The following is a 72,089-nucleotide window of genomic DNA, read 5'->3' as shown; positions in this document are numbered from 1 at the left end:
CAAAGCTTAGGAGGTATGGCTAAATAACCACCTTTTCCACTCATTGCTGGGAATGTATCCTTAATCCATTTCCTATCCATTGCCCACCATCAACCAGGCTCCATACTTGACTCCATTTAGGACCCTGTCACTATGCCTTTTCCCTGCAGCAATTCTTGGTATCTTGATTTTTAATATTTTCTATATTATTTTTCTATATGTAATACAGAAAATATTAAGTCTTTGAGTAGGTTTATTTCTAATCTTCCTCTCATCCCTCATTCTTAGGATCCTTTCTCAGAGCAACTGTATGGCAGATAGGGAGAAGCAAAAAAATTGGATTAGTCTAATACGCACTCAGATATTTTTTTGTACTATAGCAGTTCTTTTGCAGTTCAATTAAAAAGTCAGTGGCAAGAATACATGAATATATTTTATTTATTTTATTTTCACTTATTTATTAAGTTTGTGTGCTGCACTTCTTGCTGCAATCTTCCTTTAGCTAGCAGCCCAAAACCGTAGGTATCGCGGGCAAAAGTTGAAAAGCAATGTGAAATTAATATGCAATGGGGTCCCCCAAGGCTCTGTTTTAGGCTCAGTCCTCTTCAACATATTCATCAATTATATGGATGAGGGGATAGATGGGGAACTCATCAAATTTGCAGACACCAACTAGCAGGAATAGCCAACTCACCAGAAGATAAACTTAAGATACAGAAGGATCTTGACAGACTTGAACATTGGGCATTATCTAACACAATGAAATTCAATGGTGAAAAAGATAATGTTCTACATTTAGGCAAGAAGAACAAAATGCACAGGTACAGTATATGTGGTGCCTTACTCAATAGTAGTAACTGTGAGAGGGATCTTGGAATCCTAGTGGACAACCATTTAAATATGAGCCAGCAGTGAGCTGCGGATGCCAAAAAAAGCCAACACTGTTCTCGGCTGCATAAACAGAGTGATAGAATCAAGATCATGTGAAGATCACTTTAAAATGTCTTGGTAAGGCCACATTTGGAATACTGCATTCAGTTTTGGTTGCCACAATGTAAAAAAGATGTTAAGACTCTAGAAAGAGTGCAGAGAACAACAACAAAGATAATTGGGGACTGGAGGCTAAAACATATGAAGAACGGTTTCAGGAACTAGTCTAATGAAAAGAAGGACTAGGGGAGACATGATAGCAGTGTTCCAATATCTCAGGGGGCTGCCACAAAGAAGAGGTAGTCAAGCTATTCTCCAAAGCACCTGAGAGCAGGACAAGAAGCAATGGGTGGAAACTAATCAAGGAGAAATGCAACTTAGAACTAAGGAGAAATGTCCTGACAGAACAATTAATCAGTGGAATAACTTGCCTCCAGAAGTTGTGAATGCTCCAATATGGGAAGTTTTTAAAGAAGAGATTGAATAACCATTTATCTGAAGTGTTGTAGGGTTTCCTGCCTAAGCAGGGGGTTGAACTAGAAGGTCCCTTCCAACTATTCTATTCTATTCTATTCTATTCTATTCTATTCTATTCTATTCTATTCTATTCTATTCTATTCTATTCTACTCTACCCTACCCTACCCTACCCTACCCTACCCTACCCTACCCTACCCTACCCTAGGATGACTATATATCTAAATCTGAATATTTTGTTTTGTGAAAACAGATTTTAAATTACTATGTTACCCAGGTTAAGGGGAAATGGCTTGTCTTTCACTTTGAAAGCACCTCTAAATCTCAACTGGATGTGACACTTCAGAACCAACAGAACTTATTGAATAACATAATTGGAAGGGTCCTTATAGTCCAATCCCCTACTCAAGCAGGAATCATTCCAAACAAATTCCACTGGTTAATACTTCTCACCCTCAGGAAATTACTAAGTTTATAAGGCAGGGGTGTAAAACTCTGTCATTGAGGGCTACATCAGGATTGTGTTTGACCTCGAGGGGGCAGGGGGAGCTTGGCCATGGTGGGCATAACCAGCTTTAGGTCACTGTGGGGCCTGAACACTGCCAGCAAAAAATGGAGGTGTGGGACAGGAGGGCACCATGGTCGAAAATGGTGCCTGGGGCTCTGTTTTCACTGGCAGAGGCACTGTGGGCCATTCCTTTGCTGTATCCATGGAGGCCCATGGACCAGATCTAAGCACTCTGCAGGCTGGAACTGGCCCCTGGGCCTTGAGTTTGACACCCCTGTTATAAGAGGATGCAAATATTTAATTTGTGACAGAAATAATCTTCTAAGGGGTTAAAATCTCAGCTATGAATGAGACTTCATTTAAAACAATTATTAAAATAAAAAGAGAAATTACCAGTGTAAGCCTAGGACCACTATTTTACACATATCCATTCTTTATTTCCCTTCTTCTGCACTATTTTTTACAACTTACGCAGAATACATGTAACACAGAAATTACAGAATTAGTACTTCATCTAATTTTCCCTTTTCTACTTTTATCCTCTTCCCTCATGTCTTTTCTCAGATTTCTTGATTCTGTCACAGCATGGAGTTCAAGGAAGGTGGGATAGTCTAATTCACCTCAAAGTGTTTTCCCTCTAGCAGTTCTCACTTCAATAAAGGAATCCATGGGAGGAATGTGGATACGGTTGGAATTCAAATTTCTTAACAACTAGTTATGTGGGCGTTGCTTAATTTGTGGGTGTGGCTTGCTGGTCATATGACTGGGTGGGTGTGGCTTGGTCATGTGACTAGCTGGGCATGACCAACTCAATGTCACTTGCATCAAGGGGTGCCTCACATGCCCCCTCCCCAGCCATTCCTTGTCACACCCAGCCTCAATTTATCTATAGTTCTGTAAAAATGTTCACCTTTTTTTGACTTTATTATTTACATGCTATAGATGTACTTTCTTGGACTATTGAAAGGAGGAAATGGCTCATATGCTTTGCTCAAGAGTGTGATAGGCAACAGGCTTTTAAGGGGCTGCCAGAAAGAGGGCGAGGCAATGTATTTTCCAAAGCACTAGAAGGCAAACAAGACATAATGGATGGAAACTGAACAAAGGGAGAGGCAAACTAAGACTAAGGAGAAATTTCCTGACAGTGAGAACAATTAACCGATGGAACTTCTTGCCACCAGAAGTTCTGGGTACTCCAACACTGGAGTTTTTTAAGAAAAGACTGGACAGCTGTTTATCTAGAATGGTATAGGGTTCCCCCCAAGTTCCCATCTAAGTGTTATTCTATTATTCTGAAACCTTTCCCAGGACTTCTACTCAGAGTTTGACATCCTCAGTTTTCCTGCCTGAGCAGGGATTGGACTAGAAGACCTGCGAAGTCCCCTTTAACTCTATTAAACACACATGTATTTATGCTCTGGACTATAGATATGTAAACCCTGAAAAATACCTGGGCAAAAGAAAGGCAGTAAAATCACTCTAGGTGTAGGGACAGTGCAAAATATATATGATAAATAATGGTACAATTAAAAATAATAGCCGAGTTTTCTCTCTTCCCCCCTTCCTTTCTATTTCTCTTTCTTTCTTTCTTTCTTTCTTTCTTTCTTTCTTTCTTTCTTTCTTTCTTTCTTTCTTTCTTTCTTTCTTTCTTTCTCTTTCTCCCTTTCTTTCTCTCCCTTCCTCTTTCTTTCTTGCACGTTCTTTCCATCTCTCAGCTGCTCTATGGCCAGCCACATAGATGAAGCAATAATCACAGAATCCAAAGAAATATCAGTGTTTTATTCCATCGCAGATGGTAGCAAGAAGCAGTGAGCATATGTAAATAAAGTTAGCACTGAGCATTTACCGATCCCAGCATTCTATTTACTCCACCCAGTAATCACCTTCCCATATCCAGCAGCACCTCCCTGCAGCTAGCCAGCATCCCGTTCCTAATTGGTGACAGCTAACTTTGCTGTCCCACACCACAATTCACCATCACCAAGCTGTGCTACATTAAGTGAACCCCCTAATACCTCCACCAAGTTAACATGCTTCCAGAGTCCATATCGGATCAGTGATCTCTGGCCAGCTCGGTTCCTTCGTGCTGCTTCAGTCAACATGGCTAGCTGACACTCTGCTGACAAGTATTGTTAGTGCCCACCGCTGTTGTGGGGGGAATGTGGATACAAAGCTCCATTGCTGAGCTGATGTCTTAGCTGGCTTGGAGAGTTCACGGCAGGCTTTACTCACGGCTAGCTTTCCCCAGTTGGTACATCTGATGGTATCGAGCTGCGTCTCAAGCCTAGCATGACTCTTTCCCTCCTTCTCTCCCTTCCTCGTTCTTTCTTGCTTTTTTTATCTTTCTTGCTTCCTTTTCCTTCCTTTCTTCCTTTCTTCCCCTCTCTCTCTCTCTCTCTCTCTCCCCCTCCCTCCCTCCCTCCTCCCCTCCCTCTCATGCACACACACACAAACCAGGTCTGGGATGAACTGAATGATCTGGTGAGCTCCAGTCAGCAGCGAGTGACAGGAAAAGGAAGAAAGGGAGGGTAGTGGGTGGCATGCAGCTGCAGTACTCCCAAAAGGAAAGCACCTCCTTGCTATGGCAGTAGTGGGGCCTTGAGCACTCCTTCCCCTGACCCAGTCCTCCCAAAGGCAAAGCATCACTGAGTGCGGCAACAGTGGTGCCTTGAGCACACACACCCAGGTGGAAGCCCTCCTAAAACACGTCCATGGGTGGCAGAGGTGGCCAAAGTACCTCCACATGCAGCAGCGGTGGCCGTGCTTATGGGACATTGCACATGGAGGTACTTTGGGAGGGCCGGGGGTGGGGCTCAAGGCCTCGCTGTCATTGCCACATGATAGGGAGAGCTGGGAAAGTGCTGCCTGGTGGATTAGCCAGCCAACAGAGCTCGGGGATGGGGGAGCAGGTAGATAGGCTGGGCAAGGCCCGGGGAACCCCAGAGAGGGCCACAAGAGGCCTGCAGAGCCCCAGAGATTACTGCGAGATGTTTGAAATCTCTTTCTGTACTCTTCTTACTGCCAATTACCTTTTGCAAATTACAAGCCAGAATACTCTAAAAACCTAGTATGTAACACAGAAATTACTGAATTAGTACTTCATGTAGGTTTCCCATTTCCACTTTTATCCTCATCCCTCATGTCCTTTCTCAAATCAGTTCTATCGCAGCATGGAGTTCAAAGTAGGTGGGATAGTGCAATATACCTCAAATTGTTTCCCATCTCCTCTAGCAGTTCTCATTCACTTCAATAAAGAAGTCCATGAAAAGAGTGTGGAATTCCTACAGCTATTGGCTCTTTTTGATGATTTAAGCAACCTACATTGTTGCTACAACAGATAAATCCGTATTTCCCTCAGCTGGAAGCCCACAATTATGTTTCGAGATAAAGGATGAATTACCATTTTTAGTTTGGATCTACAAGAATGTGCACTGCATAATTGTATAACCAAGTCATAATATGGTGAATATTATTTTATTCTTTTCCTTATTTCACTTTATTGCTAAATAAGATGTCTGTTTGTCAGAGATGTCCTCATTTCCCTCCCTGCATATACTTATTACACAAAACAATTCACCGTTTCTGGGATAATACCAGGAGCTCAACCTTTTTTCCAGGCTTCAATGCACTACTAGAAATACTTATGGCCTTCACCTGCTTCTTGTGGTTCTTGAGCAAAGAACTGTATTATTAAACAATGGCTTTCTTTTCAGAGCTGCAAGTTTTGCCACTTTAGTCTTACTGGCCTACTCATATTCACTATATGTGTTGCGGATTCACGTCTGTTTTTACATGTTCATCTTTCATGAGGGCCTGAGGCAACACTGGTAGGGGAGGGGGTCCACTCAACGCAGAATCCTTTCTAAGATCAATTCTATCACAAGCAGGGAAGAGAAAGGAGATTCTCCTATCTCCTCTAGCAACTTTCATTCAGCTGAATAAAAGAGTCAGATGGACGGGTCAGAATGTCCAATCCGTGTATCTGCCATTCTTCAATGGAAGAAGGGGGTGGTGGTACAAGTAATCATTTTTGATGGAACCTGAATATCTTAAATCTTACACTGAATCTGTATAACTTACACATGATATACAACTGGAGGATTAGAGCCAGATGTCTAGAAACTTGTCACCTCTTGGAGAGATAGCAAGAGGAGAAGGGACCATAAAAATTCCAGCTCTGGAGGATACTCCCTGGGAAACTCTGCTAAGATATGTTCCCCAAAAATGGGAGGAGGGAATTAACGTGTTGGTTCTTTCTTTGACTAAATCCACCTCGGACTAAGGGGGGGGGGTGTTTCCTAACTCCCTTTATCTATTACTGTATGCCTGGAAGCATCTTAGATTTTGCTTTGACAAGTGCTGGGATCACTTCCTTTCAATAAAGAATTCCCTTTGAAGTACCTAGCTTTCAGAAGTTCATTCTTTTTGGTTGAAGGAGACAAGTCCAGTGCTTTGGAAAATTCCCGCTTTCCCTGGGGCGGGGATCTTCTCCAAACTCTGCCACTGTGGTACTGGTTACAGGTCATGTCTATCTCTGCCTCCTCTGCCATCAGGTACCATTCATGCAGGAGGTTTCGGGTGCCACAGGTCAGGCAGGCAGTTTACAGGTCGTTGTTGAGTCCATCTTTGAACCAACACACTAGGATATCTTTTGGCCAGTCGACTCGGCCAGCCAGGTCACAAAATTCCTCAGTGTACTCAGCTACCAGACGACAGCCTTGCTTTATGACTCTATACCGAAGCGTTTCAACTTAAGAAGTTGTTAAAACCAAGAGGTAACCCAGCTGGTTGAAGAGAAATCTTTCTCGAGCCCCAGGCAGATTTCTATTCTGTCTGATTGGAGGGAGGAGACTATATAGATTCCAGTTGGAGGAAGCCAGAAAGACGCATCAACTGACAGAGGTATGTTGCAGCCTCCAGGCAAATTCCCTCATTTTCCAGAGGGAATTTTGCCCCCCGCAGAGAGTATCCCTCCAGGTTGGGGATGTTATCCAGGCCAAAGATGGATTCAATGCCAATGGCAGCCAGCACTAACCCAGCCCTGGTCTGAAGGGGGGTTGCCCAGACAACAGACAGCAGCCACTTCCCCTCCACCCAACCAAGAAACCAGGCCACACCCATCTTCCTCCTGGTCACCACAAATGCAGCCCCAACTGGCAGTGAGGCCACAGAGACCCCTATTCCAGAGAGGCACCACCCAGCCAGGATACAGGGGGCCTACCCAGCCTAAGTACACTACCAGGCCAGTTCCTTTCATTCCAGTACAACATGCAGGGGCCTGGCCTGTGCCACCTCCTCAACCCTGACCCAGGCCAGACCAAATACCTTTTAAGGCTGTATTCAATGGCCGCCATGAACATTTCAATTACTTCCTCACTCAAATCCAATCCCATATGGAACAATTTGGAGATCAATACACCACACAGTGCGATTTGGTTATGACCTTAACAAATGGGATGAATGAAGGGGATACGTCAGACTGGGTGGCCCAACTACACAACGAACAAGTCCCCGAATTATGCAATGTAAGTGGATTTATTCAATTATTAAGACTTAGATTTGAAAATCCAGATAGGGTAGCAGAGAATGAAGAGAAGTTAATGGAAATGAGGCAAGGCAAGCAACCCTTATCAGATTTTATTTGGGTCTTTAGAAGGGTTGCAAGGCACCTCATGGATTGGCCTGAAAGAATGACTTTACACTATTTTAAAAACACCAGAAGTAAAGAAGGCCTGTAAAATTAGGGGAATCCCAGAGACCTTACAATCATGGTATGTCGCATCCCTCAGCTTAGATCCCAGCATCAACCCACACAGGAAAACCCTTCCAGCAGCCCTGCCTAAGAGAATTGTGGCTAGGAGACTGCCGACCAGATGAGCTGAACCTGCTCATACCCAATCTGCCAGGGTGCTGAAATGTTACCGATGTGGCTAAGCTGGCCATAGAGCAGCAGACTGTCTGGCCCCTGCTCCTGTACCACAAGTTCTGCAGTCGAAGTCTAATCCAGCTGTTAGAGATCGGAAGAATCAAGAAAGTCCTCCGGCCAGGGGCAGGTTCACCAAACACAGCTGGGAAAGCCCCCTCTGCGCAAATGGGAGCAACAGACCACCAGACCGCTACCACGTCCCCGAGAACCCGACCTGCGAAGACGACCCAATGATGGGTGATCCCATCATACCTTTTACAGTCAAGGTCAAGTTAGTGGTACCAAACATAGGGGAGGATGGAAAGTTAGAAGCTGTCATTGATACAGGTGTTTTAGATGTCTTATCAGACTCCCCATCATTGAACAATTGGGCATAAAGATTAACCCACTAAAATGCCCAATCAGATTTGAGCAAGTGGATGGAACCTTAATTGTGGGGGGCAACCACTCAGATGACTGAATTGATCAAGATGGAATTAGGGCCCCATCGCAAACTCATACGCTTCATAGTGGCCCCCAAGGTGTCAGAATCGATCATACCAGGACTTGCTTGGCTAGACAAATGGGCCCTGATGATCAAATGGGAGGATAGATTCAGAAAATTCCTTATTGGACTGTGCCCATTGCCCCCTCTTCTGCCCACTACAAAGCCACCGGTCAGCTTGAGCCCAGAGCCTGAGACAGTATCCATGGCATCCCACCTTCTCCCAGATAACCCCAGGTACCTGACCAATACAAAGACTTGGCTGAAGCATTAAGCCTAGCACACTGGCCCCCACCACCAGTATTTATAGAGAGACAGCAGCTCCAATCACACACTGCTTGCACTGGCATGAAGCCAAAAGCACCAGCCTGAGGATGGCGAGTGGGACTTCGCTGAAATGTCACCAAGATACTCTTAATCTTACATGGGAAAAGACCCGAACACACTTAGATCTACATACCTGTACCTGTGAAAATCTACAAAAACAAATATCACACCTCTACGGGGAGGAAACCTTCCAGCTAACCAGGACCTATGAGAAACTCGAAGTCCGAAGAGCCACCTTCTTGTGTGATCTCACATTCCTACGCAATTGCTGAGACAAAAATATGATCCCCACATGCTTCCAACTCAAATTCTATTTCAAAACTTCAGCCACTGAAAGGATCCTGAAAAGAACAGAATTAGCCCTAATCAGAAACGAACTCCACAAGAAAAGATTCCTACTAGACCAAACCAACACTCACAGTCCAACTCAAACTCAGCAACAAAATCCTCCCAGCACTCTGGGACAAATCCAAACAACTAGCCTTCTGGACAGCTGAAACAGAAACCTCCCACAAGACAGACACACACACCAGGGAACTCCACAGACTAGAGAAACGTCAGAAACCCAACCCTTCCCCACAACAACACATGAAACAAACAGTACACAACCTATCAGAGAGAACCCTCACCAAAGCAGAAACCAATGTCCTTTCCAAAGGATTCAACTTTGCAGTCGTCCCCAAATGCATTCCCACTGAAAACATTATATGTGGAGTTGAAGCTAGCCTAACCAAAATCAACCCAGATGCAGCCAACAAAATCAGACTTGAAGTCACCAATGTCCTCTGCTCCAGCAACCCACCCAGAAGCAACTTACACAGAGAAGAACAAAAAGCACTCACCAACCTGAGGAAAGACAGCAACATATTCATTCTCCCAGTAGACAAAGTCAACACCACCTACATATACATATACATATACATATACATATACATATACATATACATATACATATACATATAGATATACATATACTTACACACACACACACACACACACACACACACACACACACATATATATATATGGATCTTTGGTTGTTCAGGTTTTCTCCCGCGTAAGATTCGAAGTATCTAGGCAACGTTTCGATGAAGTCTCATTCATCATCTTCAGGCTTCTGTCTTCGGCTCTTGCTTCTCAGAGTGATGTGAGATTGCAGCTGCTTCTTCCTTTTAACTGCTAGTGGGGGTGGGACTTGATTGGGTGGGGGCTTGTCTGTGTTCTGATTGGGTGGGTGTGTGTTCTCATTGGTAGGGGGTTTGGCTGTGTTCTGATTGGTTGGGGGGGTTGGCTGTGTTCTGATTGGTTGGAGGCGTGTTCTGTTCAGGTGGGGGCTTGGTTGTGCTCAGGTTAGTCTTAGTTGCTGTGGGATTTGAGTTGGTGAGCTGTGATCTTGCTGTTTGGCTTCGAGTTCGTGGTCGTGCTGCATCTTCATAGTGGGTGTCGGTTTGCTTCATGTATGGCTCGGAGGGGTTTGAAGTGGGTAGTGATGCAGCTGCAGTGCAGCTTCTGGTCCATGGTTGTGTCTCATCTTCTGAGTGGGTGTGAGTCTGTTTTCTACATGGAAGTGTGGTGGTGGCATCTTGTGTGGCTCTCATGGATGTGGGTCTGGTGTCATTCTTCATGTTAGGTACTCGTCTGTTCATGAGGGCGGGTTTCCAAATGGCTGGAAGGTGGGAGGTGTCATCTCGTTTGTTCATGCTGTGTGGGCGTTTTTCTATCTCTATGGCTTCTCTGATTATTCTGCTGTTGAGGTGTTCGGTTTTGGCGATAGTTCTGGTATTTTTAAAGTCAATTTCATGTCCTGTGGCTTTGAGGTGTTGGACCAGGGAAGAGGTCGTTTCTTCTTTTTTGATTGAGTTCTTATGTTCTTCAATGCGTGCACTTATTCTTCTGTTAGTTTGTCCAATGTATGTGGTAGGGCAGGCGGTGCAGGGGATTTTGTATACTCCTTGGTTTTCTAATTCGATTTTGTCTTTGGGGTTTCTTAGGATGGTGGATATTTTTCTGTTTGTGCAGAATGCTGTTTTAATGTTGTGTTTTTGGAGGATCTTGCTGATTTTGTCTGTAGTGCCTTTTATATATGGGAGGAGGGCTTTGCCGTTTTCTTGTTCTCTGTCTTGGATTTTGGTTTCTTTTTGGATTAGGTGGGTAATCTTCTTTCTTTGGAATCCATTGGCTGTAAGTATGTTGGTGAGAGTGTGTAGTTCGGTTTTTTGGTGTTGTTCATCAGCTAAGCATTTTGTTCTGGAGATGAGTGTCTCGGCTACGGAATTGATCTGTGCTGGGTGGTGGTGTGAGAGTGCATGTAGATAGCGGTTTGTATGTGTTTTCTTCTGGTAGATGGTGTGTCCTAAGGAGCCATTGGATCTTTTGTATACCAAGACATCTAGGAAGGGAAGTTGATTGTTGGCTTCTGTTTCCATGGTGAATTGTATTTTGGGGTGTAGGCTGTTGAGGTGTGTGAGGAAGTTGTTCAGTTTTTCTTTCCTGTGTGGCCAGATTATGAAGGTGTTATCTACGTATCTGAGCCAGAGTTTGGGTTTGTGGTCGTATTTTTCTAGAGCTTGTGTTTCAAAGTGTTCCATGTAGAGGTTTGCGATGACAGGTGAGAGGGGTGATCCCATGGGTGCTCCTTCTATTTGTTTGTATTTTTGTCCATTGTAGGTGAAGTATGTATTGGATAGGCAGTGGTTGGTCAGATCTAGGATGTGCTTGGGGGGGTTGTATTTGTTTTGGATGGCTGTCAAGGCTTCTTTTATTGGCACTTGGGTGAAGAGGGATATGACATCGAAGCTTACTAGTAGGTTGCTGGGTTGTAAGTTTTGTTTCTTTATGATCTCAATGAACTGGAATGAGTTTCTTACATGTGAGTTGATGGATTCTGCATAGGGTTGTAGTTGTTTGGCGAGAAATTTGACCAGGTTTTGTATAGGTGAGCCTATGGAGCTGACTATTGGTCTGAGTGGGGTTCCTTCTTTGTGTATCTTGGGGAGACCATAAAGCTTAGGGCATCTGGATGATTTCTCTCTGGGTATGATTCTTTGCTGGATTTCTTCACTGATGGGGGAGGCTTTTATTTTGGATTTGGTAGTTTTTTCTAGGTAGATGGTGGGGTCTGTCTTTAGGGGTTTGTATGTGGGGTCTTGGAGTAGGTGGGTTAACTTGGTTTGGTAGTCAGATGTGTTCATAACCACTGTCGCGTTGCCCTTGTCTTCTGGTAGGATTATTATGCTGGTGTCTTCTTTCAGGTTGAGTAGTGCAGTTTGTTCTTCTTTGGATAAGTTGCTTTTGGGTGGTTTACTAGTGCAGAGGATGTTGGTGATTTCGAGTCTGATTTTGTTAGCATCGTCAGGGTTGGTTTTGGTCAGGCTGGTTTCAACTCCGCATATGATGGTTTCTGTGGGGATGTGTTTGGGAGCGACAGCAAAGTTGAATCCTTTTGAAAGGACCTTGGTTTCAGCTTCAGTGAGGATCTTGTCTGAGATGTTGTGCACTGTTTGTTTCATGTGTGGCTGTGGGGGGGGGAGGAGTTGGTTTCTGGCGTTGTTCTAGTTTCCTGAGTTTGTTGGTGTGTGTGTCTGTCTTGAGGGTGGTCTGTGTATCAGCTCTCCAGACAGCGAGTTGTTTGGATTTGTCCCAAAGTAGGGGGTGAATCTTGTTGCTGAGTCTGAGGTGGAGTGTGAGGAGATCTTTGTTGATTTGGTCTAGGAGAAACCTTTTTGTGTGAAGTTCATTTCTAATTAGGGCCAATTCTGTTCTTTTTAGGATGCGTTTGGTGGCTGCTGTGTTGGTGTGGAATTTCAATTGGAAGCTTGTGGGAATTAAATTTTGATCTCGGCAGTTGCATAGGAGCCATACATGAAGCAAACTGACACCCACTGTTAGGTATAACATAGGTCACCTAACGTAGTTTGGGTAAAATAATATATATAAGCTATGATTGTTAGTTTAAGTGTGTGTCACTTTAAATGCAAAGCATGTAGTTTTGGGTGTGGTGTGAAACCACCATAAGAGGGAGCAAGACAACCTGATTGATTGCTGACGATTCCCTGACGGTTTGCTGGCAATTACTGACAATTACTGGATTGGATTACATTGATGGTTTGTTAGCTGCGTCCTTCCCCTACTGAAGAGTTGCTGAAGGAAGAGAGGAGTTTTTGAGTTCTTCATATCTCTCTACTGCGAGAAGATATATCACCGGACTGATATTTGTAAGTGTACTGACCTCTCTTTTTCGACACTGGAATTTGCAACTGAATAATCCCTGGACGGACTGAACTAAGTGAATGATATATGGACTGTTTTGACTATGCTTTAACTCTTGCTGGAATAAAACTATTTTAATTGGCACTGTGTATCTGGTTTACTGAGTGTAAGCTACAAAAATGTTTATCTCACGTATTTTGCCTGCCTGCCTGACTGCCCTGCAGATCTTGCTAGGGTATATCCCTAACACTGGTTATGGGCCCAGCTGCACAGTCAGACTAACCAGGATATAACAGGCTTATATAAAGTGAGAGTTAGTGTAGTTACACAATACTGTAAACAGACAGCTGTGTTTTATTAATTATAGTTTAATATCCAGAGAAAGATGGCACAAGTCAATTTACCAAGTTTGTCTCTAATATCCAAACTGGATGGAACAAACTATGTTTCATGGTCTATGAAATGCAGCCTACTTCTACGCAGAGAAGGTCTGTGGAATATAATTCAAAACCCACCAGAGGTAGATGCTTGGGATCCAGAGGATGAAGATGATGCCCAGAAAATACAAGAATATAAACTAAAAAATGAACAAGCTCTCTGTATAATAGGACTGACACTCAGTGACCAGCAGCTTGTCCATATTCGTGGAGAAGAAACAGCTGCTAAGTGCTGGGAGAATTTAAAGAAGATTTATGTTCGAGACAGTGTAGGAGCTCATCTAAATCTTACACGGAAGCTGTTCAGAACACATCTTCAAAAGAATGGAGACATGTTGACTCATATAAACACTATGAAGAGGATTTTTCAGGAGCTGCATGAAAAAGAGCTTATCTTCACTGAACTACATCAGGTTTATATAATTTTGTCTTCATTAGATGAGAGCTATGACGACTATGTAACTTCATTGGAAGTGCTGCCAAAGGATAACCTCACATTAACTGACATTACTGGCAGATTAATTGAAGAAGCCAGGAGAAGGCTTGAAAGGGATCAACTCAGAAGGGAACAACCACAAGAAGAGAAATTATCTTCGTCAGCCTACACAATTAGAAAATGTTTTAATTGTGGAAGAAAAGGACATTTGGCTAGATTCTGCAAGAAAGAAAAAAGCCAAAATGCCAGCCAGAATGCAAAAAGGCATCAAAAGGATAAAAAATGCTTAGAGTTAGCCATGTATAGCAACCAAACTGTGAACAATAATAATTTTTGGGTTGTAGATAGTGGAGCATCGCACTGCATAACAAAAGATAAGAAAAGATTTATTAAGATGTCCACGAGTTCACAGCAGATATCGTTACCTAATGGTTGGAAACTGAAAGCAAAAGCTGAAGGTACTGCATATTGTTCTTGCATACAAGAAAATGTAAAAATGTTATATGTACCACAACTTAAGTTTAATTTGCTTTCGGTTAGAGTTTTGATTAATCTAGGTTATGTAGTTACCTTTAGGGGAGAAAACTACGTAATAGAAAAAGAAGGTAAAAAAGTGACTGCAACTTTAAAAGGTGAATTGTATGTGTTAAATGATAATCAATTAGAGGTGGCTAACACAGTGTATAATAACGTTAAACCTCATGATGAGTGCATACATTTGTTACACAGATGTTTAGGGCATATAAATTTTAAAATGCTCAAGCAAACGGTTGAACTGTCTAAAGGTATAAAACTGAAGCCTTGCAGTAAGTATTTGCACTGCAATGCTTGCAGTCAAGAAAAAAGCAAGGTAATACCAGCAAATAGAATTAATGGATTTAAAACTAAGGAGCCTCTAGAGGTCGTATTTGCTGATATTATAGGTCCTAAAAAACCAAGTGTGGGAGGTGCTCGTTATATATTAAGTATAATGGATCATTATTCTAGATATGGTTTCTGTTATTTAATGAAGAGTAAAACGGAAACATATCAGAATTTCTTTAATTGGTTGAAGTTTGCAGAAAGAAAAACTAAAAGGAAACTAGTAACTCTTGTAACTGATAATGGTACGGAATTTATAAATAATAAATTCCAAAATAGACTGAAGATGGCAGGTGTAGAACATAAAAAGTCTGCACCATATAGGCCACAACATAATTCCTTTATAGAAAGGAGAGGCCAAACACTGCAGGCAATGGCTCGTACTATGTTGTCGGATTCAGGATTACCTGAGAATTTGTGGGGAGAAGCGATAATGTGTGTTAATCATATATTGAATAATGTTGTTAACTCAACAACAGGTGAATTACCATTCACACGGTGGCATGGTAGAAAACCTGACTTAAGCTACATGCACACATTTGGAGCACCAGCATGGGTGTATATTCCTACACAACTGAGACATAAGGGACAGCATAGGGCTAAAAGATTATATTTTGTAGGTTACGAATCAAACCATAGATCTTACAGGTTCTGGGAAGAGGGCACAACTAGAATTCATTGTAGTGCTAGTGCTAAGTTCCTAGAACATGTAGGATGGCACAAACTGGAACAAGATTCGAATAAAGATGTAATTATAGAAACCTACAAAAGACCAAACCACCATATCAGTATTAAGAAAAGTCCAATTAAAGAGGAAGTAAAGGAAGAGCAAATAGGACCAAAACAGGAAGAAATAAGTGAAGAAGAAATAGATAACCAGGAACAGGTGATAGATAAGAGTCCACCTGTAAGTCCTGTTCTACCTAGACGGTCAACACGAGTAAGTAGACCACCTGATAGGTATCAGGCAAGTTTGGTGTGCCAGATTAGTAAAATCCCAACCACTGTAGAAGAACTAAAATTGTATCCTGCAAAGGATCAGGAGAACTGGCATACAGCAATGCAAAAGGAACTGAATTCGTTAAAACAGATGGGAGTCTATGAGAATGCTATATTACCTCCAGGTGAAAAGTCCATTGGCTGTAAATGGATATTTAAATTAAAAACAGGTACAAATGGGACTGTTACCCATAAGGCTAGGTTGGTAGCTCAAGGATTTAATCAAACTGCATGTGATTATGATGAAGTGTTTGCACCAAGTCTAAAAGCAACAACCTTGAGAGCAGCTTTAGTGTGGGCAGCTAAGAAAAACTATATCATAAATCATTTAGATGTAGAAACTGCTTATCTGCATGCACCATTGCAGCACACTATATACCTAAAGAAACCTGTAGGAATTAAGGATGATAAAACTAATAATGACTGTTGGAAACTTAAAAAGAGTCTCTATGGATTAAAACAATCTGGTTACGAATGGAACCAATATATTGTTAAGGAGTTAAACAATATAGGGTTTAAAGCAGGTTTAGCTGATCCATGTTTATTCAAAAGAGAGACAAATGGAATAGTGTCATTATTATTGTTGTTTACAGATGATATTGCTTTAATTACAAAAACTAATAATGAAGCTACTGAAATAATATCATTATTAGGAAAGAGGATAAAATTAAAACAATTAGGAGAGATAAAACAGTATCTTGGATTGACAATAAATAAAACCAACGGTGGCTATAAGATATCTCAAGAGGATAAGATTTATCAATTACTAAAAACATATAAGATGGAACTTTGTAAACCAGCAAAAACTCCAATGAGTCAGGAATTTTGCCGGACTGATGCTCAGAGTTCAAAATTCGATAAGACTATCTATCAGTCACTAATTGGTAGTCTATCATACATTAGTAATTGGTCAAGGCCAGATATTGCCTATAGCGTTAATCAATTGGCTCGATTCAACGCTGAACCCGCTGAACGACACTGGCAAGCAGCAAAACGTATCTTAAGATATCTTAAAAGGACAATGCACTATGCATTGTATTTGGAGCCAAAAGATGATTTGATTTTAAGTGCATATGCTGATGCAAGTTTTGCAACAGATATAAACACTAGGAAATCAACTTCAGGAATGGCTATACTATTAGGAAAAGCATTGATTGGTTGGAGGTCAATTAGACAGCAACACATAAGTATGTCCACAATGGAAGCAGAATTTTCATGTCTATCCTTATTATGTACTGATTTAATTCTGTATAAACAGTTGTTATTGGATATGGGATTAACTGTTAATGATTCCATTGTTGTGTATGAGGACAATCAAGCAGCCATACAGATGGCTACAAATATTGCTGTAAAAACGAGATCTAAGCATACAGATCTTAGATATCTGAATGTAAGGCAATCTGTAAAAGATGGTTTAATAAGATTGGAGTATTGTATGACTGAACAAAATATTGCTGATCAGTTTACAAAAGCCCAAGGTGCAGTCAAACACAAAGAGAGTTGTGATGACTATGGGTTAAGGTTGTAAATAGATATATATATTATTATATTACCCAAAAGGGGAGAATGTTAGGTATAACATAGGTCACCTAACGTAGTTTGGGTAAAATAATATATATAAGCTATGATTGTTAGTTTAAGTGTGTGTCACTTTAAATGCAAAGCATGTAGTTTTGGGTGTGGTGTGAAACCACCATAAGAGGGAGCAAGACAACCTGATTGATTGCTGACGATTCCCTGACGGTTTGCTGGCAATTACTGACAATTACTGGATTGGATTACATTGATGGTTTGTTAGCTGCGTCCTTCCCCTACTGAAGAGTTGCTGAAGGAAGAGAGGAGTTTTTGAGTTCTTCATATCTCTCTACTGCGAGAAGATATATCACTGGACTGATATTTGTAAGTGTACTGACCTCTCTTTTTCAACACTGGAATTTGCAACTGAATAATCCCTGGACGGACTGAACTAAGTGAATGATATATGGACTGTTTTGACTATGCTTTAACTCTTGCTGGAATAAAACTATTTTAATTGGCACTGTGTATCTGGTTTACTGAGTGTAAGCTACAAAAACGTTTATCTCACGTATTTTGCCTGCCTGCCTGCCTGCCCTGCAGATCTTGCTAGGGTATATCCCTAACACCCACTATGAAGATGCAGCACGACCACGAACTCGAAGCTAAACAGCAAGATCACAGCTCACCAACTCAAATCCCCCAGCAACTAAGACTAACCTGAGTACAACCAAGCCCCCACCTGAACAGAACACGCCTCCAACCAATCAGAACACGGCCAACCCCCCAACCAATCAGAACACAGCCAAACCCCCTACCAATGAGAACACACCCTCACTAGCAGTTAAAAGGAAGAAGCAGCTGCAATCTCACATCACTCTGAGAAGCAAGAGCCGAAGACAGAAGCCTGAAGATGATGAATGAGACTTCATCGAAACGTTGCCTAGATACTTCGAATCTTACGCAGGAGAAAACCCGAACAACCAAAGATCCACATACAAATACCCACGAGAACCTCAGAAAATATATATATATATCGGTCCCACTTGCCATCCTTAGGATGGTGCTTTTGGCTTCATGCCAGTGCAAGCAGTGTGTGATTGGAGCTGCCGTCTCTCTATAAATACTGGTGGTGGGGGCCGGTGTGTTAGGCTGGTTGGCTGCGCTGCTGCCTCTTGATTGGTTGATGGAGTTAATGTTGGTATAATGGGCTGTGTGATGGCCTTGTGAGTTTTGTTGTGGAGATATCCTGGATCTTGTGCTGTAATCTCCTGGGTCGTTTGTTTTGTAGTGATCTTTTTTCCATTAGCCTCTCATGTTTTAACAGCTTGGGTAATGGGTTGTGTGATGGCCTTGAGAGTTCTTTTGTTGTGGTATCCTGGGTCCTATATTGTAATCTTCTGGGTTGTTTGCATTTTGATCTCTTTTCCATTAGCCTCCTGTGTAGTAACAGCTTGAGTAATGGGTTGTGTGATGACCTTGTGAGACTTATTGCTGTGGTATCCTTGGTCTTGTGCTATGATTTCCTGGGTCATTTGCTGTGTTGCAACTTCTTGAGTTCTTGTGGTGTAATTTCCTGAGTTTTCTGATGTGATATCCTGGGCGGGTGGCTGTGATGTAGTATTCTGGGTTTTAGTCTGGCTTCGAGTTTGGGGTCTGGGTCTGTGTTCTTGGCATGTGTCAGCTTGTTTGGTTTTGGGGTCAGGGTGCAACAGCTGGTAAAGCAGCCATGGTCTGTTTTCTGGATGGAGGTTGTCCTTCGATATTCTATAGTGGCTAGGGTTTTGGTGCCATTGAAGTCAATGCTAAGACCTGTTGCTTTCATGTGTTGGACTAATGTCCCCTGTGCATCATGCCTGCCACAAACATTGGACAGACCGATAGAAGAATCAATACCTGCCTGGATGAACACAAAAATGCAGTAAAAAAGCTGGAACACACTTCCTCACTAGTCCAACACATGAAAGCAATAGGTCATAGCATCGACTTCAATGGCACCAAAACCCTAGCCAGTGTAGAAAACCCCAGCTACAGAATTATCAGAGAAGCCATAGAGATTGAAAAAAGACCTGAAAGCATGAATAGAAGAGATGATTCCACCAGACTGTCAATTATTTGGAAGCCTGCACTCACAAACAAGCAAATCTCCACACCACAAGCCAGCCAAACACCTGGGCACAAACAGATACCTCCAGCTCAAACAAACCCCAACCAGGCACCCAGATGAAACCTAGCTCCCTAATAAATAATAGCCTCAAATACAGGAAGCACAATGTTGCCAGCCAATCAAGACAAAAAAAAGCCACAAAACAGACAGAAGACATTAGAAACACCAATCAAGCAGAACGCAGCAAACTCTAAGACCAGTAAACACAGACCAAGACTCCCAACCAATCAGGATGAAGAAAAAAACATTCTGGCACAGCAGTAGGCTAGCCCCAAATTTAAAACAGAAACGGCTGTGAAAGTCTGACTCACAAATGAACTCAATACAGAAGCCTGATGATGGCAGATGAGATTCTGCCGAAACGTTACAACTTTAAAAGCACAACTATAATGACGTGGGAAAATACCTGAACAAAGCTGAATACCATACGTATACATATACATATACATATTTATATGATCCTAAAATACTTCCCAGCAAGTTTTAGACTAAATATCAATATACAATATACCATGTGGTATCCCCCTTATAAATTCCCTAACCCTTATCTCTAAATTTTTCAGCTTTATTATTTCCTTTAATTTTAGCCAGCTTTCCTTTTCTAAATTTCCCTGGTCTTTCTTCTTTTTCCCTTGTGGTATTATTTTTATTCCCTTCTGCCTGTCAGCCATGTTTTCCCCCACCCTTTCCAGTTCCTTTTTTGGGGGGGAGGGGGGGTTCTTCTTATATGATTTTCTTCTTCTTCTTCTTCTTCTTCTTCTTCTTCTTCTTCTTCTTCTTCTTCTTCTTCTTCTTCTTCTTCTTCTTCTTCTTCTCCTCCTCCTCCTCCTCCTCCTCCTCCTCCTCCTCCTCCTTCTTCAGAAACTTGTGTCTTTTATTTGTTGTCTCTATTATCAATGTCTCTGTTTTAAATCCTTTTATATCCTTTGGCAGTAGTCCTTGTTCTCCATATTCATCTGGGCTGTTGTTTCCCTCTTCCAATTCATCGTCTCTGTGCTTTCTTTGTTCTTCTGCAAGCTGCAACACCATTACTTTGCTAATCATAGTGTCCAGCAATTTCAGTTTGCAGCTCCGACTTAAATTCTTTACTTATTTCTTCCATTTCTTTGTTAAAGATCAAATTTTTCTATTATAGTTTTTGCCAAAAGTCTCCTCTCACTTTCTCTTTCTTCTGTTTTCTTGTCACAGTCAACCTCCAGCAGTCCCAAAATATTGTATTCCTTTATATTTTACTCTCATCCACTCTTAAAAAAAAAAAAAACACCTTCCAGGGTTTTTGTTGTATTAACAATCTTTTATTCCATTTCTTCTCTCTTTCAAATATTTGTATGACCAGTAATTTTCCATAAAAATATAAAAGAGGAAACTCTTTAACCATTAGGTGGTGCTCTACTTTTTAATTCTCTTTTCCATAGTATTAATATTAAATTTTATCCATTCCAAATATGTCCAGCATTTTATCCAATGCCTAATTAATATCCAATTCTATATATTAATCCAAATTTGATATCTGATTTCATATAATTCTTTTATTTCCGGTATTTCCTTTACCTTATATTTTCCTCTTATTCCCCGTTCACTGCAATCATTCTTCCAAATGAGGACATTTTCTTTCCGCTTTTCGGGATTTTCACAAAAAAATAAAGTATTCAAAGTCTTTTATCCAGTGACATGCTGCTCACCATTTCCACTCTCCAACACAAATTTAAGTCCGTTTTCAGGGCAGCCCTTAAACTGCTGCTTCTCCCTGTCTTCCAGGGGAGTAAATACCAAGCCAGGGAGGGGAGATGAGGCTCCCTTCCACCCAGCTGGCAGTTTCCTCCTCTTCCCTCCACCCATACAAGGTGGGTCAAATGGTTCAGTCTCTCAGGGACCCCTCCAGCAGGCCAACCATGGATCAAAGCAGTGCATGATCATGGTCAAGTCTGTCTTCGATGGAAATGCCACCAGAAGTCTGAAGAAGTCTGGGATATTCTGAGGGTCTCCATACAGTCTCAGACTGAGCTTTATATCCATAGCTTTTCAAGAGTAAAGAAGAACGGCATCTAATTCCAGGTTATTTCCAAGCAAGAATCCTTTGTAATAATGGAGAGAAATATATCACAGCAAGATCTGTTGCAAGGGTCGCCAACCTTTTGGACCTCAGAGACCACCAAACTCATAATTTTAAATCCCATGGACCAGCAACCCTGGGAAAATCCCCAAAAAATCTGCAGGAAAACCCCCCACCCTGTTTTCCTACTGATCGATCATTCTTTATTTGGGATCACAGGATACTGTCTTCAGCTCTGTTCTCAGGTGGAGAGAGAGAGAGAGAGAGAGAAAGACACTTTTGGTTACATGCAAGGAAAGCAGCAGAAGTCTTTCTTTCTCTCCCCCAAACTCCACCAGAAATGAGTCTTTGCTGGCACAGCCTGTTAGAGCAGAATGCATTGCAGGGTCCCAAAAATTCATTTCTGGCAGAGTTTGAGGGAGACAAAAAAAGACTTTTGCTGCAGCCAAAAGCAGAAGAAAGAAATAGAATTAGTCCAGTGGCCAGGCCAGGTGTATGGGCCAAGTAGGGCAAGTTCCCCCCTCCTCCCTTTCCACCTCCCCTCACTACCTCGTGTTGTGCACAATGCAAGCGACACAGCACTCGTGTTTCCGTGGACCATGTGCATGGCGCAGCCTTGTATTCCTGCGCAGTCTGGATTAATTGCTTTGGGAGGTACTTTGGGGGTGACATTTCTCTGTGGACCAACAAAATTTTCTCGCAGACCACCAGTGGTCCGTGGCCCACTGGTTGGCGACCACTGATCTGTTGTATAAACCATATTTTTCCTCCTTACTATCCTAATGGATATGTGCATACCAGCCAATTAAACTCTGAGCCAGGCTTCAAATTTAGCTTCATATTGGGTTTATTTGGGCTGCTGTTCTTCATTGTACCTTTTCTAATGTTTCTGTCATCATAAGCAAAACTGGATACAGTATTCCAAGTTTTTTATTAGGAAAGCCATATAAAACAGAATTAACATTTTATGTGACCCATGATAAAATCTCTCTGTTGATGCAGCATTGGGTTTTGGGTTTTTTTTTTTTTGGTACCTGCACCACACTTCTGGCTCTTATGTAACTGGCTGTTCACTAGGAATCTGAAATCCCTCTTGCAGGTACTGCTATTGACCACATATCACCTCTTCTATACTTGTGCATTTTGTTTTTCTTCCCTAAGTGTAAAGCCAAATTGTTCTCACCACTGAAATTTAGAGATAAGTAATAAAACTATTCTTTGTAGCTGAAGCAGCAGGAAACATTCAATATAACCAACACTCAGAGAATACACAGCTTTTAGAACCCAGGTTTCCTTCTCAATTTCAGTTAATCTTCTGTGTCCCATGGGACTCCTAATAAGTCTTGATTAAGGCTACAGGAATATTTCCAACACTAGATATATAACATAAGACATAAGAATTTATTTGTCATTACACTTGCAAGCGGGTGCAATGAAATGAGGTGCTCTTCCACAAGTAAAACTGCTCTGCCTTCAGGGAAATAGAAATCACCTGCATGAGAGAGGAAAACTACAATGAAAGCCAAAGAAGCCTATGCTTCATCTAAGTACCACAAACACCCACCAAAAAGCAGAGCAGCTGTTTTAACAAAACCCACCCATAAAATGTGTCAGACCCAAATTTCTACCATTTGGTTCTAAGGACTCTTCCAAAACATCTGTTGCTAGTGAATATGGCTAAGCATTATCATCATGGGCTGGAAGAGTTTAGGCAGCAATTCAGTAAGGAATTTTCTTGGCCCCAGTAGGACATGGCAAGCCCTAAACAGTCTTTTACAACCATAACAGGTTAACTGTTCAACTAAGTCTGATGCTCTTCCAAGGACTTTTACAACAGCAAACCCACAGGGGTGTTTCAACACAAGGAAGATGCACCATTGCCTTATGTAAGAACTGTAAATATAACACCTAAAAATATTTGCAATAGCCCACTGAAGTGATATGCTGCAATTATTATAATTCTATAAATAGAGAGCTTGTCTGTCCCAGGAGTAAGGTTTGGTCCAGAACCAAACCCAGCATGAAGATCCTTTATCTGCTGTTTGCATTTCTTTTCCTTGCATGCCTGTCTCAACCAGGTAAGAAACAAAATTAGTGATAATTTAACAAGGATTAATAACTCACTACTTTCTAAAGAAGTATAATCATCACTGAAAGCAGGCTAATCTTCAACATCCTATTTTTGTTTTACTTTATAAAAATAGCTTTGAACTGTGGGGACTATTGACAACATGAGCCTCCAAACATTTGAAAAACATGCCGTTGATTTTTCTTTTGCATTAAAACTTGAGATCTAGGAAATTATCAGTCTTTGAGGAGGGCCTGGAGAATTAAGTAATTGATTCGCTATTCTTGAAAGAACTTTATTGGGGGTATTGTTGTAGTTTGTTTTTGTTGATTTCCTTTACTTTTAGTATTGAATAGGACCAAATTCTAAGAAAAATTTGTTCTATTGAATAAAGAGGCACAATTTGCTGTGTCGTCAGCAGCGGAATTATCACCGGGTACAGATGGAGAAACCGTACCAGCGGGGGAATGGAGAGCACAGGATGGGGCATCAGGAACCAGAAGGGAATGGTGGAAGACAGGATGAATGCACATAGAGCACAGTAGGGTGAGCCAATAGGCAATGGGATTGATGACCGCCTCAATAGGGAAGGGACCAATGAAGCGATGGTCCAATTTCTTGACTGGATGGTCGACCCGTAGATGTTTTGTGGATAACCACACCCTGTCTCCTACAGCCAACGGAGGCGTCGCCTGACAAAAACAATCTGCAAATCTTTTGTAGTCCACTTTAGCCTGTTCCAATTGCAGCGAAACCAATTGATGAACCGAATGCAGTTCCGACAAAAAGTCCCATGTCTCGGGAACCGGGGAATCCAAGATCAACAATGGGAAAAACCTCAGATGGAAACCCACATTTGCGTAGAAAGGTGTCATGTGAGTGGAGGTGTGCTGAGAGTTATTGAAGGCAAATTCCGCCAAAGGGAGGTAAGTCACCCAATCGTTCTGTCGGTGGTTAACAAAACATCTTAAATATTGGGTGAGGATGCCAATCACTTTCTCTGTCCCACCATCAGTCTCCATATGGTGCGCCGACGCCAAACACACCTGCACTTGCAACGCGGTCATTAGGCTCTTCCAGAATTGAGTAGTAAACTGCACACCACGATCCGAAACTACCCTGTCCAGCAGACCATGCAGACAGAATATGTATTGTAAGAATAACTGGGCAGTAGTATGAGCCGATGGTAACTTCTGACAGGGGATAAAGTGGACCATCTTAGTTAACATATCAACCATCACGAGTACTGTCGTATACCCTGACGAAGAGGGCAAATGCATTAAAAAGTCCATGGAAATTGCCCCCCATGGTCTGTCTGGGGTTGGCAGTGGTTGAAGGAGACAAGGAGGTGCACCCGTCATGGCTTTCGCTTGCCTGCACGGTACACAGGATGTGACATAAGCATAGACATTATGCCAGACTCGAGGCCACCAAAAAGTCCGTGTGACCAGATGAAGGGTCTTAAAGAATCAAAAATGGCCGGCAGCAGAGTTGTCATGACATTGAGTCATGAGGAGGGCTCTAAGTGTCCTTGTTGCCATGTACAATCGGCCCTGATGTCATAGTAAGCCCTCCTCCAGAGTCCATGGGGAGTCAGGTCCAATTTCCCCCATTCTCTGCTGCGACCAAGCATCTAAACACTGTGCCTCTCATATCCAAGACCTCAAACCACTGGTTCTTGGATAATGGCCAAAGATTCCGGTGGCAGCACCATATGTGGAGGAAGAGGGTCCTCGGGACAAAGATACTCTGGTTTACGGGACAGGGCATCTGCTCTCTGGTTCTGACCACTGGGGATATAAGTCACAAAAAAGTTGAACCGAGCACAGAACAATGACCACCGAATCTGTCGCTGGTTCAACTTTCTCGCAGTGGACAAGTGCTCCAAATTACGATGATCCGTCCGAACCTCCACCTTATGCCAAGCCCCCTCAAGGTGATGTCGCCAGGTCTCAAACGCAGCTTTGATAGCCAGCAACTCTTTTTCCCAGATAGTATAGTTGCGCTCGGAAGGAGTGAGTTTCTGAGTGTGGGAATAAACTTTGACTTGGGTATTGGGTAATGATTAGTCTAAGACCTTATACATACATGCTTGCTTAAAAGTCACTGAGATAGTGCAAGGAAATTAAAAACAAACACTAGAAACAATCAAGCAGCTCAGACAACCATAAACAAGTCTGTACTATATCTAATTATTGTAATCCACAATGTGACTATACTTGCTATGCTAAAATCTCAATAAAAGGGAGCACTGGAATTTGCTCTGGGCTCTCATCCTGAGAAAACTCACTTCTGTCTCATCTTTTCCATGAGAGACCACCACAAGTGGTGACCCCGACGTGATCCACTGCAGGTGGTACGTATCCAGACCTCCGTGTTTCCTCGCCTGGAATAGGTAAAGTATGTACTAAACTATTGTTGGACAATAGGATTTTTCAGGGAACATGGGGGGGAAACTTTCTCAGCCACAAGAACGTCATGTTAGTGAGCTGCTGAAGTTAGTCAGGACAAATTTCTTTATCTTTAAATCATCCGGAGGGGAGCATATAGTTCTTTCAAGAGGTAATGTGAAAAATCTGCTGCAAGAGATCTGGTGGCAATGCCCCTGGTACTCAGAGAAGGGCTCTTTAAAGTTAGACACGTGGAGGAAAATTGGAACTATCCTTCATGAGGAACCACAGGCAACAGCTGAAATTTTGACATATTGGAAGGTTGTTTAGAGACCCAGCAACAACCTCTTTTAAAACCTTTAGCAGAACTTCCTCCTTATAAAGGAGTTGTGTTGCACCCTCCAACTCCAAAGCTGGAGTATGTTTTCTCACCCCCAACAGCGCCTACGCCTGTGGATGAGAAACCCCAGCCACAAATGGGAAAAGTTCAAGCAATGATGCATCAAGCTTTCAATGAGGGGAAATTAGAACCTTATGAGATTCCCCAGATGAATTTGTTTCCAGTTAATAGGCAAGTGGATGCTCAAGGCAACATGCAGGCGGAATGGGTTCCAATTCCGTTGGCAGTACTTAGGGAAATCAAGAAAGCCATTAAAGATTATGGTATTCAAAGTCCTTTTACAAAGGTCTCCTGACAAGTTTGGCTACCTCACGTATGATTCCTAATGATTGGAAAGATTTAATGAGAATGATATTGAGTTCTACTCAGTATGTGGTTTTTGATTCAGAGTACCAGAGGGAAGCTATTACTAGGGGACGGAATTCGGGGGGGGCTATATACGCCAGACCAAATCTATAGGGCAGGCTTGTTTGAATCCATTGCTGATCAAGCTACTAATTTGCCTGGTCGCGCACTTCCTGTGGTTATGGTGGCTGTCCTTGGGGCATTGTTGCGCATCCAGGATGTGGGAACCCCGGCATGGTCTTTTTCTCAAATTAAGCAAACAGCATCTGAGTCTTATAACGATTTTGTGGAAAGACTACAATTGGCTATTACCCAGCAGATCTCCAATGAGAAAGCGGCAAAGGAACTTTTGCTGAGATTGGCAGTCGAAAATGCAAACGCTGACTGCAAGCATATCTTACAGCCTTTGGTGGCTAGAGGTGAGGTTACTCTGGCTGATCTGTTAAAGGCATGTGCAGTGGTGGGTTCTCAGGCTTACAACATGGAGACTTTGGCTATGGCATTACAAAGAGGGATGAAACCTACGGGGAACTGTTTTAATTGTGGGAAGCCTGGCCATTTTAAAGCCCAGTGCCGAGCCCCTGGGGGGTGGAATGGCGTTTAACAAAAACAAAAATAAGGACGTCCACCCAAAGTTGGTCTGTCCGAAATGCAAAAAAGGGTTTCATTGGGCAAATCAATGTCGCTCTGATCAGAACCAAAATTCGGGAAACTAAATTTGGGGCGTGCAGCTAGCCCGTTCCCAAGGCTGTTACAAAGGCATCGCCCGCAACTACCGGGAATGCAGGTTTGTGTTAAAAATGTTGCATTCGATTGACATGACTTTTCCTAATCAAGTGTACATTGAGGACACTCATTTGCATGGGCCACTGCCAGAAAAAACAGTGGGATTGGTACTTCCCAGGTCTTCTGCATCAAAAAAGGGGTTCTTTGTTATTCCAGGGGTTATTGATCAAGATTATAAAGGGGTTATTAAGATACAATTGTACACTGATACTCCTGCATCATTAATGGCCAGTGAATCTATTGCCCAGTTATTATTGCTTCCATACATTCCTATGAATCCTTTAATTGGGATCCCACAAACTGGCGGTTTTGGGTCCACTGAAATGGCCAGTTTTCCAGTTGCTGCAGAATTGCTAGCACTGACAAAATATTTGACTACAAACCAACCAAAAATGACAATTGAAATTCAAGGAAAATCATTTTCTGGATGTATAGATTCCGGAGCAGATGTCTCTGTGATACGCCAAAAGGAATAGCCAAATGAATGGGTGCTTGAGGACTCTCCGGTTGTTCATGGCATAGGTGGTATGCAGTGTGCAAGAAGTAGTGTACATTGGTTGACGGCATTGCATAGAGCAAAAGGGAGACCACAAGGATTCAACCTCTTGTGTTGCTCCTGCACATAAACTTGTGGGATAGAGATTTGCTGTCACAGTTCCACACAAAAATTGTTATTGGATAATGGAAAAGTTACAACTGTTAACCTCTCAGCCAGACAGGATCCCCTGCTGCTACGGCAGCCAGTAGGCATTTTGCTTCCTCCCCTTCTGCAGGAGCGCCAAGACCGAAAGTTTGGTATAGAAGACTGCCAGATCCAATGTGGAGAGGACCTGTCCCGCTGATAACTTGGGGCCGAGGATACGCTGCCGTTGAAGATGAGGGGACAGTTGTTTGGGTTCCTGCTTGCTGTGTGCATCCTTATCATTAGCCAAAGGGGCAAGGGGGTGGATTTGGGGGAATGGAAAAGAAACACGTTGATCCAGGACATGGAGAAGCTAGCAAACCTTCATAATAAAACTGATTGTTGGGTATGTATGCACATGCCAACTCACAAAACATCAGGGCTTCCAATGGTTGCAGTACCTCTGGCTGAAGGCGACTGGTATAAGGGACAATGCTATGGTTGTTCAGGGATGTGGTCTAGCAGTTGGACTACAAGTAACATAACTACCTTACACCTTGGAAGCCGGATCCAAGAGGTGGCGGGTATCTGCTGGACCCACAATGAGACGGTAGAGAATATGACTTACTTGGGAACATATCCATTTTGTAACAAAACAATTGTTATTGGCAATGGAAGTCGGGTTTATTCAGGTGACATGAAAACAAAAAACCTTACTTACTTTGTACACAACATTTCTTATTTTGATATCACATCTTTCATCAATGAAAATGGGTGTCCATATATTCCTGCCACATGCTGTTCCACCACGAAAGAAAACCAGCTGCCTAAATGTGCAAATGGGAATAATGCACCATCATCCACTTATTTGGCTATGTTAATGGAGTCCTTTGCAAAACTAATCTGTGCTGAGCCAAATAAGGTTGGTCATCTCCTGGGAGCAAATCTTTGGTTGCTGTGTGGGTGGATGGCCTATGATCGCATGCCAGCACGATGGAAAGGGGTCTGCACCTTTGGGAAAGTAATCCCATCTCATGTCATTTTAAAATCTTTGGGGACTGCTCATATCGCAATGCGCATTCTGCAATGGAAGTAAACTCTGTTTTGACCCATGACTACTGGACACAAATATCAAGGGGAGTTATTCCCCCTTTAGGAGTCATGATGAACTATAGAGATTTGCATTGTTTAAACAATTGGACAGCTACTATGTTTAAAGACACCATTAAAATGCTAAAATTGCTTGAAGAAGAGCAAGGAAAAATTCTTGACTTTGTCCTGCAAACCAAATATGCGGTGGACACTATTTTGGCTGCGCAAGGGGGAGTGTGCGCTGTGGTTCATATGCATTGTTGCATGTATATCTCTGATTATTCTCCAAACATTACAGCTACTATACAGCATATGGAACAAACCTTGAAGGAGAATCCATTACAATCGGAGGGTGAGGGACTGGACGTGTGGTCTGCACTTTGGTCCTGGTTGCCAGATGGTTCATGGATTCGTCACCTAATTGTTGGAGTGATATTGCTTATTATATTTTCTATTTGTGTATGCTGTTGTATCCAATGTCTCCCTGGACTTTTAGGAATGTGTCGGGTGAAGCCTACGGAAGGAGAACTGCTGTTGCAGATGGCGAAAAGTTACCGAGGCATCCGCGATCATAAAAAAACTAAAACAGAGGAGATGTGGGAATAAGCTTTGACTTGGGTATTGGGTAATGATTAGTCTAAGACCTTATACATACATGCTTGCTTAAAGGTCACTGAGATAGTGCAAGGAAATTAAAAACAAACACTAGAAACAATCAAGCAGCTCAGAAAACCGTAAACAAGTCTGTACTATATCTAATTATTGTAATCCACAATGTGACTATACTTGCTATGCTAAAATCTCAATAAAAGGGAGCACTGGAATTTGCTCTGGGCTCTCATCCCAAGAACACTCGCTTGTGTCTCATCTTTTCCATGAGAGACCACCACACCGAGAATGGTAAGCATGGGATAAAAGAGGGGCGCCATCCGCTGGGGCTTGCAACAACACAGCCCAAATAGCTATGTTGGATGCATCCTTCTCCACCACAAATAATATCAGATACATAATGTGGTTTCCAGACTGATGAGCTGTATTCGAGTATTGGTCTAGTAAATGTTTTGTATGCTCTAGTTATTAGTGTAATATTACCAGAGAAAAATCTATGTAAGATTAGGTTAACAACTCTTAATGCTTTTTTGGCTATGTAGTTACAGTGGGCTCTAGCCCTTAGGTCATTTGAGATGAGTACTCCAAGATCCTTGATAGAGTTTGGATCATCAACAAGGTCTTGACTATTCAGCCTGTATTTTAATTTCTGATTTTTTTTTGCCAATATGTAAGACAGAGCATTTATTTGTTGAGATTTGAAGTTGCCAGTTTTTTCACCATTCTGATAGATAGTCAAGGTGTTTTTAAATGGTAACAGTATTGTCTGTGATGTTGAATAGCTTTATGTCATCAGTGAAGAGAACGCAGTTGCTCTTGATATGATCACAGAGGTCATTTATGTAGAGTATGAAAAGAATTGATCCTAGAACACTGCCTTGGGGGACACCACTGTTGACAGGTACAGAATTTGGTAGGACACTCCCAATTTTGACCATTTGTTGTCTGTTTGACAGGAATGCTTCTATCCAATTATGTGTGTGTCCAGAGATACCGTAAGATTTTAGTTTTAGGAGTAGTTTGTCATGTACCACTGAATCAAAGGCTTTAAAGAAATCTATGTGGATTGCATCTATTGCTTTGCCCTGATCGAGTTGTGTAGTCCATATGTTTTTGCAGTGTAAGAATTGCAAATTACATGATAGCTTTTTCCTAAAACCAAATTCTTTATTAGACAGTAGGTTGTTTGTTTCTAAGTGGAGGATGATGGATTGGTTAATAATTGATTCCATGACTTTTCAGGTGACACAACATAAAGAGATTGGTCTGTAATTTTCAACTAGGCTGGGGTCTCCCTTTTTGAAGATGGGGATGACTATGGCTTGTGACCCTATCTTTGGCAAGGAGATGGTCCTGAAAGATTTTTCAAAGATTATCCTTAAAGGTTCAGCAATGGCTTTTTTTAAGACGTAGGCACATATTCCATCTGGTCCAATAGATAGAGATGGTTTTAGACTGAGCAGTACTTTTTCAACAATGTCTCCTGTAAAATTGATATGTATTAGATCATTGTAGTTGTTCGACTAGGAAATACTGAGCATGATCCATTGCTGTTTACAAATACTGAGCCAAATAATATGTTAAAGAGGTTGGCTTTGTCATCGTTGCACTCTTTACCATTATGTCATTTCAGGGGTGGGATGGACCTTGAGTCTTTTAGTTTGTTGTTTATAAAATTGTAGAAAGCACAGGTGGAATTGGTGCGTAGAAGGTTTTCTTCTTGTTTAATGTGATAATTGGTGCATTCAGTTTTGATTTAGTGGCATAAATTTTTGTATCGGCTTTTGAAGTTGGCAAAGTGACCAGATTTATTTTTCTGCCGAAGTGATTTCTTTTTGGATTGAAGCTTCCTTATTGTTTTGGGTAATTTGTTTTTTCTGGTTTTGGGAATTGTTAATGGTACATATAGTTTGATGACTCTTTTGACTTCAAGTAAAAATATGTTGTAATGGTCTTCAACAGTATTGCATCCAGAGAATAGAAATTGCCAATCAAGGGATGAAAGATCGTTGTTTATAAGATCGTAGTTGCCTTTTTTGAAGTTATAATTGGGGATTCTGTCATTGTGATGATTTTTGTGTGGACGTATGTTGATTTTTGTGTGGACGTATGTTGAGACAAAAGTCAATCATGTTGTGGTCATTGTTGGAAAAGGGTTCTTTAATTTTTATTCCATCAATTGAATTCAAACTATTGCAGAAGATGAGATTGAGGCAGTTGTTAAGTCTCATGTTGTTGGTTACTAGTTGTTCCAGTCCAAGATTTGTTACTGCATTGTAGAAGGTTGAATGTGCGGATTCAGTTGGACATTTGTTAAGGGTCCAGTTAATATGAGGTAGATTGAAATCACTAAGAAAGATAAAAGCATGTGGGCAGGATGCTGCCCATGTTGATAGTGTATTTAGCTTGTTTGCATGTTCAATGTCATAATCAAGGGCTCTGTAACATAGGAAGAACCAAAATGTGATATTTAAGAACAGTTCACAGAGGATGGTCTCAGGAATACCAAGCCCCTGGGTAACTTGGATGTTTTTTAGATGTAGGGACTTTTTATAGAAAATAGCAACACCACCTCTGTTGTGGAGCGAAGGGACAAACGCAGCCAAGACCAGAGCATATAAGTAAAGGCTTTATTCAGGGGAATAAAGGGTTGCTGAGTCTGCCCGCTAACAAGGCAGACTGCTGGAGAACAACAACGGCTGGCTCTGTCCGGCAGCCGGCTTTTATAGCCGATTGCCAAACAGAGCCAACCAATGGGAGCTGCTAATGCTCCCGCCTAAAGTGCGGACCTGGTTGGGAACTCCAACCAGCTCCAAAGACATAACACCCCTCCCCCCTGGCTGGGTGCATGCATAGTCTTTGAGGTATGCTGGAGGACTCCGCTGGCGACCCGAACGTCTTAGCTCAGGAGAACTGCTGGTTGGCATTGAGTCCGAGGAGCGCGGGTCTGAGGCCGCTATGGAGTCCTCTGGGATTGGCACTGGAACCGGAGAACAAGGAGTCTCCTCTCGATCGGTTTGGCTTGGTAGACTGTCTTGGCCTGGACGGTTGGTGCTCTCGCAGGGTGGACATGCAGGAGCTTCGGGCCGGCGGCCTAGGTCCGTCCTTTCGTCACCTTGTTCGAGTGGGAATGTCTGGCCCCTCAGGGAACTCCCCTCTGGAAACTGGGTCAGGATTCGTGGGTTGGTTGCTGGATTTTGCTCACCGCTGTTCGGGTCACTCCGCCGTCTGCGTAGCTGGTCCAGGTGTCTCCGCCACACTCGACCGTCTTCTAATTGGACCCGGTAGGACCTTGGACCCGTGATGGCTACGATCTGTCCTGGCACCCACAATGGATCTCCTGCATAGTTCCTCGCAAAAACTGGGTCCTGCAAGGCAAAGTCTCGCACCTGGCTGTCAGAACCCAAAGGGGTATCAGGACAGTAGTGGGGATGCAGCCTATTGAGAGCGGTTCTTAAGCGTCTCCCCATTAACAGTTCAGCCGGGGATTTGTTAGTGCTAGTGCATGGGGTTCTATGCTGGCTGAGGAGGAAACGGGATAACTTGGAATGCCAGTCTTCCTGACCGAATCGGGCTAGCGCCTCTTTAGCTGACCTGATGGCTCTCTCTGCCATCCCGTTGCTAGCAGGGTGAAAGGGGGCCGTAAGGACGTGTCGGATGCCTAGGTTCGTGACATACCTGCTAAATTCACAGGACGAGAATTGCGGCCCGTTGTCGGAGACTATCGTGTCCGGGAGCCCATGAGTCACAAAAAGTCTGGTCAGGGCTTTGACAACTGCCTGTGTGGTGGTCGTGGGGAGTAAGGCAACGTCAATCCATTTGGAATACGAATCCACGACCACCAAGAAAGTCTTGCCGTGGACCGGCCCAGCCAGGTCGATGTGTAGCCGTGACCAGGGGGCATTGGCACTTTCCCACTTGGTGGGTGAGGCTGCTGGTGGGGCTGCTCTGGATTCCTGACAGGGTTTACAGGAGCTTACCCACTCTGCGATCTGATCGTCCATCCCGGGCCACCATACGTAACTGCGAGCCAGCGACTTCATTCGCACGATGCCCGGATGGCCCTCGTGCAGCACCTTCAATATGGGCACGCGAAGGGTGGATGGGACGATGACTCTGGTACCCCACAACAGGCATCCCTGGAGTTTGGAAAGTTCCTGTTGACGTGTTTTAAATGGGACAAAATCAACTGAACACTTTGTTTCCGGCCACCCCCTCCCCACCCAGTCCAGAACCTGGGTGATTAGTCTATCTTTCTTGGAGTGTGCCACGATGTCATCAGCAGTTACTGGTAGCTTAAGTTCGGAGACTTCGAAAATCGCGTGCACCGGAGCTGGATCTTCAACTGGGGTCGGTAAGGGGCAGAGGCTGAGAGCATCTGCGTGGCTTAAGGTCTTACCGGGGCGATGGATCAGCTTGAATGAATAGGCCGCTAAAAACAATGTCCATCTGGTCATCCTGGGAGACAGAACTTGTGGAGTTTGCCTGTCTCCCGATAAAAGTCCCAAAAGCGGCTTGTGGTCTGTGATGAGTTCGAAGTGGTGGCCAAAAAGGAATTCGTGAAATTTTTTGACTGCCGCTACTGCAGCCAGAGCCTCCTTGTCGATCTGGCTGTAGTTTCTTTCAGTCATGGAAAGGGTTCTGGAGAAGAAAGCAATTGGCGCTTCTGTGCCATTTGGGAGCCTGTGACTAAGGACAGCTCCTATCCCGAAGTGGGATGCGTCAGCGGCTAAAACCAAAGGTAGGCGTTGGTTGAATTGAATTAAAACGGCGTCAGAGGTGAGTAGCGATTTGATTGCTTTAAATGCGAAAGACTCCTTGGGGCCCCAGTGCCACGGAGCATCTTTATCTAATAGCCTGTGTAGCGGCTCAGCGACTGAAGCTTTGTGTGGCAAGAACGAGGCGTAAAAATTTAATAAACCTAGGAAGGCTTGCAGTTCCATTTTATTATTTGGTGTGGGTGCCTCGTGGATGGCTTTTACTTTTGACTCCACTGGGTGGATGCCTGAGGCGTCGAGTCTATATCCTAAAAAGTCCACCTGTTTAGTGGCGATGGTGCACTTCTCCTGTTTGAGTTTGAGACCATGCTGTCTAAACTTCTCCAATACTGCTCTCACCCTCTGGAGGAGTTGGGGCCTGTCCTTCGCGGAAACCAAAATATCATCAAAATAGGGGACTACTCCTGGAAGACCTTGGAGGATTCTTTCCATGAGCGACTGAAAAATCCCCGGAGCCACGCTAACGCCAAATTGGAGGCGCTTGCACCTAAATGCCCCTCTGTGTGTTACAATTGTTTGCAAGTCTGCTGTGTGGCTGTCGACAGGGAACTGTTGATACGCCTGTGACATGTCTAGTTTGGCAAAAATTGTGCCGGGTTCAAAAGTGTGCAATAGGTGCTGGATAACTGGAACGGGGTATGCGCTAACCTGAAGGTAACGGTTGAGTGTTGTTTTGTAATCAGCACAAATTCTCAAACTACCGTCCTTTTTAAGTGGGGTGACTATGGGGGTTTCCCACTTGGCGAAATCAGTGGGTTCAATTACCCCTTGCTCGAGGAGTTTGTCAAGTTCCGCATCCAATTTGGGGTGGATGGCGAAGGGGACCCTATGGAATTTCAGGTGGACAGGAACTGCCTGGGGGTCTACTGAGAAAGAGATGGGTGTGCCATTGTAGCAACCCAGCTCGCTACTGAAAATGTCGGAATAATCAGAGAATAATGTGTCTACATCAGAAGTTGAGACAGCATGGATTCCTGTGACATTAAGGCCGAGAGAAGGGAACCAATCTAACCCCAAGAGGCTAGGGAGGGTACCATTAACCACCACTAAAGGCAAATGGCCTTTGAAGGTTTGGAATTTAACAAGGAACTTGCCTTTCCCGAGGACAGGGATGTTCTTGCCTTGATAGTCCCTCAGCGTGAGGTGGCACTTTTGTAGCTGTTTCCAGGTCAGTCTGGGTTGAATCCTTTTCAGCGTCTCCCAGGAGATGATTGAGAGCGCTGAACCGGTGTCCACCTCCATGGTACAAGGTTTACCTTCTAAGGAGAGAGAGAGTTTAATCTTATTAGGAGTTTGGGAAGTGTGGTTGGCGTGGTAACATGTGTAACAGTCTTCTACTTGCCTTTGGAGGCTAGGAGATGAGGGAAACTTCTGGGATGGAGCTCGTGCTGCCTGGCAGACTCTTGCGAGGTGACCTTTTTTGTGGCAGTTAAGGCAGCTGGCGTTTCTAAATCTGCAAGATGCCCGGGAATGGGCACCCCCGCAGGTCATGCACAAAGGAATCTGTTGCGGGCCACTGCTGTTTCTCTGTCTCACTCCTACCTGGGGCTCTCTCAGTTGCCTTAAACGATGGACATCAGCGGTTTCAGGGGGTTCAGCTTCACTCATCACTTCCTCCGAGTGGACGGTGGAAATGCCTGGCTTTGGTGCAGTGCCCTGAATCTCAGCCGTGGACTGCACGGATAGCTCAGCGGCCAGGGCTTCTTCCACCGCTTGGGAAAGACTTAGATCTTTCCGGGCTAGAAGGCGTCGTTGGAGTGTCTGATCTCTTACCCCGCAAACGAGTTGGTCAAGAAGCATATCGTCTAAGTAGTTCTTGAACTCGCATTGAAGCGCGGCTGTCCTCAGGGCTGCCATGTACTGGTTGATGGACTCCCCTTCAGCCTGCTTCCTCATCCGGAATGTGAAACGTCTAGCGATCTGGGAAGGTTTGGGAGAATAATGGTTAGAGAGGGTTTCTTGTATTTCGGTCCACAGGACATTTTTTATCTCACGTGGTGCAAAGAGCGCGGTGGCGGTGTCGAAAACCTCAGCGCCGCAGTAGCTTAGGAAGTACGACTTCTTTCTGTGTTCCGCGGCATCCGCCAGGCCAATGGCATCCAGGAAATGGTTGAAGCGGTTCTTGTAGGAGTCCCATTTCTCCTCATTGGGCTTAAATGGTGGGAATGCCTGATTGGCATTCATTTCGGGACTCTCAGCCTCTTAGTGGGGTAGGCTGTCTCTCTGGGTGGTCGTGGCCCTTGGATTTTCGCAGCTTCGAGTGTCTCTCTGGGTGGTCGTGACCCTTGGATTTGCGCAGCTTCGAGCACTGGCAGCTGTGGCTGCAACGCCCGTAGCTCCCCGTGAGCTACAACCTCGTGAAGGCCGTTTAAATCTCGCGCCTTCCGGGTGCACTGGCGGCGGTGGCTAACAACGCTGGAAGTAGCTTCAATGACTTCAGCTCAGTGTTTCGCTAGCTTGATTTGAATTCAAACGGCAGCGGTTTGAATTACGCGCTCTTTTTGTGAGCGGGGCGGCTGAGGCTGTCAGCACCGTGACTTTCAGCTCCGAACGCAGCGGTTTTGAATTACGCGCTCCTTTGCGAGCGGGGCGACTGAGGCTGTCAGCGCCGTGACTTTTAGCTCCGAACGCAGCGGTTTGAGCTCGAGCTCTCAGTGAGCGAGGCAACTACGATCTGGATGCCGTGGCTTCAGCTCTTTTGCCTTCGGTGCTTCTGGTTGGCCGGCAGTATCCCATCCTCGTCACCAGTGTTGTGGAGCGAAGGGACAAACGCAGCCAAGACCAGAGCATATAAGTAAAGGCTTTATTCAGGGGAATAAAGGGTTGCTGAGTCTGCCCGCTAACAAGGCAGACTGCTGGAGAACAACAACGGCTGGCTCCATCCGGCAGCTGGCTTTTATAGCCGATTGCCAAACGAAGCCAACCAATGGGAGCTGCTAATGCTCCCGCCTAAAGTGCGGACCTGGTTGGGAATTCCAACCAGCTCCAAAGACATAACAACCTCCTCTACGGATTTCATGATCTGTTCGATAAACATGATAATCTCTTACTGTGGTAATGGAGTCAGGGAGAGATCCATTTAGCCATGTTTTACAGACAAATATAATGTCGAATTTAGCCGTATTTAGTAAGAGGAGAAATTCAGGTATTTTATTTACAAGGCTTCTTGCATTGAGTAGCTTGCCTTTCAGGTCAGTTGTGGTTGGGATAAAAGATACCAGGATAAACAAATAGATAGACTTCATAATAAAATCAGAGGGTGAATCAGGTAGGACCTGATGGAGACAAACATAGCCAACAACTGAGGGATACTATTATGGACAGTATTATACCTATGCTAATAAAGTGGTATGGTCTAAATGTGTGTGTGTGTGTGTGAAAATATGATTTGTAAAAGCAATATTCATACAAACCTGAATATATTAATTTCCTCCCTCTCAAGTTAAATTCACATACTTTCTGATTCTCCTTTATTACAGTGTCTAAATTTATAAGGGGATATAAATATTTAACTTGTGACACAAATCATCCTATAAAATGTTAAAATATCAGCTATGAATCAGACTTCACTGAAAAGAATTATTAAAATACACATAGTAATTACTAGACTTATCCTAGGAACAATCATTTACACATATCCATTATTTAGCTGCCTTTTTATTGCAGCATTTTTACAACATAGGCAGGGTACATGTAATACTGAAATTACTGAGTTAGTATTTCAGGTGGATTTCCCTTTTCCACTTTTATCCTCATCCCTCATGTTTAGGGTCTTGTCTCAAATCAATTCTATCACAGCATGGAGTTCAAAGGGGGTGGAATAGTCCATCTTCTCTAGCACTTCTCATTCATTTGAATAAAAGAGTCCATGGGAAGAGTGTGAAATTTCTATAAAAACTAGATCTTTCTGATGATCCAAATAACCAAGTCTGTTGTTACAACAGGTAAATACCATATTTTTTTGTATATAAGATGCCAACAGAAGTGTCAACTCGCACACCCATTTTCCAAGGCTGTGGCAGAAACAAAGCATCAAAAACAGCATGATGGACACTGCAGTGCCTCTGAGAATATCTAAAATCCATGCACTTTGGTGCTTTTCTCCCACCCTAAAGGAAGGAAGCAGGGCTTGGTTACAAGGGAAAAGATGTGAGCTATTTTAAGACTAGCTGCAAAAAAAAATTATATGAATGCTCCCTGTGCCATGCCATGGGGCTTTCCCCACCCGTCACCACCCAGGTGCCCTCGCTTCTCCCAAGCATTTCTTTGCCTACCTGATTTCCAGCTCTGTCACATTTCTCACCATCGTGTGCAAGGAAAGAAAAGTTTGTATGGAGCTAAAAAACAAAACTCTCTCAATCAATTCCAACTTCATGATATCTTTTTCTTTCACGAGAAGTTGGAATTGATTGATTGAACTTTTTTTTTAGCCCCACACAAAGTTTTGTTTCCCTGCACATGATGGGGAGAAACGCGATGGAGCTGGAAATCAGGTAGGCAAATAAATGCTTGGAGAATTTGGGGGAAGCGAGGGCGTCTGGGTCATGGTAGGTGGGAAAAACTCTTCTGCCCACAAAAACCTCGTCTTTGGTGGCTGATACTGAAAGGCAGAGCAAGAGCTGCCTGGAAGAAGCCAGTTGGCCCGGGAGTCAGGAATACCCTTTCTGATAAACTGAAAGACAAAAAGGATAAGTACAAAAAAATGGAAAGAGTAACACATAACTAAGGCAGAATATCAGCAGAAATCACGAATCTGCAAAGATGAGGTCAGGAAAGAGAAAACTCAGAATGAACAAAGAATTGCTGCAAAAGTCAAAAATATTTTTTAAAGCTTATTTCAACATATAAATAACAAGAAAAAAGGGCACGGAAACAGTAGGTCCATGTAAGAGAGAAGGTGCTAAGGAAGTATCAGGGAGTAAGAGAGAAAGCAGAGGTGCTTAACTCATTATTTTCATCTGTCTTCACACAATAAAAATATGCCCAACCTACCAAAAATATAACTGTAAAAGACAGACTAGAAATATAAATTAAAACAATCATGAATATAGTAAGAGAACATATGTTTGAAATTGATGAACACAAATCACTGGGACCTGACTGATTACATCCCAGAGTTCAGAAGGAGCTGGCAGATGTAATTTCAAAACTATTATATCATGTGTTTTACAAATTCTGGAGCACAAGGGAACTATTGGAGGACTCGAAAAGAACTGATATGATTCCCATCATCAAAAAGTGGGGGAGGAGGAAAAGACCCAGGAAACTACAGACCAATCAGATTAACACCAATATCTGGGAAGATCCCGGAAAAGATAATAAAAAAATAGGTCTGTGAACATCTAGAAACAAATAAAGTTATAACTAGAAGCCATCGTGGTTTGTTAAAAACAGATCATGCCAAACCAATCTTATTTCATTCTTTGACAAAGTGATTAAATTAGTAGAACAGCGAAATGCTGTTGATATAGTATACTTAGACTTCAGTAAGACGTTTGACAAACTAGACCACACCCTACTTAAGTTAGAAAAATTTAAGACAGACAACATCACCAACAGCTGGATTTGTAACTGGCTGACAAACCATATTTAGTACCTTAATGTTACTAAAACTACATGGAGGGAAGTAAGCAGTGGGGTACTCCAAGGTTCCATCGTAGACCCAGTACTCTTCAATATCTTCATGAATGACTTCAATTAGAGAATAGAAGGAGAATTCATCAAATTTGCCAATGACACTAAACTGGCAGAAATAGCCAAACCTCCAGAAGACAAGCTCAGGATCCAAAAAGAACCTGACAGATTTGAACAATGGGCCCTATCCAACAAAATGAAATGTAACATGAAGAAAAGCTAGATGTTACATTTGAGCAGGAAAAACCAAAGGTACAAGTACAGATTAATTTAAACTGGTTTCAAAAACAGTAACAGTAAGAGGCACTTTGGAGTCCTAATGGACGATCACTTGGCAGCAACCAAAGAGGCTAAGAATATCCTTGGTTGTATAAACAGAGAAAAAGAATCAAAATCACATGAAGTATTAGTACTTCTTTATAAATCCTTAGTAAGACCACATCTGGAATACTGCATCCAGTTTTGACCACCACATCACAAAAAAGATGTTGAGACTTTGAAAAAATGCAAAGAACAACTAAGATCCTTAATGACCTGATGACAAAAACATACCAAGAATGGTTACAGGAATTAGGTATGGCTCATCTAGAGAAAAGAAGGACGAGGGGTGACATGATAGCAGTATTCCAGTATTTCAGGGGCTGCCACAAGGAGGGGGTCAACTTATTTTTCAAAGCACCAGAAGGCAAGACAAGAAACAATGGATGGAAACTAATCAAGGACACTTACTTTTTAGATTTTGGATAATCAACTTACTGCCACATAGTTTTTCATGACAGACGTTTGGGAAACCACTAAATAAATGCAGTTCCCCCTTCGTGGTTTTAAACATTTTATGTTGTCCACTTCACATTCTCAACACTACAGTGTGAATAATCAGGGATCAAATTCAAACAGTTTTGTGAGAGATTTGGAGGAGGAAGCAAGAGACATATTAAACTGCCATCTTCTCAGAGAGCGAAGCATCACAAATATTTCCCAGTAACACAGGAGGATAACTTGGTTGATTTAAAAATTTCTTTGAGGGATTATTCGGTGGAAGCAGGATATGGGAAGTGTCCTCATGAAACTTTGCACTTTGCAAACTTTGCAATACACTCCATCTTTTGAATGATAAAACACTCAAGATAATAAAAACGGTAAAATCACAAAATACTTCTTGAATTACCTTCATCTGTTGCCTATAGGACATCAGTGCAATTACCAAGACAGATTCCCAAGAAACAATTGACAATACTAAATGTATGGAATAATGTGGCTCAAATATTAGGGCATGTTGTATCATAGCTTCACTTTCCATGCGGCAAGTTAACTGAGATAACTGAAACTAAAACATTCCTTCTCTCAAGACTAACCATTAATCCCAAACAACAAAAAGTCATAAACATGAATAATAAGTAAAAGCTCTGGTCAATTCAAATGCCTTTCTAAGAGCAGCTAAACAATATCAACTTCTCCACATAGAAATGTAGGCAGCTTCATTTCAAACATTGCTCAATGATTTCTAAGCTTAAATGTAAGTAATAGTCCCCATTTATTTTATTACTCTTCACCTTACTTAACTTGATTACCAAATACCAAGTCAGTTTGTATATGAGGTTTCCTCATTACCATTTCTGCCTCATTACATAAGGTAATTCACCATTTCTTGGGTAAAGGCAGGACTTCCACAACATTTTGAGGTTTCAAGGCATTTTTAGAGATGCAACTGACTTCCAGAGTGTCCTCATTAACTTTTTTTTGTGGTACTTGAGCAAAAACCCACATTATTAAATATTGATTTCCTTTCTTTCCAGAGCTACCAATGTTACCATTTTTCAGTCTTACTTGGTATGCTACTATTTATTTTATTTTTTATTTTATTTTTATTTGTCAATTGCTTCCAAGATAATAGGTATAAGTAAAAACATAGTTATGAATACATGGATACATATAAGAAAAATAAAAAAAATAAAAGAAACAATAGGACAATAATAATAAATAATAATAAAACAATAATAATAAAATAATAAAATAATAATAATAAAATAATAAAACAATAGTGTACCTGTGGTTAATTGATTTCTAATTTTGCATGTTCATCTTTTATGAGGTCCTGTAGCAAGGCTACTCAAAGAGGAGGTGATTATCTGTAATCCACAGAAATAAACTCTCACCCTCAATACAAAGCTTAGGAGATGTGTCCAATAACAATCTTTACTCCACATTAACCTTAGTCCACTTCCCATCCATTGCCCACCACAAACAAGGCTCAATAATTGACTCTATGAAGGACCCTTTCAGTATGCCTTTCTACTGCAGCAATTAGGATCATTTCTCAGAGTAATTTTACTCCAGATAGGGAGAAGAAAAGATGGACTAGTTTAAAACAACCTCAGATCTTTTCCTTTTACTATAGCAGTTCTCTTGCAGTTGAATCAAAGAGTCAGTGGGAAGAATACATGAATATATTTTATTTATTTTTATTTTAACTTATTTATTAAGTTCAATAAATAAACATATTTATTTAAGTTCTTAAACTTAAATAAAGTTTAAGAATTTTATTTCTTAAACTCTTCTTGCTGCTCTTCTTGCTGCAATCCTACTTTAGCTGGCAGCCCAAAATTATAGGTGTCCCAGACAAATCTTCAAGAGTCACATTTAGTTTGTGAAATCAGGATAGCTACGTAACTAAGTTTGAATATTTTGTTTTGTGATAACAGATAACAGAGACACTGATCTATCCCTTGGGTCAGGGGTGCGATTCAACTGATGTAACAACTGGTTTGGTGAGTGCGTACTTCATGTTTTAAAAAGCTCTAATACTTACCTTCTACAGCAGCCCCTGTGAAGAAAACAGCTGAGGCACGACAAACTGCTCTGCCACGTGAATCAGCTATACTCTAAAACAACATAATAAAGAACAGGGGATGGGGCCAAATGCTCACTGGAACTACCGGTTCACTCTGGTAGAATCCCACCTTTGCCTTGGGTTCTATCTAATGTGGTAAATCCCTGCTTCTATGGATTTGGTGCTTAGTGCCTGTTCTTGTGTTGTTATGACAAGTGATCAGTGCTGCCTTTTACACACACACACACACACACACACACACACACACACACGCACACCAGAGCAGGGATCTGCAACCTTAAACACTCAAAGAGTCATTTGGACCTGTTTCCCACAGAAAAGAAAATATCGAGAGCCACAAAATCATTTTCATATCTAAAATGAAGATAACACTGTAGATATATTTTTATGCTTATAGTATACTTAACTCGGTACTATTTCTTCTGGGCCTTAGGTGGAAAAAGAGCTTTCCTATCACTTGCAGGAGACGTTGTGGATTAATCTGGGAATTTCTATGAGGAAATTCTAATTTACTGGAATTGCATCTTTGGCTTAATTGTAATTATATAATTCAATTAAATTTGAGGGCTTTCATATAATTGTTTCTTCCACTTCAGGAATAATGATAAAAATGATGATTTCTCATTCACTTCTTTACTACTAGTGGAAACAAAATAGGCAACCATAAATGTCACCTAAATTTGGAACTCTATATTTGGATTCTGATGGATATTTATTGCTGTGAATGATTTTGCAAAATAGTGCTGGGAAGACTTTCCACAGATAAGTTTACAAAGCACCATTTCTTGATTGTGTATTCTAACTTGCCCTTTTGTACTATACCACTGCATTTTGGATTCAAATACAAAAAAATATTTTGGAGAGTGTTCTGTATGGACATTTGCATTCTTGGAATCCTGCACCCCTGATTGGACAAGCGCACAGTAACCGGATTGGTCGAGCGCGCAGCACTGATTGGCCGTTCCGAAGTGACCGCGATTGGCCAAGCCGATCGTGGGCGATTCGAACGGCTGTCATTGGCCGCGGCGCCCGACACCAGTTCAATATAAGCCGCCGCACACCCAGCCGGTGGCAGATTAAAATCTGAAATAAAAAGAGCTTAAAACCAGTCACTGCCTCGTGTCTTTTATGATCGTATCGGCCGATACGACACTGGCAACGAGGGTGGGATCCTGAAGCAAGACCCACATTGCACCTGGCACGTGGAACAGCAATGGGCAACATGGCCAGTGGCACCGCGTCACCCGCACTCTTCAACCAAGCTGCCGAGGACTGGGAATCCTACATTGATAGATTCCTCATGTTCTTGGAGAGCAGCAATCTCAAAGACACAAATGGGCAGAAAAAAAGGGCCGTGTTCCTGACCCACTGCGGGCCCGCAGTGTTTAAGATGGCGAAGGCCCTTGCCAAACCCCTCGACGTAAAGGCCATGGATTGGGCCAACCTCGAGCCCCTGCTGCGAAGCCACTACGCACCCGCTGTGCCCACCCTCATCCGCCGACACGATTTCTACCGGCAGGATCAAAAACAGAGTGAGAGCATCAGCGATTTCATGGCTGATCTATGGGACCTCGGGGGCCTGTGCGGGTTCACCAATCTTGACAAAGCCCTGCAGGACCGCATCATCCACAGCCTCAAAGACCCCATCCTGCAAAGCCGCCTCATGGCGAGGGGCGACATATCCCTCACTGACGCCCTCGCCGAGGCAACCGCAGCGGAAGTGACCAGGAGATCGGCGGCCCAGATGCGGCAAGCGAGTGCCACGGATTGCCCAGCCACGGCTGAGATGACCCCAACCCCCGAGAGGCAGACCAAGACCACCCGCCGAACAACCACCTCCACACAGCACGGCGACTTCAACTCCCCCACCAACTCTGAGGACAACAAGGAAGACATCCACCAGCTACAGACGAAATGAGACCGGCTCAAACAGTGGAGCTGCAAGTCGAGGTTCCAATGCACCGGGTGCAGCGGCGATCACCCACGGTCGGAATGCCGGTTCTTCGACGCAATATGCCGGCACTGCGACAAACAGGGCCACATCGCCAAGACGGACTGGGAGGAGCAACTCGCATGGGACTTCCAAGAGGTCTTTGACGGCAGCCTAGGCAAGTACCGAGGGGCCCCGATAACCTTCAGCCTAGACCCCGCCATCGCCCCAATCCACCTCAAACCCCGGCAAGTACCCTTTGCACTCAGGCCCAAAATCGACGTGCTACTAAATAAGCTCATCGAACAGGGAGTACTCGAGCCAACAGACCATGCCAGGTGGGAGACCCCCATAGTCACCCCAGTAAAACCAGACAGGTCAGTGAGAATTTGCGGTGACTATAAGGCCACCCTCAACCGTGCGCTGCAACAAAGTGCTTACCCCGTCCCAGTGGTACAGCACCTTCTGCACTCACTGGGGGGAGGCAAGATTTTCGCCAAACTCGACCTGGCAGAAGCTTATCAGCAACTGCCGGTTGATGAGGAAAACGCAGAAGCACAAACCATAGTCACCCACCACGGGGCATTCTGCTGCAAGAGGCTCCAGTTTGGAGTCAGCGTAGCCCCGGGGGTCTTCCAAAGTTTAATGGAGAGGCTGCTCCAGGGCATCAAAGGGGTAGTGCCCTATTTTGATGAAGTGCTGGTGTCAGCGGCTGACCAAAAACAACTGGAAAGCCGCCTTAAGGAGGTGCTTCAAAGGTTCAAAGACACAGGGCTAAAAGTCAAGAAAGAGAAATGCCAGCTGCTCACAGAAAGAGTTGAGCTTCTAGGGTACCTCCTAGACCAGCACGGGATTCACCCAACAGAAAAAAAAATCAGAGCCATCAAGGAAGCCCCCAGACCAAGAAATAAAACCGAATTGCAGGCGTTTCTGGGGTTGATTAACTTCTATAATGTTTTCCTGCCCCAAAAGGCAACCGCGGCAGAACCGTTGCATAGGCTGCTCGACAAGACAGCCACCTGGAGCTGGGGAAGGCGAGAGGAAGATGCATTCAACTGAACAAAAGACCTGCTCACATCGGACGCTGTTCTCATCCAATACAGCAAGACACTACCCCTAACCGTAACGTGAGATGCATCCCCTTTCGGTGTTGGGACCATCCTCAGCCACACCCTCGCCAATGGAAAAGAAGCACCCATCGCCTTCTTTTCAAGGACTCTCTCAAAACCGGACAGCCAGCTGGACAAGGAGGCCCTGGCAATCATCGCAGCCGTAAAGAAGTTCCACAAGTACCTTTATGGCAGGACTTTTTCCATCATCACAGACCACAAACCGCTGCTCAGAATCCTGGCGAGAGACAAGGCCACCCCGAGCATCCTATCCCCGAGGATAACAAGGTGGTCCGAATTCCTCGCCACCTACAATTACCGGCTGGACCATCGTCCATGTAGGTCAATCCCGCACGCAGACGCATTGAGCCGCACGCCGCTACCCGACCTGGACGCTGACCCAGCACCCGCCATGTCCACCCTGAGTATAGAGACCTTACCCAACCTCCCCCTAACCGCGTCAGACATTGCCCTGGCAACAAATAAAGACAAACATCTGGCGCGGGATCTAAGATGGGTAGAGAAAGGGTGGCCGGAAAAAGACGATGATGAACAATTCAGAACCTTCCAGAGCTGCCAAACAGAACTCTTCACACAAAAGGGCTGTTTACTGTGGGGAGACAGAGTCATAATCCTGGAAAAACTACAGAAAAGTGTCTTGGACATGCTGCACGAAGGGCACCCTGGCATCGTTAGAACAAAAGCCCTGGCCAGAAGTCATGCCTGGTGGCCAGGGATGGACAAAGAAATCAAAGCCTGGGTGGCATCGTGCAAGCAATGCCAAGAATCCAGACCGAGCCCTCCCGCCACCCCAATCCTGGAATGGGAAACCCCCAGAGGGCCATGGTCCAGGATTCACATAGATTTCGTGGGACCCACCAAAGGACACACGTTCCTGGTGACGGTAGATGCTTACTCCAACTGGCTGGAGGTAAGCAATATGAGAACAACCACCACAGAAACCGTCATCAAGGAACTCAGCAAATTATTCGCAACCCACGGCCTCCCAGATGTCAGCGTATTGGACAATGGCCCCCAGTTCACCGCGCTACCCTTCGAAAGATTCCTGGCAGAACGGGGGATTCGGCACACGTTGACAGCACCAGCTCACCCAGCAGCGAACGGAAGGGCGGAAAAAATGGTCCAATTCACAAAAAAGACGATTCAAAAAATTGAAACCGGGGAAATACAGGACAAAATCAACAGGATGTTATTCATACAACACATAACCCCAAACACAACAACGAACAAAAGCCTGGCAGAACTGCTGATGGGAAGAAAGCTGTGATCACCACTCGGCCGCCTGCATCCCACATACAACCCAGAAAAACCCTCCGACTCCTCCAGCAAGCACCGGACATTCACACCTGGAGACACAGTCTATGCGAAGAACTTCACAGGGGACCCACTCTGGATACCGGCAACGATAACCCAGGTAATGGGTCCCCGCTCGTACTGGCTACTAACAAACGATGGGCGAGAATGGAAACGACACATCGATCAGCTAAGATCGAGAACCACCGCGGGAAATACAACCGACACGCAAGCACACAGAAACAGAGAACCAGGAACAGAGAGGGAACGCCAAAACACCAACCAAGAGGGGAGGGAAAACCCCAAAGAACAAAACAGACAACCCCATCAAAAAAGAAACCAGGAATACTCACCTACCGAAGCACCAGGGAATGACCCGCTCGAAGCCGCACCTGGAAGAAGCAGCCAAGCCAGCTCGACCAGCCTGGGAAGCCCGAGTGGGAGCAGCCAAGCCAGCTCGACCAGCCCGGGAAGCCCGAGTGGGAGCAGCGAAGCCAGCAACTCGACCAGCCCGGGTAGCCCAGAAGGGAGCTGTGGCGAGAGGCCTGACTCACCCTTCCAGGCGGTTCCATCACCGAGGCGGAGAGCGATACAGATCCTGACCGAACTGGCCGGCAGCCAAGAGACAACTAACCTGCGCAGGTCCAGTAGGCAAGTACGGAGCCCCACCTACTTACGGGACTATGTCACGTAGGACCAAACCAAGAGGGGAGGGGTGTTCTGTATGGACATTTGCATTCTTGGAATCCTGCACCCCTGATTGGACAAGCGCACAGTAGCCAGATTGGTCGAGTGCGCGGCACTGATTGGCCGTTCTGAAGCGACCGCGATTGGCCGAGCCAATTCAAACGGCTGTCATTGGCCGCAGCGCCCGACACCAGTTCAATATAAGCCGCTGCACACCCAGCCGGCGGCAGATTAAAACCTGAAATAAAAAGAGCTTAAAACCAGTCACTGCCTCGCGTCTTTTATGATCGCATCGGCCGATACGACAGAGAGCACAGAGAAAGGAATGCTGAGCCTGTTTGCAATTCTTTAAGACAGCTGCATTTTTTTCCTGGGATTATGCAGCTTCCTAGGATTATGCAGCTGCCTTTCTTCCCCAGAAAAGGGCATATTTTGTTTAAAGAATTGCAGACAAATGCATCCCTGTCCACTATAGCAATGCAGAATTCTATGCTTATAATTTTTCTGCTTTATCAAGATAGGTGGACAAAACTCTGGCTGCAGATAGCTCTCTTTTTCACATTACAGGAAAGTTCAGAAATGGATCAGTGAGTTAACAATTTTGGGCCAGTCATTCCCTCTCTCAGCCCAGCTTACCTCACAGGACTGTGGTGGGAGAATAGGAGGAGGAGGGATATTGGAATGTTTGCTGCTTTGAATTACTTATAAAAATAATGATGAAATATAAATAAAGAAATAAATGGTTTTTCTGAAAGAAGATGTTTTGCTGTGTTTTGCTTCCCATTTTTAAAAACGTTTAGACATATTTTGAAGAATACATAGATACAGGTGGAATAGATAAATTGCCAAGCAAGTAGAGAGGTATGTACAGGCTTACATTGGCCCTCTGGGTGGTACAAATGGGGACCCCAGACCTCAGATAATTAGTAGAGCACATAGAGATCCAGTAGTCATTAAATCACCATTCTGTCTTCTTTTTCAATACTGCAAATCCACCCTTCTGAGAGACCCTTTCTTCAAATTCAAAATAGTCAAAATAGTCAACATGAACAGTTTGTAAGAAAAATTATCATATGCTCTTATTTAAATCAAATACGAAGTAATTGTGTGGAAGCAGGATCTAATATGTTTATTTTCACAAAGCATTGTTGCCAAAAATAGTTGTTTTCAATTCTAAGGTACTTCTAATGAACTGCCATTTAATACCTTTTGCTCTCAGTCACCAAAATGGAATACCTCCAAAAGTTTCCAAGAGCTTAATTCCAACATTTAAAATCTATAGGGTCACTAGGAGTTGATGTATAATCCATTCCAACAACACAAATGTGCAGGGCTTTCTCCTCAAAAGTCCCTCATGTTATTTTCTAATGTATTTAAAAAAAAAAATCTTCCCTTGCAGCGGATAAAAGGCAGACAGAATTGTCAACTCGCGCACCCATTTTCCAAGGCTGTGGCAGAAGCAAAACTCCAAAAACAGCACGATGGAGACCGCAATGCCTCTGAGCATATCTAAAATGTCATGCACTTTGGTGCTTTTCTCCCACCCTAAAGGAAGGAAGCAGGGCTCTGTTACAAGGAAAAAGATGTGATCTGTTTTGAGACTAGCTGCAAAAAAATATATATATAAATGCTCCTCCTGTTGGAGGAGCCTGCGGGGAACCAGGAGGTGGCGCTTCAAAAAATGACACCCCGCTTCCTTGGACTCACCCACTCTCCACGAGAGCTTCACTTTCCAATTCAGCCAATCACGCAGAATGCCAGTCATGGCTGTGAGTGCCCACAGTTCCACGCCCTTTACCCACGTCCCATCACCATGGCAACCAGCCCTTTTGCGCTACCATAACTAAAAAGATGTGAAGCGTGGCCCACCAAGTAGCTCTGGGGAGAATGATGTGAGTTTGTGCAGATGTGTTAAATTGGCTCCTCTGCTGAGCCTGCCAATAAGCCGGGGAATGCGGTTTGTGGGTGAGAGCATTGCAGTTTAGAAACTTCACTGTAGCACCCCATCCCACCCTCGAGGTTATTTCAAATCACTTTAGGAAAGTTGGTGGTGATTTTAATCATGAGATGCCTTTTAACTTTTGATTAATCCTGCAGTTGTTATGTCCCCTTTTTTCCCTCCTTCACCTCCTTTGATCTGAAAAATTGCTTTCTGTCTCCTCGGCTTTTGAAATCTAGCACTCTTGGATCAGCTGCTTGGCCTCAGAAGCCAGAAACATGGCACCAGATTTCAAAAGCCAAGGAGCTCAGTGCTACAAGGAGAAGAAATGCCAGGAAGCCATTGGCAAGAGGCCTTTGGAAGGGAGAGGGTGAGGCACATTCAGTCAGCATTCAGAGGCAAATGGGAAATGGTGGGAAAAGGTGCAGGTGAAGGAAAGGCCATGTCCTTGTGCTTGGTGGCAGGAGGAGGTACAGCACAATGGGGCTGATTTGTTCACCGCCTACTGAGCCACTGACCAACTGACCAACCCGATTTAAGCTGCTGCTGAGCCTACTGTAGAGGATACTGTGGGGTTAGTTTGGCCTGGCAAATCACCCCCAGGCTATCAACGTGGATTCTGGGCACTGCGCTACAATGTAGAAATGGAAAATGGAGCAGCCAGCATGAGGGAAGGAGGAGGAGCAGGGAAAAGAGTGGGAAAGTGGCCTCCTCCTCCTTACCTCACACCAGCCACTCTGTTGCCCATATTGCCACTACAGTGTCCTGTCATGGAGCTTTTCCCACCCATCACCACCTAGATGCCCTCACTTCTCCCAAGCATTTCTTTTTTTTTTTAGAAAAAACTTTATTAATTTTACTTTTAAAAAAACAACAACACAGCTACAAATTATATACAACAAAAAGACAAACAGGTCTTGGCATAGGCCAAGAGGGAAAGAGAGGAAAGCTTGAGAGAGGAAAGAGGGAAAGGTAAGGGAAGGGGGGGAAAGAGTAGGGAAAACAATTATAATAAAACCATATTTTTGTGACTGTCTGTAAGGTCCTTTCTTCTTCAAAACTATCATCGGCGGTGCTTTTCTTTATCTCTGCTTCGGAGGCCCTTGGCCTTAATTTTCCTAGAGGTGATCTGTTATGTCCGTGGAACTGGTGGGGGTTCCCAACCAGGTCCGCTGTTTGAGCGGGAGCACCAGCCGCTCCCATTGGTTGGCTCCGTTTGACAGTCGGCTATATAAGCCGGCTGTCGGGCAGAGCCAGCCTGTTGTCGCCCGCTAGTCTGCAAGTTAGCAAGCAGACGCGACAACCCTTTATTCCCCGCAATAAAGCCTTGTTAGTTGTACGCTCTGGTCTTATGCCTCTTCCTTACCATCGCTCTACAACACTGGCGACGAGGATGGGATAGTCGAAGGCTAGCCAGACGCGTCTATTCAAAGAGCTGTAAATCACTGAGAGTGAAGTCACGAGCGCTGTAGCCGCAGCCGTGCAACGCTCACAAAGAGCGCGAAATTCAAACCACCATTACTCGAGCCGCAGTCACTGAAACGAGCCGCCGGCACCGTAACCGCGGCCGCCAACGCTCACTAAGAGCGCGAAATTCAAAAAAGAGCTACGTAACCCAGAGAGACAGTCACAGCCTGCGCTCTTTTAAGAGCGTGATTCCAAAGACGATTGAAGAAGACGAACCCGACACTTTCCACGATGAATGCTAATCCGCCATTCCCGCCATTCAGGCCAAACGAGGAAACGTGGGACTCCTACAAGAATCGCTTCAGCCATTTCCTCGATGCCATCGGGTTAGCTGACGCTGCGGAACACAGAAAGAAGTCTTATTTCCTCAGCTATTGTGGGGCTGCCGTTTTTGACACCGCTACAGCGTTAGTCGCACCACGCGCCATCAGAAGCGTCCCATGGGATGAGTTACAAGAAATACTCTCCAATCACTACGCGCCAAAACCATCCCAGATCGCTAGAAGGTATGCCTTCAGAATCAGGAAGCAGGCAGTGGGGGAGTCGATCAACGAATACATGGCTGCCCTGAGGACAGCTGCCTTACAGTGCGGTTTCAAAGAATATCTGGAAGACATGTTGCTGGACCAGATCGTCTGTGGGGTTAGAGACCTGAGACTCCAAAGACGTCTGCTGGCAAAAAAGGACTTGAATCTGGCCCTAGCCATGGAGGAAGCCCTGGCTGCTGAGCTCTCTGCCCAGTCAGCAGCTGAGATTCAGGGCACTCCATCAAAGCCCAGCAGTCCAACCGTCCATTCTGAAGAAGTGCTCAGTGAAGAAGACCCCACAGACTCATCAGATATTAACCGCCTTAAGCATCAGAAGCCTTCACAGGTAGGAGCGGGACAGACAAACAACTTCAAACAACCACCCTTGTGCCTAACCCGGCGGAGGCTCCCACTCTAGGGCATCCTGCAGGTTTAGAAACGCCATCTGCCTGAACTGCCAAAAGAAGGGTCACCTTGCTAGAGTATGCCAAGCAGGGCGCTCCTTGCCTCAAAGACCTCCACCACCGCCTATTTCCCAAAGGCAAGTGGAGGACTGCTATACCTGCTACCACGCTAACCATACTTCCCAAACCCCCGATAAAATTAAAATTTCTGTTTTCCTAGAAGGTAAACCCTGCAGGATGGAGGTAGACATGGGATCTGCACTCTCAATCATCTCCTGGGATACTCTGAAGAAGATCCAACCCAGACTGTCAAGGAAACAGCTCCAAAGATGCCACCTGACACTGCGGGACTACCAGGGCAAGAACATTCCTGTCCTCGGGAAAGGCAAGTTCCTCGTTCAATTCCAAGCCTTTAAAGGCCATTTGCCTTTAGTGGTTGTTAACGGTGCCCTCCCCAGCCTGTTGGGACTTGATTGGTTTCCTTCCCTTGGCCTTAGTGTAACTGGGATCCATGCTGTCTCAACTTCTGACGTAGATACATTATTTTCTGATTTTTCTGACGTATTTAGCAGTGATCTGGGTTGCTATTCGGGCACCCCCATTTCGTTTTCCGTAGATCCCCAGGCAATTCCTCTCCGCCTTAAGCCACGCAGGGTGCCTTTCGCCATCCGTCCTAAATTGGACGCAGAATTAGACAAACTACTTAAACAAGGGGTGTTAGAACCTACTGATTTCGCCAAATGGGAGACCCCCATAGTCACCCCACTCAAGAAGGATGGCAGTTTAAGAATCTGCGCAGACTATAAAACCACGCTCAACCGTTACTTACAGGTCAGCGCATACCCCGTCCCTGTTATTCAGCACCTCTTACACACATTCGAACCCGGTACCATTTTCGCCAAGTTAGATATGTCCCAGGCATACCAACAGTTCCCTGTTGATGATCAGACAGCTGAATTACAAACCATAGTCACTCATAGAGGGGCATTCAAATGTAAGCGCCTCCAATTCGGGGTCAGTGTGGCCCCGGGTATTTTCCAGTCACTCATGGAACGGATCCTCCAAGGTCTCCCAGGAGTTGTTCCGTATTTCGATGACATCTTAGTCTCAGCCACGAGCCAACCTCAACTCATTCAGAGGGTCAGGACAGTGCTAGAGAAGTTTAGGCAGCATGGCCTCAAACTTAAAAGGGAGAAGTGCGCCATCGCCACTAGGCAGGTGGACTTTCTGGGTTATAGGATAGATGTCTCCGGCATCCACCCAATCGAATCCAAGGTGAAGGCCATCCACGAGGCACCCACACCAACCAACAAGACCGAACTACAAGCCTTTCTGGGGCTTCTAAACTTTTACGCCTCATTCCTCCCGCACAAAGCATCAGTCGCTGAACCCCTACATAGACTCTTAGATAAAGACTCACCCTGGCATTGGGGACCCAAGGAAGCCCACGCTTTCAGATCAGTTAAATCATTACTCACATCGGAAGCAGTTTTAGTCCAGTTCGATCAACGCCTTCCTCTGGTCCTGGCTGCTGACGCATCCCCTTTTGGGATTGGGGCTGTCCTAAGCCACAGACTCCCCAACGGTTCCGAGGCACCAATTGCCTTCTTTTCTAGGACTTTCTCCTCGGCAGAAAGGAACTACAGCCAAATCGATAAAGAGGCCCTGGCTGCGGTGGCTGCAGTTAAGAAGTTCCACGAATTCTTGTTTGGCCACCATTTTGAACTTGTGACTGACCATAAACCTCTCCTAGGACTTTTATCTGGAGATAAGCAAACCCCGCAGGTACTTTCACCCAGAATGACCAGATGGACTTTGTTTCTGGCCGCCTACTCATTCAAGTTGGTGCATCGTCCTGGCAAGAACTTGAGCCATGCCGATGCCCTCAGTCGCTGCCCCCTGCCAGTCCCAGTCGAGGACCCTGCACCAATTCACGCCATCTTTGAGGTCAACGAACTCAAACTTCCAGTGACAGCCGAAGACATCGCGGCACACTCCAAAAAAGACAAAATAATCGCCCAGGTTCTGGACTGGGTGGGAAGGGGGTGGCCGGAAACTCAATGTACAGTTGACTTTGTTCCCTTTAAAACCTGCCAGCAGGAACTGTCGAGGCTACAGGGATGTCTATTGTGGGGCACAAGAGTAGTCATCCCAGCCACCCTTCGAGTACCCATCCTGAAGGTGCTTCACGAGGGCCATCTGGGCATCGTAAGGATGAAGGCGTTGGCCCGCAGCTACGTTTGGTGGCCCGGCATGGATGCTCAAATCGCCAACTGGGTAAGCTCTTGCCAACCTTGCCAAGAAACCAGGGCTGCCCCGCCCGCCGCCACGCCCACCAGGTGGGAAAGTGCTAGTGCCCCTTGGTCTCGCCTGCACATCGACCTGGCCGGACCAGTGCATGGCAAGACTTTCTTGGTGGTCGTGGATTCCTACTCCAAGTGGATTGACGTGGCCTTGCTTCCCACGACCACCACCCAAGCAGTAGTCAAAGCCCTGACACGTTTGTTTGTCACCCATGGACTTCCAGACACGCTGGTGTCTGACAATGGCCCGCAGTTCACGTCATGTGAGTTCAGTATGTACATGGCTAATTTGGGCATCAGACATGTCCTTACAGCTCCCTTTCACCCCGCTAGCAACGGGATGGCAGAGAGAGCGGTAAGGTCAGCCAAGGAGGCGCTCGCCAGGTTTGGCCAGGTAGACTGGCACTCTAAACTGTCTCGTTTCCTGCTTAGCCAACATACGACGCCCTGCACCACCACTAACAAATCTCCCGCCGAACTGTTAATGGGGAGGCGCCTTAGAACCACCATGGACAGGCTACACCCCCACTACTGCCCAGACACCCCTTTAGGGTCTGACAGTCTGGTCAGAGACTTTGCCTTGCAAGACCTGGTGTACGCCAGGAACTATGCAGGGGATCCTTTGTGGGTACCAGGTCAAATCGTGTCAGTCACAGGTCCAAGGTCCTACAGGGTCCTCCTGGAAGATGGACGCCTGTGGCGAAGGCACGTGGACCAACTCAGAAGGCGGCGTGCGACTGATACCAACCCAACCCGACCTGCCAGCGCCAACGTCTCCCTGCCGGTGCCAGACGGAAGCTCCCTGCGGGACCCGGTTTTCCCCGACGAACAGGAAGGTCTACTGGAGAGCCCGGGTTTCCGGCCAGGGTCACCGACTCAGCAGCCGAGCGTTCCAGTTTGCCAACCGGACCACGAGACTCGCTCGGGTCAGCCCGAGCAAGGGGACTCGCCGACTTCACAAGACACCGCGCCTGGGCAAGCCCATGCCCCGACGACCGTCGAGGCTCGTCCCAAAGGCCTGGACTTGTCACCAGCCAACAGTCCACCCGAACTACGACGCTCTGGTCACCAGCGGAGACAGCCAGCTTACCTGCAGGACTATGCGTGTTCCCAGCTGGGGGAAAGGAGTGTTATGTCCGTGGAACTGGTGGGGGTTCCCAACCAGGTCCGCTGTTTGAGCGGGAGCACCAGCCGCTCCCATTGGTTGGCTCCGTTTGACAGTCGGCTATATAAGCCGGCTGTTGGGCAGAGCCAGCCTGTTGTCGCCCGCTAGTCTGCAAGTTAGCAAGCAGACGCGACAACCCTTTATTCCCCACAATAAAGCCTTGTTAGTTGTACACTCTGGTCTCATGCCTCTTCCTTACCATCGCTCTACAACATGATCTATCTTTGGTTTAGCCAAATATACAAAGGATTCCAATTGCTATAATAGGTTGAGGATTCTTTATTTTTTAATGCTTGGGTTAGTTTGTCCATTTCGGCACATTGTAAAATTTTCTGAATAACCATAAGTTCAGTGGGGATAGAGAGTAGTTTCCAACACTGAGCAAATGCCAGTCTGGCTGCGGTTAAGATATGGATTGTAATATACTTCGATTTTTTGGATATTTGTTTATCAAAAATTCCTAGAAGGAAGGACTCTGGTTTGTACTCAATTGTTCCTTGGTTATTTCCTCTAGTGCCTAATTTTTTGCCAGTACTTCTGGGTTTCCTTGCATGACCACCACATGTGGAAGAAGGTACCTTCTATGTTTTGACATTTCCAACATTTGGGGCTCGTGTTGGGGTGCATCTTCGCCAATCTCGAAGGGGGCAGGTGCTATCTATAAAACATTTTATATAAGTTTTCTTTATAAGCTGCTGATTTCGTGATCTTAATGTTCCTGTTCCAGATCTTTTCCCATTCTGCTAGGGTAATGCTCCGACCCACGTTTCTGCTCCATGCAATCATATTTCCTTTGACAATTTCTTGTTCTAGTTCTGTTTCTAATAAATGTTTGTAAAATGTAGATATATTTTTTTTACTCGGTCCTAATAGAATTTTGTCTAGAGTCTGTAATTTATTGTAGATTCCAAATTCCTTGATGTCTTGTTTGTATCTACTATGAATTTGAAGATACACCCATTGATCAATTATAAATCCTCGCTCTTGTAATTCTTGTCGTGTCTCCCAAGCATTTCTTTGTCTACCAGATTTCCAGCTCCGTCACGTTTCTCGCCATCGTATGCAAGGAAAGAAAAGTTTGTGTGGAGCTAAAAAGCAAAATTCACTCAATCAGTTTCAACTTTGTGATATCTTTTTTTTTTCATGAGAAGTTGGAATTGATTAATTGAACTTTTTTTTCTCGCCCCACACAAACTTTGTCTCCCTGCACATGATGTCAAGAAATACAACGGAGCTGGAAATCAGGTACACAAAGAAATGCTTGGGGAATTTGGGGAAAGCGAGGGTGTCTTGGCCGTGGTGGGTGGGAAAAACTCTTCTGTTCACAAAAAGCTCATCTTTGATGGCTGACACTGAAAGGCAGAGCAAGAGCTTCCTGGAAGAAGCCAGTTGGAATACCCTTTCTGATAAACTGAAAGACAAAAAGGATAAGTACAAAAAATGGAAAGAGTGACACATAACTAAGGCAGAATATCAGCAGATATCATGAATCTGAAAAGATGAAATCAAGAAAGCAAAGACTCAGAATGAACAAAGAATTGCAAAAGTTAAAAATAATTGTTAAAGCTTATTTCAACATATAAATAACAAGAAAAAAAGGCAGCATCACCACCAGATGGATATGTAACTGGCTAACAAACCATATTTAGTACCTTAATGGTACTAAATCTACATGGAGGGAAGTAAGCAGTGAGGTACTACAAGGTTCCATCTTAGACCCAGTACTCTTCAATATCTTCATAAATGACTTAAATTAGGGAATAGAAGGAGAACTCATCAAATTTGCACGTGGCACTAAGCTGGATAGCCAACACTCCAGAAGACAAGCTCAGGATCCAAAACAAACTTGACAGATTTGAACAATGGGCCCTATCCAACAAAATGAAATATAATGTGGAGAAAAGCTAGATGTTACATTTGGGCAGGAAAAGCAAAGGTACAGATTAGATCAGTGGTCGCCAATGAGTGGGCTGTGGACCACTGGTGGTCCACGAGAAAATTTTGGTGATCTGCAGAGAAATGTCACCCCCAGAGCACCCCCCAAAGCAATTAATCAAGGTTGCGTGGGAACCCAAGGCTGCGTTGCCCACATGGTCTGTGGGAATCCTCCCCAACCACTCACTCATTACCTGCCAAACTTGCCTCCTAAGTTGCTATTTTTCCTTTTTTTCCCCTGACCATCAGCTGTTCTGCTGTGCTGGGAGATTTAGATTAACTAGAAAGCAGGAAATCATTGGATTTCTTCCTTTCTAACTAATCTTCTCTGCTTTTAAACTGAGCTGAACCTCCCTTAGGACTGAAGGTTTTATTATTCAGTTGCAGACTCAGCTAGCCAATGGCAGAAACACAGATCTCTAAGTGAATCTGTGATTCTGTGAGCAACTCTATCTGCATTCCTGATTTGCCTGATTTTGAGTAAAAGTTGCTCTTTTTTAAATAAAAAATTCAATATTTACCTAAATATTTATAATATTTACATACAAGCCATGCCCAGCCAGTCACATGACCACCAAGCCACACCCACAAATTAGGCTATGCTCAAGAACTGGTTGTTAAGAAATTTGAATCCCTCTCCTGCCTCTGTGTGTTTGTGTGTGTGTGTGTGTGTGAGAGAGAGAGAGACAGAGACAGAGACAGAGAGAGGGAGAGAGGTTAGATCAGATCTCTCTCTCTCTCTCTCTCCCACCAACATCAGCAAGCCACTGTCAGTCAAAATTTATATTAGTAGTCTCTGTGATTTAAAATTATGAGTTTGGTGGTCCCTGAGGTCCAAAATGTTGGCAACCCCTGGTCTAACACATCCTGAAATGTTCTCCTATCTCCTCCAGCTCTTCTCATTCAAAAGAGTCCAATGGAAGAGTAAGAAATTCTTTTATCTACCAGATCATCCTAATGATTCAGGTAACTAAGTTTGTTGCTACAGTACATAAATACATAGAGTACTTCCCCCAGTTGGCAGCCAAAGTTACATTCCAAGCAAATGTTGAACAGCACACCAGATTATTTTGAGAGAAAACATTTTTCTCCTTAAAAATATGCCATTTTTTCTTTTGAATTAAAACTAGAGAGCCAGTAAATTATCAGGCATCAAGGAGGGCCTCACTATTCCCGATAGAACATTATTGGGTTTTTTTGATGTAGTAGCTTATTTTCCTTGATTTGGTTCACTAGAGTTTTACCTTACCAATTTCTCAGCAGAATAAGTTCCATTAGTGTATTCGTGTATATACTTCTAATACCGCATTTCTATTGGGTAGTTCACAGAGCTTAATGATTGGTTAATACGACTATCTCTGATTGGCTGCCTAAGTGGCGGGAAGTTTGAATAAATGCCATTGGTTGCAAGCCGTGAGCAGCTGCTATAAAAAAGGTTGCCGTGGCTCGACTTTAGTTGAAGTTACTGGTAGCTAATAAAGAGCTGAATTCAACTCCGGTCTTCAAGTCTGCTTTGTCCTGACAATAGAACACTGGCGACGAAGGTGGGATTGGAAGAAAAAAGACCATAAGCACATGGCAACGACAGCCAAGAGACCAATGAGATGGCTGGCAACAATTCGCCACCCACTCCATTCAACCCAGCCAAAGAAGATTGGGAATCATATATTGACAGATTCCTGATGTTTTTAGAAAGCAACGAACTACAAGGAATCATTGACCAGAGGAAGAGAGCTGTACTCCTGACACATTGCGGCCTGACCATATTTAAAATGGTGAAGGCATTAGCAAGACCCAATGATGTTAAACAAATGGCATGGCCAGACCTGAATCGGATGCTGAGAAACCATTACACACCAGTCATATCCAATCTCATTAAAAGACATGAATTCTACAAGCACGATCAGCAGGAAGGCGAAAGTATAGGAGACTTCATAGCAGCACTAAGGGACATTGGGGGGGCATGCGAGTTCCTCAACATGGATGAAGCCATGAGGGATCGCATAGTCCTAGGGTTGAGAGATGCTACCCTACAGAGCAAACTACTCAACCAACCCAACATCACCGCAAATGAGGCCATTGCTGAAGCAACTGCAGCCAAAGCAGCAAAGAAGTCTGCAGCAAAAATGAAGCAGATGGATACAACCAACAGCCCAGGCCAGAACAGAGAAAAGAAAACCGAGGGGACCCAGAAACATTCTGCCACTACCGCTCACCACGAGGAGATTGAATCATCAACCGACTCTGAAGAAGACGAGGAGGTAAATAGACTCCAGTCTGAGAGGAATAAGAGAGAAAGATGAGGGAGAAAACCTGAGTTCCAGTGTGCGGGTTGTGGGGCAAACCCACTGTATTCTGAGTGTAATTTTTTGGATGCCATCTGAAGGCATTGTGAAAAATGGGGGCACATTGCAAGGGTCTGCCAAAACAAAAAGAGCTATAGTCCAAAAAGATGAGGCAGTACCACCCCCAGAACTAAAGAAAAGCCAACAGGAAATCACTGGAGCTGGGAACATAGGAGCCAACGGCTCAACAAAAAGGAAGAGACACACCAAACAATCACAATTGGGACAGCCAGAACAACAAACACCAAGAAGGTTCAAATCAATGTACAGATAGAAGGGGAGCCATGTGAGATGCAAGTAGACTCCAGCTCGTATTTATCAATGGTATCATGGAACACGATAAAAAACTTGATACCAGACATACAGTGAAGAGAACTCAAAGAGCAAAGCCTGATTATCAAAGACTGCCAAAGTAACAAAATACTGGTGGTAGGATTGGGACATTTCAAAGTAACTTTTAAAAAACACACTGAGATTCTGCCATTGACCATTGTTGACTGAGACCGCCCCAGCCTGCTTGGTTTAGAATGGTTCGAACCTCTTGGAATAGAAGTGACAGGAATCAACAGCGTCGCCACGATGGACTGGGAAAAAGACCTGATGGAGGAGTTCCATGACGTATTCGATGGGACTTTAGGCAAGTACCGTGGAACCCCTATATCATTTAGCCTAAACCCGAACATAGCCCCTATCAGGCTTAAAGCCAGATGTGTACCATTTGCATTAAGACCAAAAATTGATGAGCAACTGAACAAGCTCATCGTGCAAGGGGTGTTAAAGCCAACCGACCATGCGAGATGGGAAACCCCGATTGTGACCCCAATAAAACCAGATGGGTCTGTGTGCATCTGTGGTGACTATAAGGCCACCCTGAACCATGCATTGCAACAGAGCACATATCCCGTCCAGTAGTTCAACACCTGCTGCACTCTTTAGGTAGAGGAAAGATCTTTGCGAAGCTTGACCTTGCGCAGGCATATCAACAGTTACCAGTTGATCCTGAGACAGCAGAAACACAAACTATAGTAACACATAGAGGAGCCTTTAAGTGCAACAGATTACAATTCAGTGTCAGCATGACTCCCGGCGTTTTCCAGAGCCTGATGGAATGCCTCCTCCAAGGGTTAAAAGGGGTGGTTCTCTACTTCGATGATGTATTAATATCAGCTGAAAACTAAAAAACAACTAAAAGACTGATTAAAAGCAGTCTTGTTAAAATTTAGAGAAGCAGGACTCAAGGTTAAGAGAGAAAAATGCCAACTTGCTGCAAATCAGGTCGAGTTCCTAGGATATCTTATTGATGAAGCAGGAATTCACCCCACCAAAAAAAAAAAAAAAAAAAAATACGAGCAATAAAAGAAGCACCTAGACCCAAAAACAAAACGGACTTGCAGGCATTCTTAGGACTCATTAATTTTTATCATGTCTTGCTGCCATAGAAGGCAACAATAGTGGAACCACTGCATAGACTCCTTGACAAAAAAGCCATCTGGAAATGGGGCCCCCAAGAAGAAGCCGCATTCCCCAAAATCAAGAACTTAATCACATCTAAAGTGGTACTGATCCAATACAGTGACACACTACCCCTGACTGTCACCTGCGATGCTTCACCTTTCGGAATTGGCGCAATACTTTGCCACACACTACCAGACGGCAGAGAAGCACCGATCACTTTTTATTCCAAAACACTGTCAAAAACCGAAGGGAACTACAGCCAACTGGACAGGGAAGCCTTAGCCGCCATCTCGGGGGTAAAACATTTCCACGAATACCTATACGGTAGGGCATTTTCCTTAATTACCCACCACAAACCACTGCTGGAAATCCTGGCGGGAGACAGGGCCACCCCCCAACATCTTGTCTCCAAGAATGACAAAGATGGTCAGAATTTCTCACAGCCTACAATTACAAACTCACTTATCGACCAGGAAAAGCCATACCCCACGTAGACGCATTGAGCTGAGCACCACTGCCAGGATATGATGACGACTCAGCTCCCACCACGCCTACCCTGCAAATTGAAACGGTTCCAAATTGGCCCATCACCACATCGGAGATTGTCAGAGAAACAGCAAAGGATGCCCTGATGGCACAAATACTGAACTGGGTAAGTTGGGGCTGGCCAGAAAAAGAAAAAACTGAGACTTTTAAACCATGTAAGAACAGGCAAACAGAGTTGTCAATTGAGAAAGGGTGCATATTGTGGGGAGATCGGGTGGTTGTTCCAAAAAAATTGCAGAAAGATGTGCTAAACGTGTTACATGAAGGTCACCCGGGCATGGTAAAGATGAAGTCCCTGGCCAGAAGTTATGTCTGGTGGCCAGGAATGGACAAAGACATTGAAAGCTGGGTCAAAACATGTAACAAATGCCAGTCATCCAGACCCACTCCCCCTTTAGCACCGGTCCTTGACTGGGACACACCCAGAGGCCCCTGGTCAAGGATCCACATAGACTTTGCCGGACCAACAAAAGGATATACCTATATAATCACTGTGGATGCCTACTTCAACTGGTTAGAAGTCAGCATCATTCACTCAACAACAATGGAAGCTGTCACCAAACAACTAAAGAAGCTCTTCGCCACCCACAGTCTACGAGATGTAGTAGTATTGGACAATGGGCCACAGTTTACAACTTTAGCTTTTGAACAATTCCTCACAGAAAGAGGAATTAGACATGCCCTGACCGCGCCATCTCATCCGGTAGTGAACGGAAGGGCAGAATGCATAGTTCGTTATACCAAAGAAGCATTAGAGAAACTCGAAGGAAACGACATGCAAGAAAAAGTCAACACCATGTTCACCATCCAACATATAACGCCATGCACAGCTACAAACAAGAGCCCAGCTGAACTGTTGATGAGAAGGAAATTGCGTTCCCATTTGGACAGACTACACCCCACTTACAACCCCGAAAAGCTACCAGACTCTTCCAGTAAGTACTACTCTTTTTTGCCAGGTGACCTGGTATATGCCAAAAATCTTACTGGAGAACCATTGTGGTTACCGGAAACAATCACACAAATCACAGGTCCCTGATCATACCGCCTAATAACAACTGATGGCAGACCATGGAAAAGACACATCAATCAATTACGCTCACGATACATCGAATGCAACACTGACACCCCCCAGAACATGGAACAGACAACTCCACAAACACCACCAGAAAGGACAAAAAAAACCAGAGGGGGGGGAACCTTTAAATAATAAAGGAAATGAAAACCTCCCTGCTACAAACCACCAGCCAGAAGCCGAAAACCCCGGAAAAAATAAAAAGTACTTACAATTAAATGATAGTGAAAAAAGAGAGCTGAAGGGGAACCAGGAAAGAAGCAGCCAAGCCAACTCGACCTGCCCACACACAATGCCAGGGAACAACGAGAAAGGTCCAGTCAACCCAACAAGGCACGGCGGGAGTGGCATGGCTGAGGCACCCTTCCAGGAGATTCCAAGGAGAAGAGCAGAGAGGACAGCAGGCCTGTCCGAACCAGCAGAGACCAGCACAGAGACTGAATTGCGCAGGTCAACAAGGACTCACAACAGCCCTGCCTACTTGCGTGACTACGTCACGTAATGTTGGAACAAACCAAGAGGGGAGGGGTGTAGAGTATTCATGTATATACTTCTAATACCGCGCTTCTATTGGGTAGTTCACAGAGTTTAACGATTGTTTAATAACAACTATCTCTGTTTGGCTGCCTAGGTGGAGGGAAGTTTGAATAAATGCCATTGGTTGCGAGCCGCGAGCAGCCGCTATACAAAGGGCTGTCGTGGCTTGACTTTAGTTGAAGTTACTGGTAGCTAATAAAGAGCTGAATTCAACTCCAGTCTTCAAGTCTGCTTTGTCCTGGCGATAGAACAGTTCCCCTAGAATAAAAGGCACAATAAACAGACAGTTTGGTCTAGTGACTAAAGCAAAAGGCTATAAATCTGGATACTGAGTTCTAGTTCTAATTCCACACACCCCGCCCCACTCAAGTATGCTTCACTAGCTTTCTTTTCTCTTTCATTACAGTGTTTAAATTTATAAGGCAGGGGTGTCAAACTCGATGTCATGAGGGCCACATCAGGGTTGTGTTTGAGCTGGGAGGGACAGGGGGGCTTGGCCACGGTGGGCATAACCAGCTTAAGGCCACTCGTGCTGAAGGCCCCTATGGTGGTCTGAACACTCTGCCACTGAAAACGGAACTGGGGAGACATATGCAGTCTCCCTGAGCTCTGTTTTTGCTGGTGGAGGGCTGCAGGTGACCATCATGGCCGAAAATGGAGCCTGGAGCTCTGTTTTCACTGGCTGAGGTACTGCGGGCCATTCCTTTGCTATGTGCAGAGTGGTTTGCAGGATAACACTTATGAAGTATTAAAATCTCAGCTATGAATCAGACTTCACTGAGAACTATTATTAAAATGCAAAGAGAAATTACTAGTGTAAAGCCTAGGACCAATAGTTTTCACATATCCATTCTTTATTTGCCTTTTTCTGTACCATTTTTTGCAAATTATGCAGGGTACATGTAACACAGAAATTACTGAATTAGTACTTCATCTAGGTTTCCATTTTTCACTTTTATCCTCATCCCTCATGTCTTTTCTCAAATTTCTCAATCCTATCACAGCATGGAGTTCAAGGAAGATGGTATAGTCTAAAACACCTCAAAATGTGTTTTACATTACCTCTATCAGTTTGTATTCTTTTAGATAAAAGAGTCCATGGGAAGAGTATTGAATTCCTATATCTCCTAAATCTTTCTGGTGATTCAGGTAACCTAGTTTGTTGCTACAACAGATAAATACATATTTCCCTCAGTTGGAAGCCCACAATTATGTTTTGAGATAAAGGATGAATTACCATGTTTAGTTTACATCTAAGACTAAGTGAACTGCATAATTGCATAATCAAGTCATAGAATGGTGAATATTTTATTCTTTTTATTCTTTCCCTTATTTTATTGCTAAATAACATGTCAGTTTGTCCCTGAGATGTCCTCATTTCCCTCCCTGCACACACTCATTACACAAGATAATTCACCGTTTCTGGGGTAATACCAGGAGCTCAACATTTTTTCTACCCTTCAAGGCACTACTAGAAATATATACAGCCTTCACCTGCTTTCTTGTGGGACTTGAAAAAAGAACTGCATTATTAAACAATGGATTTCTTTTCAGAACTGCTAGTTTCACCATTTTAGTCTCACTGACCTACTAATATTCCCTGTGTCAGCCTTCAAGATTTTCTACTATTGCTTTGCATCTTTTGGCTGCCATAAGTAATGGGGGGAGGAGGGCGAAAAGTCTGGGAAGCGAGCTGGAGGTGTTACATTCTAGTATTGTATAATGAGGGCGGGGGATATAAACTCTTGCTTAGGTTTCTATTTCTTGCTTAACTTTCATTTCTCTGTGCATCTGCAAACCCTTATCAAATTATGCCAAGGTCAACAGACAGAATACTCATCACCACTTGAAGATGTCCACATGATGACATTCACAACTTTTAATTGGAAGAACCATTTGAACTATTGGGGGTGGGAACTTTGCCATCACTTTGTATATGTGATTTGTGCACCTATTTTCCCAGATTCAGAATTCTACGGTTGCTACCACTTCATTTTCAGTAAAAGATATCTTTTCTCTAATCTATGGAGTCTAAGTATTTCTTTCTTGAATTTTGAATGGAGCACCAACTGACATTATTCTTAATCTGCCTCTACCAGTCCACCCAGAGAAAACATCCAGTTTCTTCTGAGGGGGTCTGCACATCATGTCATCTCCAGCTAGTGACCAGGAGGACCTGGGCGTCATTGGAGGGCAAGATTCTTTGCTGATACCGGAGGTACGGGAAGCTGAATTATTAGCAGAGCTTAATCTGGGAGAGGTCCCAGCTGTGAAGCCCAGATGGTCATTGGGGGTTGGCTGGAAGGATCCGGAGGAAGATTTTCCCCCCCGCTAGGAATCACCACCCACCGGCATGGAAGAGAGGCGCCATGGCAAGAGAGGGAAAAGAGACATCTTTTACTGGATCAAGCCAGGCATCTCCTCAATGAAGCATTTGGACAACCCCACACTGCACAAAGGTATGAGGGAGAAGGAGGGGCAGCCCCAGCCAGAAGAAGCCGAGCAGCCCCCACCCCCATAAATCAACCTGATCCAGCTCAACAGCCAGCTGCAGCTCTGGGGGCCCCCGCGGGAGGTGTAATTCCTAGAAGGAGTAGAGCTCCCAGTTGCCTCCATTAGATGTGAAATATGGAGGAAATCCCAAAGACTTATAGCTCGCTTCCCAGACTTTTCCCCCTCCTCCCCCTGTTACTTATGGCAGCCAAAAGATGCAAAGCAATAGTAGAAAATCTTGAAGGCTGACATTCGGCCCTCCTGGAAAAAAGACATTAGTCCTACAAGAGAACAAGAAATAGATAGATAGATAGATAGATAGATAGATAGATAGATAGATAGATAGATAGATCGATCTTTGGTTGTTCGGGTTTTCTCCCGCGTAAGATTCGAAGTATCTAGGCAACGTGATCACTCTGAGAAGCAAGAGCCGAAGACGGAAGCCTGAAGATGATGAATGAGACTTAATCAAAACGTTGCCTAGATACTTCAAATCTTACGTGGGAGAAAACCCGAACAACCAAAGATCCACATACAAATACCATGAGAACCTCAGAATATATATATATATATATATATATATATATATATATATATATATATATATATATATATATATATATATATAATCAGGTAGATAAAATGGATACATTTCTGGGTTTATCAGGATACTTGTTATGAAAGGCTTTGATCAGCTTAGGGGCTCTAATGTCTTTTTCTTTGACCCACTCAGCTTGGGAGGAAGGGAAGTACTTCCAAGCCATGAGATATTGAAGCCGACCCCTCCATTTTCAAGAGTCCAGAATTTCTTTAACTTCAAAATGTTGTTCACCTTTGATCAACAATGGTATAGGAGGATCAGGTTGGGTAGGTCTTAATCCAGAAGTATGTTCAGATTTTAACAAACTAACATGAAAGACCAGGTGGATTCATCGAAGAGTTTTTGGTAATTTCAGTTGAACTGTTACAGGATTTACAATCTGTTCAATTGTGAAAGGACCCACATATTTAGGACCAAGTTTCTTTGACTTCTGAGTGGTTTGTAGATATCTAGTGGACAAGAAAATGTAATCTATAGATATGTAGTATCAATAGTTTAGCCAACGTTTTTGCAGATGGAATCTTGGAACAAGGTATGAAGTGTACTTGTTTGGAGAACAAATCGGTTATCATCCAAATAACCATGTTTCCAGCACTTTCAGGTAATTCTACTATAAAGTCCATCGAGATTTCTTTCCACGGAGTTGTTGGACTAGCCACATTTTGTAACAGCCCTGCTGGCTTACCGGGAGGTCTCTTTGCTGATGCGCAAATTGAGCAGCTAGCCACATAAGTTTCAATGTCCTTCTTCAATGTAGGCCACCAGAATTGCCGCTTGACCAGGTGTAGAGTTTTCATGAATCCAAAATGGCCAGCTGCTTTAGAATCATGAGTTTGTTGTAATATTTGGCTTCTCAGGGTCTCTGGTACATACAACTTTGTTCCCATCCAAGCCAAACCATCTCTAACTGTACAGTTATTCGAGTGAGACAGGAACCAGTCATCAAGTTTAAGGGCTTCTTTTAGTTGTGCATTCAGATCATTCGATAGATCCACTTCTTGTTTCTTCTTTTGAGCTCTAGTGACCACTGGGGTGGCTAGCTGTTTGGTTGAGACAATGGGTCATATCACTTCCCGGTGAACACTATTATATTGAGGCAGCCTCGATAAAGCATCCACCATGAAATTCCTCCCCCCTGGAATGTACTTCAATGAGAAATTAAATCGTTTAAAGTACTGGGCCCATCGGACTTGTTTAGGGGACAGCTTTCGAGGTGTTTTTAAGACCTCCAAGTTCTTATGATCAGTCCATACCTCAAATGGGTGCTTTGCCCCTTCCAAGAAATGTCTCCACGTCAATAAAGCCCAACAAACTGCAAAAGCTTCCTTTTCCCAGACGGCCCATCTTCGTTCGGTTTCAGTTTACGGGAGGTATAGGCACAGGGTTGTAAAATTCCTTTCTCATTGATTTGAAGTAGTACCGCTCCAACGGCCACATTACTTGCATCGGCTTGGATCACGAAAGGAGCGTCCACGTCCAGGTGCTTTAGCACTGGTTCTGCAGCAAAAAGTCGTTTCAGTTTTTCAAAGGCTACTTGACACTCCATGGACCACTCCAACAGCTTGCTAGGCTTTGGCTTCGCCTTCCCCTTTAGTTTTTAAGAGATTTGTGAGAGGCATTGCTTTCTTAGCAAAAGCCGGGATAAATTGCCGGTAAAAATTGGCGAAACCCAAGAAACTTTGAAGTTGTTTTCTGATGCATGGGGTGGGGGTGGGGGCATTCCAAAACAGCACGCACCTTCCCTGGATCCATTTCTATGCCCTCATGTGAAATGCGATACTCCAAATAGTCAATTTTTTCTTGATGGAACTCACATTTGGACAGCTTAGCATACAACTTAGTGGCTTGCAGTTTCTGTAGAACAGACCACACTAGTTTCACATGTTCATCCCAAGTTTCCGTGTAGATAAGGATGTCATCAAGGTAAACCAAAACCCCCTTGTATAAATGTTCATGTAACACCTGATTGATCATCTGCATGAATATGTCCAGGGCCCCCTGTAGGCCAAATGGGAGAATGTTGAATTGGAAACAACGCATCAGGCAGTTAAAAGTGGTTTTCCACTCATCTCCTTCCTTAATTCGAATTCGGCAATACGTTTCTCACAAGTCCAGCTTCGTGAAAATATTCCCCTTAGCCAGGTGGGCCAGCATGTCCTTCATCAGGGGGAGGGGGTACACATTTTCCACGGAAATTGCATTCAGGTTTCTATAGTCCACTACCAAGCACTTGGAGCCATCTTTCTTTTCATGGAGCAACACTGGGGCCGCTACCCAGGGTCTAGTGGGTTGGATCAAACCACGTTCCAATTTTTTATCGATAAACAATCTCAGCTCTTCTAATTCCCACGGTGTCATCGAATATAGCTTTGGTTTCGGGAGCTTCACCGCAGGTAAAATTTCAATACTACAATTGGTTGACCGATGAGGGGGGAGCTCATCTGAGGCCTTTTTGCTGAACACTTCCTTTAAATCCCAATATTCCCTTGGAATTTTCTCCTCCCCCTTCAAGCTCTCGGTACCTGTGGAGGCTAAATCAACCGGATCCAGAAGCCTCGGCTGAGATTGCCCCTCCTTTTCTGGTCGCTGATTGGTACGGATGCACAGGGAGCCCTTCCTCCAGTTAACGTGGGGGTTCCACTTCTGGGGCCATGGTAGTCCCAATATAAGCGGTTGCTCCATCCCAGGAACCACAATAAAATACAGGGTTTCTCTATGCTCTCCCATGGTCATTTCTAGGGGTTCCGTTATGAAACGTGCAGGGCAACCCACCGCCACTGATCCATCCAATTGGCAAAAGGCTATGGGCATTTTTAAACGGTTCAGTCTTACGCCCATTTCCTCTACTACTTTCGTGTTAATTGCACACCTTGTGTACCCAGAGTCTAGCAAGGCCAGCATCTCCCCTTCAACCCCTGAGGTGGGTACCCTCAATTTCACTGGAATGGTCATAGGGCCCTTGTTTGGACTTACCAGGAAGTCATCTTCCGAGTCAGATTCACTCTCTTCAGGGGAGGTCGGAGGTCCCAGCTCCTCTCTTACTGGAGGGGCGACCTCTACAACCTCCCTCGTCTTAAGCGCGGTTTCGTGAGGCTTCGCTGGGGGCTTTTCAGGCTTCCTCCCTCCTTTTGGCGCCCCCTTTGGATCCAACTTGACTCTGCAATCTGCAGCCCGGTGACATTCCTTCCCACACCAGAAGCAGGCATTGGGTTTGGGTCTTGCCACCATCCCTCCCCTCTGGGGCTTGGGGGCTTCTTGAGGACGTGGGGGGGAAGGCTTGCACCAACCGGAGCCCCCCCAGCATCTACTTCAGGTTAGATCAATCTCCACCTCTTCTGCCAGCAAGAGCAATACTAGAATGTAATACTACATTCTAGTATTGTATAATGGGAGGGGGGGATATAAACTCTTGCTTAGGTTTCTATTTCTCACTTAACTTTCGTTTCTCTGTGCATCTGCAAACCCTTATCAAATTATGCCAAGGTCAACGGACAGAATACTCATCACCACTTGAAGATGTCCACATGATGACATTCACAACTTTTAATTGGAAGAACCATTTGAACTATTGGGGGTGGGAACTTTGCCATCACTTTGTATATGTGATTTGCGCGCCTATTTTCCCAGATTCAGAATTCTACGGTTGCTACCACTTCATTTTCAGTAAAAGATATCTTTTCTCTAATTTATGGAGTCCAAGTATTTCTTTCTTGAATTTTGAATGGAGCACCAACTGACACCCTGTATGTGTTAATAATTCACTTCTGTTTTTACACGGTCATCTTTCATGAAGGCCTGAGGCAAGACTGGCAGGGAAGGGGGTTCCACAAAAAAGACTTCCACAGTTTAAGACGGGGAGGAGAAAGGAGGTTCAGTAGTCTAAAACACCCTGAAATTTTCTTCTATCTCTTCTAACAATTCTAATTCAACTGAATAAAAGAGTCCCATGGAAGAGTAGTAAGAAAAGATTTAGGTCTGAAAGTCCAGAACCTCTCAGTGTAACGCAATCCTAGGGTGAATTAATGGAGAGATAGAATCAAGATCACTTGAAGTGTTAGTACCACTTTATAAGATCTTGGTAAGACCACACTTGGAGTACTGCATCCAGTTTTGGTCACCATAAAAAAAAATGTTGAGACTCTGGAAAGAGTGCAGAAAAGAGCAAAAATGATGCTTAAGGGCCTGGAGGCTAAAACATATAAGAACGGTTGCAGATATTGGGTATCTTTAGTGTAGTGAAAAGAAGGACAGGATAGCAGTGTTTCAATATTTGAGGGGCTACCTCAAAAAAGAGGAGATCAGCCTATTTTCCAAAGCACCAGTAAGCAAGGCAAGAAGCAATGATTGGAAACTAATCAAGGAGAAAAACAACATCGAAATAAGGAGAAATTTCCTGACAGTGAAAACAATAAACCAGAGGAACTACTAGCCTACAAAAGTTGTAGGTGTTCCATCCCTGGAGGTTTTTTATAAAGAGACTGGACAGCCCCTTATCTGAAATAATAGGTTCTGCTTGAGCAGAGATGTTGACTGGAAGACCCCCAAGGTCACTTCCAATTCTGCTATTCTGTTTTCTGATATTTTTCTGTTATTCTGTCATTCAGTAAATCTCTAAGGTGGTAGCATCAGTTTCCAGCATCCGGTAGATACAATAGAAGACACCTTGCAGCAGAAAACATCTGGCAATTTAAAAAAAACACATGGTTCTTTTGTCAAATTGCTACAAAGTTCTGTGTTGCATTCTCAATCCAAGAACTAAAGCCAAAGCATCCCCATAGAAACTGCAGGTGTCTATGGCAATTTCAATAGAGGTGTTGCCAGAAAGGCTGCATGACCTCTATGTTTTTGCATCCTCCTTATCTTTTTAGGCAAAAGCAAAGAATTGTACCCTCTCTGTTTCTCCTCATCAAGTTTCATACACACAGAGAATAATGTAAGCTCCCCATATACTTGGCACCTATTGGCTAGCTATACAAAGTATTCATGGAGTTAACATGGCTAAATAAATGCCTTTACTGCAGAAAAAGAAGATTGCATATGATGTATTTTGCTTATGCTATCGATCTCAAGAACATTTGAAAAATCAAATTCTCAAAAAGGAAGAAGAAATGAGATGAAGGGGACCAATTGCACCATAGATGGATTCAGTGACAGTAGTGATAAAACACTATTGGAAGTGCTCAAGGACCAAGTTAGCCACAAATTGTCATGGAGAAAATCTATGAAGATCCTAAGAATCAACATCAACTTGATAACACACAATTAATCAATCAGGATGATCAGTGTATAATTGCGCTGCCTGCAACCAAGAAATATGATACAAAGATGCCAAAAGAGACAGAATGAATAGTCACTCTGGAAAGAGAAAGAAAAGGA

The sequence above is a fragment of the Pseudonaja textilis genome, chromosome 1 (genome assembly GCF_049901715.1).
Source record: "Pseudonaja textilis isolate UNSWEBS1 chromosome 1, rPseTex1.2, whole genome shotgun sequence".
Lineage (NCBI taxonomy): Eukaryota > Metazoa > Chordata > Lepidosauria > Squamata > Elapidae > Pseudonaja > Pseudonaja textilis.
The sequence above is the reverse complement of the archived record's forward strand: the minus strand, read 5'-3'. Positions refer to the sequence as shown.